The 72,089-nt window shown below is 37.2% G+C and overlaps 2 protein-coding genes across 2 annotated transcripts in view; one reads left to right on the top strand and one right to left on the bottom strand.

The window, feature by feature from the left end:
- NUP153 (nucleoporin 153) overlaps positions 1-16,360 on the top strand; it is a 78,515-nt gene extending 62,155 nt beyond the window's left edge. The window contains exons 17-22 of the mRNA XM_036756752.1: positions 1,649-1,846; positions 4,044-4,931; positions 8,757-9,119; positions 12,223-12,495; positions 14,451-14,619; positions 15,208-16,360. Of these exons, the coding sequence (XP_036612647.1) occupies positions 1,649-1,846; positions 4,044-4,931; positions 8,757-9,119; positions 12,223-12,495; positions 14,451-14,619; positions 15,208-15,292 (1,976 nt within the window). The 3' untranslated portion in view covers positions 15,293-16,360. The remainder of the gene's footprint in view (positions 1-1,648; positions 1,847-4,043; positions 4,932-8,756; positions 9,120-12,222; positions 12,496-14,450; positions 14,620-15,207) is intronic.
- Positions 16,361-49,029: 32,669 nt separating this feature from the next.
- FAM8A1 (family with sequence similarity 8 member A1) lies at positions 49,030-71,188 on the bottom strand. Its single transcript, XM_036759599.1, has 5 exons — positions 70,333-71,188; positions 63,826-63,946; positions 57,949-58,072; positions 56,674-56,813; positions 49,030-53,491 (listed from the first exon to the last, which is right to left on the bottom strand). The coding sequence occupies exons 1-5, from the start codon at positions 71,081-71,083 to the stop codon at positions 53,347-53,349; spliced, it is 1,281 nt and encodes a 426-aa protein (XP_036615494.1). The 5' UTR covers positions 71,084-71,188; the 3' UTR covers positions 49,030-53,346.
- Between the last annotated feature and the right edge of the window lie 901 nt (positions 71,189-72,089).

The following is a 72,089-nucleotide window of genomic DNA, read 5'->3' as shown; positions in this document are numbered from 1 at the left end:
AGAAAGTAAGTCACTTGTGTAAATTCATATAAGCAACAAAAGAGCTGGAATTGAAACTCTTGTTCTCCAGATCAATGTTCTTTTCACTGTCTCTTTTCCCATTTTAACTCTGACAGAGCAGAGGAGTTAGTTAGCCTGTGCTGGAACACTGAGAAGAGTAGGGAAGTCATTGTCTGCATGTAAGTGCTGAGCAATACTACTAGGTAGGAGAGTTAATAGTTCTTAATTTGACTGAAACTTATCCAAAATAAAGTATTAGATGTAAATATGGATTTATAGCTAAAGAACATTTTTTGATAATGAAAGATTTGTGATTTTTCCTGACAGCTAAGAGCTCTGTCTACCAGAGAGCTGTCATATCTATTATTTGGGGGTTTATTTGGCTTTTCTTTTCATGTATAGGAGTTTCAGAATATAATTTCACTTAGAGAATGGGAGAGGTAGGTGTAAAAAGGTGCTATTCAGGTCTTTGTCTTGCAAATATGCAATATTTGGAGTCCCTTATTCTTTTTAAGAGGTCACACCACTTAGAAAAGTCTTTTTTTGGGAGTACTAGAATATTTTAAATTTTATTTGAGGTTGTTTATAACTTTCTGCTCCTAACACACAGACAACCAATTTCTTTTGTTTTACAGTAAGGTAGATGTCACTGTATGAAAATTAGCTATATAAATAAAGCAAACATGTGCTTGCGTTGTTATTCATAAAATTGCCAGTGACTTGGTTATGTTTTTATGTATGTGATTAGTATGAAAGAAGTATTGGGTTTTGAAATTTAACTGTTTTTAGATGTTATTTAACAGCAATAAAGAAACACAGAGTTTCTTAGCATTGGTTTAGTTGCTTTTAAACAAGATGTCAGGCCAAGCTTAGTGCATCTTAATTCTTCCTTGTCCGTGTTAAGAATCAGTTAATCAGCAAAATTAAATGCCTACCATGTGTCCAGACCTGGAGAATACAAAGACAAATAAAATAGCTTACATTTTATCAGGGGAGACATACACATATATAAATACATTTAGAGTAAACATGTTTATGGGAAAGAGGGCACTACTGGGGCTAGCAGGGAATCATGAACAGTTTCAAATAAAAAGTATCAAATAAGCAATCTTGAAGGAAATAGGGCATTTAGTAGATGAAGATGAAGAAGGAATCCTTTCTAGGCATGGGATAATAATACAATCACTACAAAAGCACGGAGACAGGCAATAGAGCTTTGTGTGAGGAACCAACAGCAAGGCCAGTTTGGATGGACCATAGTGTATAGGAAAGGGAGTAATGTATAATAAGACTGTAATGGTAGGTTAGGACTAGATTGGGAAGGGCTTTTAAAGGCCAAACAGAAGTTTATGTTTTATTCAGGAGCCAATAAGAAGCCACTGGAATTTGAGTAAGGAAGCAACATGGTTAGATCTGCAGTTCAAGAAAATGACTTTGGCAGCCGAATAGGGAATTAGGGAACCCCGTTGAATGAATGCCATCTCATCTGTAAATGTTGCCCCAGTAGTCTTCACATTTAACAGATTTGTTCCTACTAAGTAGAAAAAGCAGACAAAAGTTGCACGTGAACTAAATTGCATTGCTTGAGAGATCTGCTTATATGGACTAAAGGAATCCTAATACTTTGTCTCTTTCTGTTCCCTTTTAGGAGGGGGTTCAGTGCCTGTGCCATGTAGTAATACAACTTCTATTTCCATGCCTTCTGGAGGATTTCTAGGATTAGACAAATTCAAGAAACCTGAGGGAAGTTGGGACTGTGAAACGTGCCTAGTGCAAAACAAAGCAGAAAACACAAAGTGTGTAGCATGTGAAAGTGCAAAGCCAGGCACAAAATCAGAATTTATAGGTAAGTAGTCAGTCAAGATATTGTTGCTGCTCCCTAACACAATCCTCTGCCCCCAGTCTCCAAGGCTAATTTTACACTCATTTTTAAATATGTCATCAAGTTACTGTTGGAATTATTAGTTAAGTCTGTTTCTTGAAAATTTGCATAGTAAGCCAGATTATGTTGTCATCAGAATTTGTGTGTTTTGAGCTGTAAAGATGATTCCATTATATAATGAAATAGAGTACAATAGAACTTAAAATTTTCTCTTGCACATTCTACCGATTAGAATTTCAGTTGAGTCAATTTTTATAATTTAAACTTTTATAAATATATTCTGGTGAAGGTTAACCCTCATTTAGAATTTGTTAAATGACTGGGACCTGAAGAGTAATTATTAATATCATGATGTTGGCTTGGAGGGAAGCTGCTAAAATAACAGTACCTCAGAATCTGTCCTTGCTATTTATTTAACAATTTAATTTACCGTGTGGTTGAAGGCAGAGATGGCATACTCAAAAGATTTGCAGAAAATATAATGCTATAAGAGGAGTAGCTAATATAGTGGGTAGATGACAGCTAGTAACCAAAATTTAAAACAGAAAAATAACACTTATAAATTGAGAGGACAAGGTTACGCAGCAGTTTATTTGAAAAAGAGAAACTAATTGTCATCCTATAAAGTTTGTTTAATGTTTTATATATGTTAGCTAATTTGATCTTCACAACCACCCTCTGAGATAGGTGCTATGAGTATCTTAGATTTTGAGTATCCTGGAGTACTGAGTAGTACTTGAGTATTATTCCTATTTTCCAGATTAGCAAACTGAGGCTCAGAGAGTGTCAAGAGATAGAATTTTTGAACCCAGGTCTCCAAGTCTAGTAGTCTAGGAACACCACATTGCCTTTCTTCACCAATGCAACATATAGCAGCCAGAAAAGTTCATGTGATCTTGGGCTACATTTTTTAAAAGCATCATATCCAGATGATAACGTTATCTTATTCTGCTGTCAGACAGCATCTGGATTATTTTGTTTCCTTCTGGGTACCGTGATTTGGTACAATATTGATAAATGAAAGACCTTTGAGGAGGAAAGAACTAGAACTCTAATTCAAGAAAGAAGGGTAGGAGAAAGAAAAACTTTCTTTACCTAATTTTGAACTTACCTAGGACCCTCAGTTAATAATAGTTCACTTCTAGGTAGGGCTTTAAGGCTTTGAAGTATTTAACATATCATTTGAACCTCACAATAACCCTTAGTCTTATTGCCACTGTTTTTATAGATGAGGAAACAGTCTAAGACTTAGACTCTGAGATGTTGTGATTGCCCAGGATCACATAGCTAGTAAGCACCTAAGATAAGATTTGAATCCAAAACTTCCTGGCTTCCAGGCCATTAGTCTCTCCATTATAGCATTATTGGCTGAGTGTGGAATAGAGCAAACCTTACTTAGATATTCATTCTCAGTTTAGGTTGTGCGGTAGATAGTGCACCAGGCCTGGAGTCAGGAAAATTCCTCTTCTTGAGTTCCAGTCTGGCCTCAGACACACTTGGTAGCTATGTGACCCTAGGCAAATCACTTAACACAGTTTGCCTCTGTTTCTTCATCTGTAAAATGATCTGGAAAAGGAAATGGCAAACCACTCCAGTATCTTTGCCAAGAAAACTCCAAATGGTGTTGCAAAGAGTCAGACACCATTGAAATGACAGACCAACAACAAAAAAAATGTGTTCTAGTGTGTCCTGTCTCTCTGTATTATCGGTGTAATATAGTGTAATATTTCTCACTGAGAAATAATTCTGCAGAGAAAGAAAAATTGGTTTGTATGTTGGTAATCTTGAGGTTTTGTAGGATCATTCACAAATATCTTTGATACTTTAAATTTTAAGGCAAGCAACTAGGGACTTGACCTCTGTTTTCTTCGAAAGAGGAAGCATTGTCTCTATTCTCTCAACTGTTACAACGTCTCCCATGTGGTTTTCTGAATCTCCAGGATGCTGTGTTTCTTTTTGTATATTATGAGATGAGCTACTTGACTCTGTCAACTTAAATCACTGATTTTGGATACTTGGTCATTATCGTCTACAAAATAAACCACAGTCATACCCCTATGTATTTGAAGAATTAATTCTAATAGTTATATTGTTTTTATTCTTTGGGGATAGTAGCTGTAATTCTGCATGATAAATAAATCAGTTTTGTTTGTTTTTGAAGGTTTTGGCACCCTTTCTTCATCTTCAAACTCTGCAGCCCCATCCTTCAAATTTGGTATTCCAGCATCCACTTCTGAGTCTTCTCAGACAGTAGCAAGCACAGGAAGTTTTAAATTTGGTGAACAAGGGGGCTTCAAATCAGATTCTGCATCTTCAAACCCCATGAGTGTGGGCTTTAAGTTTTCTAAACCTGCAGGGGACTTCAAATTTGGAGTTTCATCTTCTGACTGTAATTCAGAAGAGAGTAAAAAAGACAGTAAGAATGATAGCAGTTTTAACTTTGGAGTTTCTTCTGGCTTAAGCAATCCGTCTCCTTCAGTGTCATTTCAGTTTGGGTCACCCAATCCTGGGCCACAAGAAAAGAAAGAGGAGCTTACTACATCTACAACAGCAGGTTTCACATTTGGTACAAGTGTTACTACTAGTCTCACCCCTGCTGCTGCCACTGTCACCATGACCTCTTCTGAGAATAAGACTGGCTTCAGCTTTGGATCAACTGAAACAAAAAATGTGGCAGTGACTCCTTTTGCATTTAAGAAACCAGAGGAAAATAAGGAAGAAACCCCTGCAGCCAAGGGAGGAGGGTTCCGTTTTGGCAGTGTGGAATCTGCTTGTCTGCCATCTGCTTCAGTGTTTGTCATGGGAAGGACAGAGGAGAAACAACAGGAGCCTGTCACCTCTGCTACTTCTCTAGTATCTGGGAAGAAAGCTGACAGTGAAGAGCCAAAGTCTCAGCAGGTGTTTTCCTTTGGGAATTCTGAGCAAACCAAAGATGAGAATACAGCAAAACGTTCATTTAGTTTTAACTTGACAAAACCAGTGGAGAATCAAACTGAGCAGTCAACAAAGGTCCCTTTTGCTTTTGGGACTCAGATTAGTACTGCAGCTGGTAAGTTCATGTATTGGTGATGGCTTGATTGTAAAATTCAGTAACTCTTAATTCAAGATTCTTATTACAGACCAGGGCTGTCCAACCTTGGGTTTTTATTGAAACAATAGACAGTATATTTTGATTTGCCATTTTAGTGAGAGCTCTGCAGTAGTTCGGCTTTGGTTTACTAAAGCATTTATGTAAATTTCTATGCTTCTAGGCAGGCCACATAAATCACACTGTGGGCTGCATTTTGGACAGCCCTGTTATAGACTGTTCAAAAATCATAGTTTCCTACTGTAAGAATGAGCAACTTATTCCCATATTTTATTGACATAATCAGTTTTTTATTATCTGAACAAGGCACAAGGAATTGATAAGTTAGCTGCTTTCCTCAGTTATAGAGCAAGGGTAATCAAATTATGAAGAGGCAGGGATTGGGAAAACTAGTCTCTGGGGAGTATTATAAAAGTGGAATATTTTCACACTTTTAATCTTTTTGAAGTAGTGGGAGTAAAGCTTCTGCTTCCAGCTTATCTTTTACCTGTAAAAACAAATTACCTCTAGAAAGATAAATTCTTCCTTTCTTAGAAATAATCCGGTTTTTAAATGGAAGAAGGGCAGCTAGGTGGTACAGAGCTTTGGGCCTGGAGTCAAGAATACCTGAGTTCAAATCCTGCACCAGACATTTTTTTTTGCTGTATGACCCCGGGCAAGTCACTTAACCCTGTTTGTCTCAGTTCCTCATCTGTAAAATGAGCTGGAGAACAAAATGGCAAAACTTTTCCATTGTCTTTACCAAGAAAACCCCAAATGAGGTCACAAAGAGTTGGACACAACTGAAATGACTCAACAACAACAAAAATGGAGGAAACAGTGTTTAATAGGAAATTGTCAGAGACAAAAACCCAAGAAAAAAGTATTCCCTGCTTGCGGGATGGGAGGCGTGTGGCATCCGCATATATGTCATCGTGTGTGTGTGTGTGTAGGAAATGAATAGGTACATGGAATTTAGAAACATTGAACCTAGCAATCTATGTAGATAATACAGTTTTGATAAATGTTACTTACTTTTATTAATAACTGTATTTGCCCAGTGTGAGTAAAAGTTTGGGTACTGTTTCTCAAATATTTTATATAAGTGATAATCATTGCTAATTAATTTTATAATTCTCCTTGAGGGCAGGTATTATTTTGGTTTTTTTACCTTGGTAATCCTCGGTGTCTGCCACAGTGGACATTCCAGTTAGTTAATCAATAAACATTTATTAAGTGCCTGCTGTGTTCTAGGTGCTGTGCTAAGTGACAGGGGTACAAATACAAAAACAAAGACAATCCTTGCCCTCAGTGAACATAAAGTTTAACAGAGAAAGATGCTGGGGAATGGTAAAGTCAGAAAATTCCCAGAGTAGTGCAGCCAAGGGAGAAATGAGGAGATGTCTGAGATGAGCTCCCTTCTTAAATGGAGATTTGGAGTTCATGGCTCCACCCTCGCATCAGAGAAGCTGAGGGTAGTGATGACATGGAGAACCAAGGCTGATGAGATCTTAGAGAATGATGAAGTCATCCCAGTAATGAGTTTCTTGGAGTGTGATGGAGAAGTCTCAAAGTAGTGTAGCCATGAATATTTGCTTGTTGATTAGTTGATTCTTAAAGATAGTGACTTTGACATTTCTTAGCTCTGAAAATCAGTTTTAGTCTGAATAGAGTTGAACCACAAGTGGGGTTTTCTATAGTGTTTGTCTCTTTTGAATTACCTGTAGATTTACATAGGTACTTTAATGGATTCTTTAAAGAGATTATGTTTATCACCTTTCAATTTGAATCACATGTGTTTACATTGGTTACTCTTAATTAAGAAGCTTTCCCACCGACTACAACTATAAATCAACATCTTTATTGTAGAGAATGAGACTGCTAGAGCTACAAGGAAAACATTTTTTTGCTTTGGATTGGCATAAGGCCACTACTAATATACTTTAAAAAAAAACTTTAATGAGAAATCTGTGATAGAAACAACTTAATATGAATCCTTGTTGATTTCAGTAGCTTCAGAAATGGAAACTTGCTGTTTTGTTGTAATATGCTTCCTTTATAATGGAATAAGCAACTACATAACAAAATCAGCATGAGAAACGAAGTGGGAAAGTGAACAGAGTCTGGGAAAACAAAAAGGATGGATTTCAGTATGATTTTATTTAAAGTAGCCTATGCCTCCTCTAAGGGTGGGAAGACAAATTATGAGGATCTCAGAGTTTGCATTGATTTGAAAATTGGCTCATCAGGTATTTTGGTTAGGTGATTTAAGGAAATAGACAACTTTTTAGAAATTCCTTAGTCCTTAAAGCTGTTTCAGTTTCCTTTATGTTCTTTTAAGGAAGCATTTACCATCCTAAACTCAGACCTCTGAAAGTCAGCCTTTAGTTTATCTACTTAAAACTATAGAGAAGAAAAATTAGCCTAGTTTAATTGCATATGTTAGCTTTACCAAAAAGGATGACGTTTCTGATAGTCATACTGTTTTGGGGTAGGAAAAAGAGAAGACATTCCCAGATTACCCCTACTTTCCATCAGAATCCCTTTAGGAATATCTTATTTTTGTTCTTAAATTAGAAAGAAGCTTTTAGATGCATTGCTGGCACCAAATTATTGGTCATATGACTGCCTGAGTTTAGAAGTAGATGTATAGAAGAAAGTCTTGCTTTAAGTTGCCTTTGTAATAAGATGGGGGGAAAAAACTTGAACACTTAAAGATATTAAGCCACTCAAATAAAGATGTTAAGCCAAACAGGCATCATCTGAACTCTGCACTGATACTCTAGAAGATTGAAGATTATAAAAAGTAATTCTAAACAAGAAAAAGGCATAGTGTATCAAAGAAAATTCTAGTTTTTTATAATAACACCAGAAAAATGAGTTAAAAATTGGTGTGGAAAAAATGATTAAGAAATAATAGTCTGAACCATAAAATACTGAATTTTTATAGTACTTGCAATCCTTCATCCTTTTATCCATTCATTCTTGTCTAATTCTACATGACCCCATGAACATTGTCCATGGGCTTTTCTTGGCAAAGATACTGGAGTGATTTGCCATTGCCTTTTCTACTGTGTCCCCATTTTATAGATGAGGGACAGAGGCAAATAGAGGTTAAGTGACTTGCCCAGGGTCACACAGCTAGTAAGTGTCTGAGACTGGATTTGAATTCAGATCTTTCTGACTCCTGGCACAGTATATCCAATGTACCACCTAGCTGCCCCTCATCCTTTTATAGAACATGGGACATTTTTCTACACCTTCAAAAACTCTCAAATCCGTATCTTCATAACTACTAAAAATTAGCTTCATTTGTTTGGTGTTTATAGTGCCTAAGAGAGTGTTACAGCATCATCTACTATATGCTAATACCAGCTTGTCCTAAATTGGATGCCCCAGTGTAGTTCTCCACTAATATTCTGGATCTGAAATTCTGTGAAATGAGAGAACACTAGAAAGTGAACAGAGACCACAAGAGAAAACAGATATTTAAATTATCTACAATAGCTTATGATCCAACCAAACAGGAAAATTTTCACTCATGGTGAAAACTTTGTTCCTATGGTGAAGTTGGTGAAAAATGAACCCCAAACTTCAGAATTTAATATTGGTTGTCCAGGGTACATCAAGACTTGGTGATCACTAGGTACATTCCGGACCTTAAATACTTAAAAATTAAAGCTTTAGTTTTAGGCATGTCCCTTGAAATTTCCTGGTGGTATTGAAACATACAGACTTCTTTTGTCATGATGTCATGGTGTCTGAGTAATTGGATTTTAAGAACTTTTCACTGTTTCTGTTTTGCAGATCAAGGAGCAACAAAGACAGTCTTCAATTTCTTGAGCAGTAATTCCTCCAACTCAAATGTACCACCACCAACTACTTCTGCTGGTGGTGGTATGTTTGGGGGTGTCACCTCTGCCTCCAACCCACCTGTTCCGACCTTTATGTTTGGACAGGCCAGCAATACTGGGACCAGTTCTGCCTTTGGTAACCCCACAGAATCCAGTGCATCTCAGTCTTTTGTGTTTTCTCAAGAAAGCAAACCAGCCACCACATCTAGCACAGGTGTTGCTGTTGGCCCATTTGTTTTTGGCACAGGAGCCAGTAGCAATAACACTGCAACCTCCAGCTTCAGCTTTGGAGCCACAACTTCAGCTGGCTCTGCAGGTATATTTAAAGTACAAGGAATAGTAGAGTGGGTTGTTAGTACTGAAATTGCATTACATCTTTAGGGGATTTTCTTGCTTACATATTTGTATCCCTAGTGTCTGGCATGCAGTAAATATTTACTAAATGTTTTTTATTCATTCATCTCTGAGGCAGCTGAATGAAAGAGTGTATAGGAGCCCTGGGCCTGGAATTAGGAAATCCTGAATTCAAATCTAGCTTCAGACATTTAGTTTCTGTGTGACCCTGGACAAGGCAAGTGACTGCTCTGCCTACTTTTTGAGGTTGTTATGAAGATTGAATGAGATAATGTTAATAAAGGACTTAGCACAGTGGTTGTCAAATAGTAGGCACTTAATAAATGTTTGTCCCTTTTCTTCCCTCTTCCTTTTACTTATGATAGTGGTGTCTATAGACAAGGGGTTCTTAACCTAGAGTCAGTAAACTTGAGTTTTTAAATATGTTGATAGCTATTTCAACAAAATTGATTTCCCCTATAATTCTATGTATTTTATTTTGTGTATTTAAAAGTCATTATTTTGGGAAAGAACTCATAGTCTGCATCAGACCTGCAGAGGTACAAATAAGTTAAGAGCCTCTGTCTCCCCCACTTGGCTTAGAAAGTTTATGTAGGCTTTCTACTTTGTGCATTATTAAGTAAGAATTTTGATAATTCCCAGTTCTTGTTGATTCTGCCTCTACATTATCTCTTGCATACATCCTCTTTTCATTCACATGAGCAGTGCACTAGTTTAGGTCTTGGTTCTAATTCATTCTTTACACAACTGCCAAATTGATAATTCCTAGGATAAATGTCTGCCACTTTTGCACAGATATCTGTCTCAAATATACCTGTTAGGTCTAGGATTAAATACAAAACTCCTCCACCTGACACTTAAAGTTCTCATCAATCTGACTCCCACCTCTCTTTTTAAAATTGTCATTGGTGCCTTTTGTTTTGTATGGTATCATCATTTTCTGGTATATATTACACTGCACACTTCCAAGAAACAGAAAGATGAGCAAAAGTGACCTTGTTTGGATGCATTCTGTATGTGTAATCCGCCCACCTCTGCTGGGGGGGGGGGGTACGTTTCATCATCTGTTCTCAGGGACAGAGATCATTGCAGTTGCTTAGTGTTTGGCTCGATAGTATTGTCTTTGTTTTGTGTTTTCCAGGTCTCCTTTTCTTCACTTTGCATCATTTTATGCAAGTCTTCCAATTTTTCTCTAAATTATTCATATTTGTTGCTTTAAATGGCACAATAATATTACATTAATATACCACAATTTGTTCAGACATTCCCCAATTGATGAGCATTTTGTTTCTTAGGATCATAGATTTAGACCTAGAAGGGTACCATAGAAGTTATCTGGTCTGACCTAAAGATCAGAGAACTGAGGCCCAAAAAGTTTAGGTGACTTGCCCAGGGTTCCCAGGTGGTAAGTTGCAATCTGTAGTGAGAGAGAATTTGAACCCAGGTCCTCTAACTCCAAATCCACCACTTTTTTCCACTGCACCGTCTTGCTCTTCATAAAAACAACTAATAAATGACAATATCAAAAGGCAGTTGAACTGTAATTAATTATAGTGATCAATCTTGGTTCCAGAAAACAGATGAGGAAACAAGACTTCTTTCCTTCCTCAGTGGAGGAAGGAGGAATTACAGGTATGCTGTGTCAGATAAGGTCCCTTTAACTCAGCTCTTTTTCTCTGTTACAATCAAAGGTTTGATGAAAGATGGTGTGTATCTGGAAATGACTGCTGGGGGAAAAGAGAGAAGACATCAATAATGTGATTTTTTTTTTCTTTCTAGAGGTAGGGAATAGGTGTGAGAAAGATTTGCTAAGTGGTAGCAATGCCACGCTGAGGGGGTTTACTTTATCCTAGAGCCAGTAGTTACTGAAGGCATTTGCAAGGGAGTAGCAGTCAAACCTGGGTCCTGGGAATATTAATTTGGCTGCTATGTGAAAGACTGATTGGAAAGGACTGGAGTCAGTTTTTTTAAACGACCATAAAAAGTTTGCTAGGAATATTTTTTCATATATTAGTCCTTTTTTTCCCATCTCTGACCTCCTTGTGGTATATGCTTCATTTGGCATTCCTGAATTGGTGTTCCAGTGACTTTCCCACATCATTCCAAATTGTTTTCCAGAATAGTGGACCATTTTATAGATGGCTTCTTACCATTTTTGATAGATTGTTTTGGAGTGATAACTGAGTTTTAATTTGTATTTCTCATATCCCACCTACCTTTTCAGACTGCCTTCGTATACTTATATGCATATACTCTACAATAAAGCGAACTTCTAGGCTCCTGGCTCTGCCCTGGAGCTCTTGACTCTAGCCCCCATTCCTCTGTCTCTGTACAGTCTCCCATTCTGCACCTTCACTCCTCATTTGATTGTCACTACAGCACTTCTAGGTAGACAAGGCAGATATCACCATTTTATAGATAAAGAAAATAAATTCCAGGGGTTAGGAATTGTCAGTGGTCACCCAGCTCCTAAGTGATATGTTCAGGACTGGAGTCTGCTCAGTAGAGCAGGATGGCTTCTGTTTACTTACAATGAAAATTTAGGAAGCTATAGTAGCCTTTTTAGGATGATAAGTCTAAATCTGGGGGAACTTCAGAAGCTCTCATCCAGTCCCCTCATTTTTACATATGAGGAAAGTGAGGCCCAAGAAATTTAAATGACTTGTCCAGGGTTACATAAAATAGTAGTGAGCATCTGAGGCAAGATTGGAACCCAGGTCATTAGGTTCCAGAGCCAGTTCTCTTTTAGCCTTAAAGATCATCTAGTCCTACATCCCCATTTTTCATTTTTCACAATAAGGATTGAGGCCCAGGAAGTGTAAACCATAGTTGCATGGTTAGTTGGTGGTAACTAAGAATGAAACTGAGATGCCCTTGCTCCTGGTCCAGCACTTTCTATTAGACCATGCTGCTTCTATAGGATTCAATCTTAATAGATTTTCCTCTTCTTTCCAAAAGTGGAGCTTAAGTTAAGACTTGAAAACTTAGCTTTGAGTTAACAAAAATTATCTACAGATAATTAAACTTGGTTACAGAGTTAATTAAAACGTTTTTGGTACCTCTAGGTTCTTCCTTTGTATTTGGTGCTGGGTCTTCAACACCTTCTGCCAGTCCTGCATTTGGTACCAGCCAGACCCCAGCATTTGGACAAAGTCAAGGTGCCAGTCAGCCTAATGCTCCAGGCTTTGGATCTTTATCGTCATCAGCATTATTTTCAACTGGTTCCCAGCCCTCAGCCCCTGCTTTTGGATTAGTGTCAAGTAGCAGCCAACCTCCTGTATTTGGACAACCACCTACTCAGCAGTCTGGATTTGGTTCTGGAACAACTCCTAATTCCAGTAAGTGTGTGTTACTTCAGGAAACCTGTGAGTTTTCATAGTCATGTCCTTGCCTTTACAAAAGGACTTATCTTCATCCTTGCCTTTGTAGGGAGAAGTTTTATAAAATATGTTATACTTGGAGGAATGTGTTCAGGACTTGCATTAAAATTTCAGTCTCCAATTTTCATCTTAATACCAACTTTCTAAATGTTACAAAAATGTATGTTAAAATTTGCATATTAAAGTTATAGCTTATTCCCTTCCAGTTTGACTTGGAAATTGCCAGTGCTCATTCATTAGACCTGGATGTTACCATTTTCCTATTCTGAATACTCTCCTCTTCCCCCTACCCCCCCCCACCCAAAATAGGTATGTGTGAGGGAGGATCTATATCACCCCAATTCTTAGTGTTTTATATTAGACTGTGTTCATGTGTTAATCTTCTCTGTCCTAGGACTATGGGTTTAAATTGCCCTTTTTACCTAACCCAGGTTTGCGTATCATTTGTGTAGAAGGTGGAATAATGCCAGTTATTTTATATCCTGTCAAACTAACAGTGGGGGAACTAGCTATTAGATTTAAGTCTTAAGATGTGAATCTGGAATAGGACTGTCCTGAGGGGTGAGGGTAGGGTCTTCTGTAAAGAAAAGAAGGCCTGGGAATCAAGAAAAAAGTCAGGGCCTGAAGTACCTTGATGAAATCCTTTTTGGGTCTCTTGGATTTTAAATAACAGTATACCTTTTGATTGACCTAGAGACTTAAGCCTAGCCAAATCTGTCTCTCATTGCTGGGATTGCTCGAACTTACATGATTTACATAAAGTTATTCAGCAGTCTCTTCCCTAGATTATACATGCTTGTTCCAAGCTGACTTAGTATCTTGAGGACTTTAGAAGCAGTGCTGCCAGAGTTCTTTATGTTTTTGTGGTAGCCAGAAAAGTGCCACGCACACCTTGCTATAGTTCTTATTAAATTTTAAATAAAGAGATGATATCCATTTCTTCCCTTTTTAGTGTTCCTAAGCAAAGGGTGAGAGGTCATTAAAGCAAAGGTCCTTAAAGCTGTTCTGCCTTCTGAGTTCACTCTTTTGTGTGGTAACATAGGCGTTTATTCTATGTCTCATATTCACAACTGATGTTATTATACTTTATATTACGTTATAGCATGCCATTATGACACAGTATGTTACAGAATTAGGTCTTGTGAGTTGTCTCTTCCTACTCCCTCACTTCTCATCCCCACTCCCCAAGTCCTATTGCTGCTACATAAGATTACTTCTCACATCCCCCTGCCTTTTTCTCTCTCTATTCACACTGCCATTGCCTTTACACAAGCACCTGACTTGATATTTGCATAGCTTCCTTGACAGTTTCTTCACCTTTCTGCAATCTTCCTTGTATATAGGTCTGCTTATATTACCTTTACTCAGAAGTGTTCTTCAACACTTAAAAGGTTAAAGTTTAGGTTTCCTGTCCTTCATTCAGTGTATTCTATCCTTCAGCCAAACTGGACTATCTTTCCCGACTCTATCCTTTTTCTCAGACTGCTCCTGATGCCTTCAGTGCCCCTCTCCCATTACATAATATTTTGTTTGTATTTCTTTTATATACTTGTGTGTTTTATTTGTGTCCTTTTACTGGTTTATACACTCCATGAGAAAACTTTTCTTTTGCCTAGCTCTGCAACTTGTACAAAGTTGATTTTTTATGCTTTTTATTGACTCTAAGAATGCAGTTACTAACTTGAATTTTTAGCGAGGCTGCCAGTATTTTCCATAACTGATGAAAATATATAATAGTTCTTTTTCCCCCTAAACCAAGTAGTCAGAAAGGAACAGGAATCCCACTCTTTCTTCCTCTGAAAATACCTATATATAGCCTTTGTGTGCCCCTGAAGAAAAGAATGAATAAAGCATATGAAAAATTAACATTGCCTTGATAAAATTTGAAATACTTTCTTCTTGGAACACTTTAGGTCCTGCATTCCACTTTGGAAGCAACACTGCAAATTTCAACTTCACAAACAACAATCCATCAGGAGTATTCACCTTTGGTGCAAATGCTGGTACCCCTGCCACTTCAGCCCAGCCTTCAGGCTCAGCAGGATTTCCATTTAACTCATCTCCAGCAGCATTTACCGTGGGGTAAGAGACCCCTTTTTATTTTGTTGGTGGTAATTTATTGGCATTTTTCATTTTAGTGTTGTTGGTGTTCAGGTAAAGTATAATAGTATTTTACATCATCATTCACATAAAGGTTATGATTATTAATACCAGAGAAATATACTATGTGGGGGAAAGCAAGGTTTTTTTTTTCTCACACACAGGCCATGTATCCCAGTGGGTTTGCATTAAAAATTAATTTCTCTTTTTGTTATTGCAAGCCACTCTTAGGAAGCATACTGAGCCTCAATGAGTATTATGGCGTATGTTGTGGTTAAATTGCTCAGTTGTGTCTCTGTATGACCCCGTGAACTTTCGTCTGTGGGGTTTTCTTGGCAGAGATACTGGAATGCTCTGCCATTGCCTTCTCCAGTGTGCCCCTGTTTTACAAATGAAGAATTGAGGCAAATAGGAGTTAAGTGATTTGCCCAGGGTCACACAGCTAGTAAGTGTCTGAGATAGAATTTGGACTCAGATCTTCCTGACTCCAAGCCAGGTGCTCCATTCACTTCACCACCTAGCTGCCCCCATCATAGCATATGCTAACTCTTTATTTTTCTTTTTTGGCAGGACAAATGGAAAAAATATGTTTTCTGCTTCTGGCACTTCAGTTTCTGGTCGGAAGATAAAAACTGCTGTTAGGCGCAGGAAATAAATGTCAACAGCGATAGAAACATCAATTTTAACAGCTTGTACTCTGCATTCATTTACTGTGCTGGGATTATTTGAAATCAGTTCTGCTTAAGGACATCTTTAATTTTCAAAAAATTTTTCCTTTTCCCCCTACACCCTTCTCACCCTTCTCACCCTTCTCCAAACACACTCTGCCACCTTCCTTTCTCCCTTTTTAAAAGAATAATAGCTAGAGCTGGTGACAGGGAGGTTCTTAAGCAAAAATTATTTTAGGATCCAGCAACTTCTTATCCACTGACTTGGCATGGTCTGGCTATATACGTGAGTATAGCCTATACAGCAAATGGCTTTGTATAATACCTCTTCATCTGCACCAATATGTGCGCTAATGTGCGTTTATGGAACGCATTGAAATTGTAATTATATCAGTGAGGGATTCTGTATAGATTAGAGAATGTTGAAATGAATGATTTCTATGCTGAGTTTGTGCTGGTGTATGTGTGAAGTGAGTGAGTTGGGTGTATTGTGCACTAAAATTTTCTGATAGAGGAAGACTGATTAAAGAATGGTCCATGCTAAGGACTTGTTAGATCTAGTTCTCCATTTAATAATTATATGCTATTTCTATATTTTCATTCTTATGGCTCCATCACCTTGTCTCGCCTTTTCATTATTTTATTATGAAACTTGTGTAAATATAATTTTGTTTCTGTATGTACTTTTTGGCATAACATAAATCTGTGAACTTGAAATTTTAATTTTGTGTGTTAACGACATTTTTTTGTTTAGTATTGTCTCAAGATTTTATTATGTAAATCCCATTATTCAAAGTTGCCTAAATCCATTTAGAAAATCTTTAAAGAAAATTGGGAATTCTTAAAGTGAGTTTATTGGCTTTTCTGATCCATTTTTGTTTGGACCAAAAACCAGTATTGTACAAAGTATTAAGTATATATTTTTATATTTACTGAAATGGACTGTGGTGACTTTGGATAATACGGAAAAGTTTAATATTAAAGCCATGTTTATTACAGTATAATTAACATGTTAAACCATGGGATAAATGCCATCAATAAAAATTATGAAATACTTTTTGTTGTAGTTTTAAATCAAAATGAAGGTACACCATATTACTGGAAAAACTTTCTGTGTAAAAGTTAACAATTGTCTGAATGAGAAAATGGTATACCTCTTCACGTGTTAACTAAGAAATTCTGAGAGCAGGAGAAATTTAAATGCTTTAGTGAGTTTCCCTAGAGAGTGGGGAGGTGACTACATTTCATGAGATCCAGTTGGCTCCCTTACAGCTTCTCAGATCCCTGGGGAGCCATGCCTAATTTGCATATAAATTTACATAGTTTTTTTTTTTTTTTTAATTGAAAAATAAACATGCACAACCATTTCTGCTTGTACTTGTATCTTCCTTCTTAGGTGACTAGGTAATGTTTGAGTTCATGAAACATTGTTGAAAATGAAATAATGTGCAACTGGTCAAGTCCCTTTTACACTGTCTTCCCTATTATGGAAAATGGTACCACTCTAGCATGGTAAACAGAAGGCAGTCTTTCAAAGACTGTCAAACAGCATTTTGGAGGTGAATTGGGAAAGATGAATGTAAAGCGTACTGCTTTGGACTCAAATTTTAATTTGACCTCTTATTCTTTGTGGGGATTCTGAATTAGGAAACAGGTGAAATGTTTATCTTGTAATTTTATACTATTCTAGATACTTAAAGTATAATTTGCTTTTATACCTTAGCAGAACTTTTACTTACTAAAAGAAATAGTCAATACATATGTGGAATAAAAGAATTTGAGTATTTATGTATACAACTTAAAAGCAAATACTGTAGATAGCAACTAGCTTGGTGAATTCCAACAGGAATATGTATGGAAAGAAAGAAATTGAAAGCATACTCAGTTATTTTAATTAATAGAACTATTTATAAGTTGTAATTAATGTTAAGAACATTTTGTTTGTTTCACCCAAATTAAAACACCTTGTGGTTGTGGATAGCTTGTATAATATTAGCATTGCAGAAATAATACCTACACAGGAATTTGAGACGGAAGAGCTGGGTTCAAATCCTATCTCTGGCTTTAGTTTCTATGAAATGTAAAAGGCTTAGCCCTGCTTCATTATCTCTTAGGTCCCTTCCAGCTCTAAAATTTTGTGATTTTTGCAATTGAATGCCATGTTTGTTGAAGGTATTCCAATGATCTCTAATTATTCTAAATACTAGCCAAATGCTATAAAAATGGGGAATAGAGGATTGCTTAAGTATCTTTTATAGGCCATGATGCCTTGAAAGAATAATAATAAACTATAGACAAAATAACTATAGACCTAACTAGAGATTAACAATATTGTGAATAATGAATCAAAGAACAAATCACAAGGAATAAATGATTATGTTAAAGGTAATGATAGATGTTTCTATCCCTGTTTGTATCCTTAAGAAAATTGAAAAAGGATCAATAAACTAAGCACGCAATTTTTTTTAAGAAAATAGATGTTAGCAATCTTAAAACCCAATCCTATGAAAGAAATATTGAAAATTAAAAGACAAATAGACAAAGTTGAAAATAAGACAATGTAATAAAAGTAAGAAAATACTAACACGCTGTATATAAACAGCTAACTGGATCAAATAAGGAAATAAATTGCCGAAATTAATAGTATGAATTCATAATAGAGAGGAAATAGAGAATTGTCAGAAACTATACAATTATATGCCAGCAATACAATTCAAAAGAATTGAAAGATTATATACAAAAACAAAATACCCTAATTTGGTTATAGGGAATAACAGTTTTAGGCCAATCTAAAAGAAATCATATGAACCATAAATGAATTGCAAATGGAGGATAAACCATGCCCTTCTGGGTGTAAAGGTGAATTTTATCGAACAATAAAGAGGAATTTATGTCCTACAAAAATTATTCCCCAAAACAGTGAAAAGTCATCTGACCAAACTTCTTTTACGTGATAAATATGGTCCTGAAAGAGAAAAGGAGAAATTTTAAAAATTAAAATGTTTAATTCTACGTATTGTAAAAAATGTTGAAAATCTTAAATTTTTAAAAATTAAATGTATATAGATTTGAAGTTTCATATTCAACCAACTTTTTTTATTATACCATGTTACGGAAATGCTTGCTTTATTCCATAAATTAAAAATAAAATTTTTGAAGATTAAATGTATAAATATTGACAAGGAGATAGCATTATTACCATTTGTACATGTGATGATTTACTTAAACTCCAGAGAGCATAGCTTCAGCAAAGCAGTGGAATACAAAATACTTCCACAAAGACTTATATATTTTATTCAGTCAATGCCATATACTACCAGGAAAAGATGAAATTTCATTCAGAATAGCCAGAATGCCAGCAATATCTGAAGTAACAGTCCATGACCTAAGAAATAGAAAAACATCTACCAAACACTCACCACTAAATGAAGAATGGTTGGCCCATGCCAACTTTATGTGATACGTGGTATTCCAATCAAAATTAAGGGAATCTATTATAGGGACTATAGACCTGGGTTTGAATCCTGACTCTTCTACTTCCTAATTATGTGTGACTCCAGGCAAGTCAGTCTTTGAGAGGACCTCAGTTTATTCAGTTTTAAACTACATCATCCTTTTGAACTGTCTGATCCTATGTATGACATAGGCTTGAGGTGTTTTTACTAAAGAAAGTAAATGCTCATTGATGAGAATAATTGAGCAGTTGTGGAACATGAATATAATGGAGTAAGAAAGGCAAATAGGAATTGAGAAATTTGGAAAGATATATATATATAGATAGATAGATAAAGAGCAAAAGCAGCAGAACAGAGGCTATATATAAAGACTGCAATAATGTAAAGAAAACACCAAAAGTCGTCACAATTCATGCTGATAGGATTAATCTTGTTTCCAAAGAGTTGATGATTAAACTTACTGATCTGTAAGGAGGCTGGACTCCATACATGTGAGATTCACATATGTCCTCAGACATGGACTATTTGTTTTGCTTAACTTTTTTCTTAAAAGGCTTCTGTTGGAGACTGTGAAGTAAAACATCTTTTTTAAAAATACTGTGTGCTTGGAAACATGACAGAATTCAGGGAAGCAAGAAAAAATATCAACCGATGCAGAGCGAGTCCGCAAAACCCAGTAAGTAGACCCAGGAAGACACACATTAGCTACAACAATGTAAACAAAACAACACTAAAAGGCAGTAGAACTAGGATTAACTGACCACTTTTAATGCCAGAAAACAATGAAGCGCTCTTCAGCAGAGAAGTAGTTACATATACTACCAGATGTGGTATTTTGGGGGATGAGCCTTGCTTAGCTTTGTCACAAGGGATTGGGGCAGAGAAGAGCATGTAGTTAGAAATTACTGTTGTAAAAAGACACAAATCTATAATATCAGAATCAATTATGCATATGTTTACAGCAATTTGAAATGAACTCTCTAACATAGAACTATTTGTATCAGTTACTTCCTTTGAGCATTCTTCCATATTGTCTATTCACTGAGGCACAGAGCCAGGCATGAGAATTTTTTCACCCTTCTTTCAAATATTCTCATTTTTGTCAGTCACCACCAATCTCCCAGTCCCCTAAGTTGGTAAACTCAATGTCATCCTTAACTCCTCACCCCACATATCCAATCAAGGGTCAAATTTTGTTACTGGATTGAGGCACCTCTCCGTTCAAATATGGCCTCAGACATTGACTTTTCAGGAAGTAGGACATGACATGTCAGAACTACACGCTGCTCTTCCCATTGGTTTATAGCCTGACAGTCTAGCATCCATATATCTTCAGTGCTACAGTGCTTCTTCCTCTCCAGTATTCCTCAAAGTTTTTTTTTAAATTTTTTTATTGAGTTTTTCTAAGTCTTTTTTTTTGGAGGAGGGAAGGCAGGGCAATTGGGGTTAAGTGACTTGCCCAAGGTCACACAGCTAGTAAGTGTGTCAGGTGTCTGAGGTTCAAGTTACTAAACAGGTAACTAAGGAGGAATGCCAGTTATTATTTAGAGATAAATCAGAAATGAAATTCAATAGTGATAAATGTAAAATCTATTTTTAAAGTAAAAAAATCTACAAATATGAAAATAATGGAGACAGAGAGAGCAGTTTGTCCCCCCAAAATCTGGGGATTTTGGTGGTCTGCAAGCTCTATATGAGTTAACAGTGTGATATGGCAGCTTCCCCTCCCCCACCCCGGTAACATGCACAATTTCCAGTGATAAAACAGTTATGATAGTTCCAATATAATCTGTCCTCATCAGATAGATACAGATTATTATGTTTAGTTCTGGTTGATTATTTTTAAAGTTAGAGCGTCCAGGCAAAATCAACAATAATGGTGATTACAAGTTCTGCTGTATAGCTTAGAGAATGTGGGGGTGGACGTGATAACTAACTGCCTTTAAGTAGACAGCTAGGTGGTGCAGTGGCTTAAAGCACCCGAATCTATAGCTAGGAAGACCCGAGCTAAAATCTGGCCCCAGACACTTAGTAGCTGTAAGTTGGACCCTAATCTAGCCTCAGTTCCCTCTTCTTTAAAATGGGGAGAATAGCACCTACCTCCCAGGGATGTTGTGAGGATTGAATAATGTTTGTAAAGGGCTTCATAAACCTTTTGAGACCCTCTATCAATGTTACTGATGATGATGATGTAGTTAAAGAAATGTAACCTGGTCAAAAGATTAGATTTGTTCTGTTTGGAGATTGCTGTCAGGAAAAATTTCCAAACAATTGGACCTATCCTACAAGTGGAATCGATTACCCATGAATTCCACTTCATTGAATATATTCAAGCAAACGTTGAATGACCTATTGTTGGGTACATTCTAAAGGGAGTCCTTTTTCAAATGTGATGACAGCCATGGAAGTCTTTTCCAGCTCTGAGATATTCTGTGATCCTCTGTCCCATTCTGAATCTGGAATCATCATTCTGATTCTACAGCCTCCAAGTCCAGTGTTGCTCTTGCATTAGGCCACAGCCAGTTTTACTAACTTGCCAAATTTTTTTCTACCAAAATCCATATTTCTAAAAATGTATAAAATAATAATAAAAAACTTTCTTCCCTTCATTCTGCCCCTCAGCTCCCTCTTGCCTGACTCTCAGTCCTTTCTGACCTATTGAGAGTTCCCTGCTGGTCCATGATCTAAATAGGAATTTTTTTTTTCTAATTCAGTATGTTTGGAGTTGATAAATTGTTGTAGCTAATCTCCAAGGCAAATCCAAATTAATTCAAACAAGCATTATGTTCAAGGCACTGTGTTAGGTACAGTGAGGTTGTAAAAACCAAAATGGATCAGTATCTGCCTTCAAGGACCTTATATTCTACTGGGACTTTAGGGGTCTTCGTATACAACAGATATGCAAGTAAATACAGAGTATATATAAATCAATACAAGGTTGTTTTAAAGCTAGAGTGCTAATAATAGGGAAGGGAAGGTCAGGAAAGGCCTTGTACAGGAAGTAGCACCTGAGCGGTGCTTTGAAGGAAGCTAGACATATTATAAGGTTGGGGGTGAAGAGGGGATGAATTCCAGACATAAAAGGAATTGATATGAAATAAGAGTGGAAAGGCAGGCTGATGCTAGCTTAAGGAAGGCTTTAAATGCCAGGCTAACAAGTTCTTATTTCATTAGAGATGATTCTTTTTAAATTATTTTTATTTGTTTCTGATTAGGTAGGGGGATGGTATGGTAAGAACTGTGTTTTAGAGCTGTGTTTGGCAGAGGGCAAATTGGAGGGATGATTTCTTTAAGATAAATGGTGATGAGGGCCTGAAACTAGGAAAAGGCTGTGTGGGTAGAGAGCAATACACAAATTTGAGAGATATTGTGAAGGTGGGGTCAATAAAGCTTGGCAACTGAAAGGATATGGGGGTTAATGAGAGAGGGAAAGGTCAAGAATGACTCCTTGGCTTTGAAACTGGGTGACTTGAAAGATGGGGTCACTATCAACAGAAATTGGAAAGATTGGAGGAAGCGTGGATTTGGGGGAAAATATAATGAAATCTGTTTTATACGTGTTGAGTGAAAGATATTTGATGGAAATGTTCAGTGGCAGTTGGTAATACAGAATGAGAGTCATTGGAAGAGATTAGAGCCATATGTGGCCTGAGAGTCATGGAAATTGGTGTCAATAGAGTCACCAAAGTGAGAAGAGATGGCCCAGGACAGTCTTGGTGTATTCCCATACAATGGAAAGAAGAAAGATGATGAAAGGAGACTGGGTGTGGTGAAAAAGGAAGACCTAAAACCAAGGAAGCTTAATGTCAAAGAAGACAATTTATGTCCATGAGAAGGGGTTGGTCTACAGTGTCCATAGTTGCCGGGAAGTTTTAAACTGGATAACTTTGAAGAAAGCAGTTATTAATAAAGTCCCCAAAAGGAATGTCTCAGTATAGCTTCTGAGAGAGGTATATTTTTCCATTTTTCAAAGAAAAATGTTCGAAAATGACAAAAAAGGGTACTCCATTGCCACCAGTGGCTGTGTCACGGAGTGGCTGGAGATGGCCGAATGCTGGAGAGAGTGAAAGAAAAACACGGGCCACGTGGGAGAGTAAAGAACAGCTCCATTTATTGACAAGAATGAAAGGGTAGGTATACTCTCCAAGCTAGTAAGCACAACTTTCTCATGAAAACATTTGGCAACTGTTAACCGCATCACTGTTTCCTTGCACCTTATCAGCACTGCGTCTGTATCCTCTCTGGGAACAAAATATTCTATATGTACACTTACACATAAGGTGGTTGGAGAGCCCGTGTCTTGAGTATTATCAGCCTGAGGACAAGAGCAGACTTCAGTGAAAATCTGGCCTGGACTCGTCCTGTTGGGGACTTTCTCAGAGCTGGCCCTCTACATCTCCCCCTTTCTCATATAAGTCTGTACATGCAGCAATGAGGAGGCGAGTAAAGACTTGGATCATGCAGGGCCCTAGGATACACGACAGTATCAAGAAGGCGAGCAAGGGAAGAAAGTGAAATAGAAGGGCAATGATATTATTCAAGGGGTTTATCTGTCTCAACAGGCACATCGAATCATTAGTAATGCCCTCAGGATCAATTGAGTGATAGCTGTTAAATCACTCATATCTTGTGTTAAATTATGGCTATGCCGTGCCCCATTTAGAGTGTTCTTGATCTTGTTCCAAGCATCATTGTGAGGAAGTTTTGCTTCAAAAGGGGTTATGCAAATAGGGGTATGTCTATAATCACACTGCAGATTGAGATGAGCTTCTATCTCTTGAACATGATCACCAACCCAAATGAGTGATTGCTTTAATATTTCTACTTGGGATTGGAGCTCTTTATTGATCTGTATCTGTTTTTCTAAAGTGTGGGAGAAGTTTGCAGCCAGGGCATTTGCATAGCTAGCAGTCTGAACTGAATTCTGCATTGCCACTGTGGACATAGCGAAGGAGGCAATGAGAGTGGCTATAATAGTAATACCAACAATTGAGCTAGAAATCTTTTGGGACGAACTAGAAGCTGCACACTAGGATGAAGTCTATCGAGAGCGCGTTCTCCCGCTGAGCAGTACCAAGAATGATTTAACTGGACAGGGAAAACGGCATGACTGAGCTGCTGTATAATCATAATAATCGGTGGTGTACTTGGGTCAATACATGATGATATATAACAATTGTAACAAATCACATTGAAAAGCTTGCTCTGAGTAGTTTGGTAACAAAGTCCTGATATATCCTTACAGGACGATAGGTTTGTAGATAGGAAGAAAAATGGGTAAGGAAGACATGCTTGTATATAATGTTTACCACTATCTGGTTGTTGTGAGAACCAGATACTATGATTCACAGTTATAGGGTCCATGGCAGCAAGAATCCTCCACAAATGTGGAAAAATCCTGTGCTGACTGGTGATGACTGAGTCGGCCACAAAGTGACTGTAGTAAAACCCATGATGATTACGATACCCATCAGTCCCGAACCAAATATTTAGTTCTGGGCCATCTGGCAGGGTGGTGGTGTTCCTCCAAGGGGTAACACAATCTTCCTACCCTGGAAAGTATTTTGTTATATAGCCTTTGTCTTTACAAGGGGGGTATGGGAGGCACACAATGGTATTGGTATGTTTTCTAGCTTTCCCAATGTGGATGAATAGCTTAGTGACTTCCCAATCCTGTTCATTCCGAAGAACCCAAGTGTCTTTAAAATGTGGTTTTAATACTAAACATCATCCTTCCCCTATGTCCTGGGAAAAGTTCGCATTATTGGTGAGGTTAATACCAGATGTGTTGTAAAAGTCCTGAGTGTAAAAACATAAAGGAACACAGGATGCAAGGGTGGAGATATTAGCCTATGTGAGAATGTCCTGTCTTGTAACATGTCCTTTTCCCACCATCAGAACAATGTTGTTGACTGTCGCTTCAGGGAGAGTGTCAGACCAGGTGGTGGTCCAAAGCCATAGTGGGAAGGGCATGCAGGTCCAGTAAACGCTAGCTCCTCCTACCCCCGAAATCATCACTAGAGTGAGAAAAGTAGTGAGGCCTTTGCATCTGCTCCTCCTCTCCTTTCTCGGCTTCTTTTGTATTTTGAGTGTCATTATTCTGTTGAACAACGTGGTCACAGGGTCGGATGTTTTTCTCTGGGATCCAGATCAGCTTTTCTGCATCATCTGGGAAAACACAAGCCTACCCTCACCCCCATATTAATAACTTTGCTGGCCCCTCCCAACATACTGTTTTTGGGTCTTTCCACATGACTGGTATGTCCTCATCATTATAGATACATCTGAATTTTTCCTTTAACCCTCACCCCTTTAAGTAAATATGGGAAGGATTGATCAATGCATTGACAAATCAAAGGGGGCAGTCCCTTTATGAATATAGGTACATAAAGTCAAAAAGAAATAAAAATGCAATTGTCTCTTTAAGATTCAAAACGTCCTTTCTTATACAGCTGTCTGGCAAGGAACATCATCAATGAAATCCTCTGGTCCTTGGTATCTGTTTCAGCCATCTCCTTCTTCTTCTCTTCTTGTAGAAACCAGCTTTCTGTCCATTCTCCTACAAGAGTGATCTTAGCACAAGTTTTGATTATCATTTCTAATCTTAATAACCTTGATCATTTTTACAAACACAAGATTTGAACCATGGCCAATAGTCATATTTAAGAAATTCACATCAGAAGCCAGTGTCTTACACTTTACATTTATCCATTATTAATTTTCTGAGCAGGAGGATGAAATGTCAATAATAACATGTTAATGTTATTAAAATGTTAATAACAGGCTTCAGTACATATGTAAATACATTAAATAGTCAATTTTTAAAACAATGCGTATAGAATCTTAACCTTTTAGTCATGCCATGTTTCTTTGATGGCATTTATAAAATAAACCACAAACCATTTTTCTTTTTAGCATCATTAATTTTAACAAAACTTTAGACAAACATGATATTAATCAAATAACAAAATAATCATTCTCACATTGCTTAAGGAACATTTACAAAGCGAGCCCTAAGTGGCTCGCATGAATTTCTACTGTTGTTTATAAAGCTTTACTAAGTTGGTGCAAAAATCCTTAAGTAACACAAATTCCATAGTATAATAACAAACAAAATTTCTAGTTATTGCAGAATTCCTAGATATCACAAAGTTTCTTAGTCAAAAATGTGTTGTAATGGAATCTCACATTTGTAACAGTAGGAGATTGATTACAGGAAAAATACTATTGCTTTTAGAATCCTTTTAAACAAAGAGAACATCTTAAGGTGAGTCTTAAGCAGGTTGTATAATTTTCTGCACATGTTCTAGTTCTAGATGAAAATAACATTAGATTGCCCAGTAAGATAACACAAAAGAGTTCATATCTTATACTGACTACTTGCTCTGATCACAGAAATTTGCTATAGAAGGAAAAAAGCAGGGACCTGTGACATACCAAATATGACAGGATAAAACATCCTTGCCTTTGTTTAAATTCAGATATAGTTACAGTTCTTTAAAAACTACAGTTCTTTAAAAAGCTTTTCCCAAAATACAGACCTCCACCTGTTAACAGTACAGGATCACATTCCTTCTGATGTGGCATTTCTTCTCAGATACCAATTTATTGCAGACAACTGTACCCAAACTCAAACTCAAAACAAAATCAGTTGTGGTCCCAAATGCCTTTTGCCCTAAACAGCAAGTCTCACTCATCACAGCCTAGAACCAGATACAGTAGTTTTTGTTCTCATGGAGTTGTAATAAGCAATAAAGATTTTCCCAGGATTCTCTCTCTCTCTCTCTCTCTCTCTCTCTCTCTCTCTCTCTCTCTCTCTCTCTCTTTCTCTCTCTCTCTCTCTCTCTCTCTCTCTCTCTCTCACACACACACACACACACACACACACACACACACACACACGGGATTTCAGTTAATATCTTTTATTCTCCACTTTAAACTTGTCCTGGTGTAAAAGCCAAATATTAGAATCCTTTCTATCTATTGTATATAAGCTTGCAATTTCTCAGCAAGCCAAGGTCATTGTTTAGAATTTACATAACTCAAACAAGTTCTTTTTCCCAGGGCTTCCAGAGAGGAGAGAGAGTGAGAGAGAGACAGAGAGAGACAGAGTGAGAGAGAGAGACAGAGAGAGAGAGAGAAAGAGGGATGATGATGATGATGATGATGATGATGATGATGATGATGATGATGATGAACTCTGAGTGCAGACTGAAGCATTTTTTTCACTTTATTTTTCTTGATTTTTCTTTTGGCAACATGGCTAAAGTAGAAATATGTTTTACATGACTTCATATATATAATGAGCTAGGAGGCTGTTGCTGTTGTTATTTGTCCTTGTTCTCAAAGAGGACCATGACATCAGGAAGGAGATGTCATGACTTGCAAATGAATTGGACATAAGTGAGGGAGGGCTGTACAAAGTCACCAGCCTCACTTTCTCCTTCAGAGCCATCTGGGTCCAGTGGCAAAATATAAATCAGGTTGACTAGAGGTTGCCTCAGATAGAGTGGGAGGCTTTTGCCTTTTTGAGGTATTTCAGTTTGTCTGGGGGCAATACCCTTTCAGTGATTAAGGCTAGGTAAAAAAGAGGCAGAGAATGGCCTCTTTGCCTAGTTAAAAAAAAAAAAAAGAAAAAAATTAATCTGGGAGGGGAAGACCCTCAAGGTTTCTGGCCAAAACAGAAATAATTGCTATTTACATTCACTCTGAGCCAATCAGGGCCCAAACAATAACCAAGTGGGACTTGGCCTGTTAGCTAATTAATGAGAACCAGAGTGATTTGGATTTAAGGCATGGTCAATAAAGAAGATATCTAGCCTGTAAACCCCAAGATATCTTACTAGGTTTCAACCATCAAAATTTATACTCCTTTGAGCAGAGCACCCACAGGTAAGGATATGATTATTCCCTATGTGGACAGAAGGAGGAGAGGTTGTTGTAATAATCTAGGTAAGTTGCAGAACCAAAATGGTAGAGAAAAGCCAGGAAGTTGCCTGAGCTCTCCTCAGTTTCCCTCAGAACAATTTTAAATCAAGCCTCTAAAAGAATTCTGAAGCAACAGAACCTGTGAAAAGAGAGGTTGAAACAATTTTCCAGACCTTAGCAAACATGGAGACAGGAAAGATCAAAACACAAACTCAGAAGAGGACAACAATGTCAAAGCACCTACGTGTGAATCCTCAAAGAGGAATATGAATTGGTCCAAAGCCCAAAAAGTCCTCTTCTATTTATTTATTTATTTGTTTGCTTGTTTGTTTCTTCCTTCCTTCCTTCCTTCCTTTCTTTCTTTATTTAATATATTTAGTTTTCAGCATTGATTTTCACAAGAGTTTGAATTACAAATTTTCTCCCCATTTCTATCCTCCCCACCACTCCAAGATGGCACATATTCTGGTTGCCCTGTTCCCCAGTCAGCCCTCCCCTCTATCACCCCACTCCCTTCCCCTTTTCCCTTACTTTCTTGTAGGGCAAGATCAATTTCTACACCCCATTGCCTGTGTATCTTATTTTCTAGTTGCATGCACAAACTTTTTTTTTTGTTTTTGAACATCTGTTTTTAAAACTTTGAGTTCCAAATTCTCTCCCCTCTTCCCTTCCCACCCACCCTCCCCAAGAAGTCAAGCAATTCAACATAGGCCACATGTGTATCATTATGCATAACCCTTCCACAATACTCATATTGTGAAAGACTAACTATATTTCGCTCCTTCCTAACCTATCCCCCTTTATTGAATTTTCTCCCTTGACCCTGTCCCCTTTCAAAAGTGTTTGTTTTTGATTACCTCCACCCCCATCTGCCCTCCCTTCTATCATCCCCCCCTTTTTTATCTTCTTCCTCCTTTTTTCCTGTGGGGTAAGATACCCAATTGAGTATGTATGGTATTCCCTCCTCAGGTCAAATCTGATGAGAGCAAGATTCACTCATTCCCCCTCACCTGCCTCCTCTTCTCTTCCTACAGAACTGTTTTTTCTTGCCACTTTTATGCGAGATAATTTACCTCATTCTATCTCTCCCTATCTCCCTCTCTCAATATGTTCCTCTTTCATCCCTTAATTTGATTTTATGTCTTTTAGATATCTTCCCTTCATCTTCAACTCACCCTGTGCCCTCTCTCTCTCTCTCTCTCTCTCTCTCTCTCTCTGCATACACACACACACACACACACACATACATATATACATACGGACACACTCACGTATACATATACATACATAAACATATATATATATATATATATATATATATATATATATGCATATTCCCTTTGGCTACCCTAATACTGAGGTCTCATGAATCATATACATCATCTTTCCATGTAGGAATGTAAACAAAACAGTTCAACTTTAGTAAGTCCCTTGCAATTTCTTTTTCTTGTTCTTTTTCTTGATTACCTTTTAATGCTTCTCTTGATTCTTGTGTTTGAAAGTCAAATTTTCTATTCAGCGCTGGTCTTTTCACTGAGAAAGCTTGAAAGTCCTCTATTTTATTGAAAATCCATATTTTGCCTTGGAGCATAATACTCAGTTTTGCTGGGTAGGTGATTCTTGGTTTTAATCCTAGCTCCATTGACCTCTGGAATATCGTATTCCAAGCCTTTGGATAAAAAGTCCTCTCGGAAGAGCTCAAAAAGGATTTTAAAAATCAAATAAGAGAGGTAGAAAAAATAGAAAACTCCTTAAAAAATACAATTGGTCAAATGGAAAAAAAGGTACAAAAGATCCACTAAAGAAAACAGCTCCTGAAAAAAAAAGTAGAATTGACCAAATGGAAAAGGAGGTACAAAAGCTAACTGAGAATTTGAATTGGATAAGTGGAAGCTGACGAATCTATGAGACATCAAGAATCAATCAAACAAAATCAAAAGAATGAAAAAAATAGAAGAAAATGTAAAATACCACATTGGGAAAATAACTGACATGGAAAATAGATCCAGGAGAGATAATTTAAGAATTATTGGACTAGGGGCACCTAGCTGGTATAGTTGAATCAGGCCCTGGAATCAGGAGGACCTGAGATCAAATCCAACCTTAGACACTTTACACTTACTAGTTGTGGGACACTTACTCCTGGGCAAGTCACTTAACCCCAATTGCTTTGCCAAAAAAAAGAAGTCTCAAAATGAAAACTCCAAGGAATATTAAAGCTAAATTCCAGAACTCTCAGGTAAAGGAGAAAATACTGCAAGCAGCCAGAAACAATTCAAGTATCATGGAGCCACAGTAAGGGTAACATAAGATTCTGCAGCTTCTACATTAAAGGATCAGAGGGCTTGGAATATGATATTCCAGGAAGCAAAGGAACTCAGATTACAACCAAGAATCAACTACCTAACAAAATTGATCATAATCTTTTTTGGGGGGGAGGGGAGGAAATGGGCTTTCAATGAAATAGGGAAACTTTCCTGATGAAAAGACCAGAGCTGAACATAAAATCTGATGTCCAAATAACAACTCAAGAGAAGCATAAAAAGGTAAGTAGCAAAGAAAAATACATATTATTCAATAAGGTTAAGTTTTTTGTATCCCTACATGGGAAGATGATATTAGTAACTCTTAAGAACTATATCTCTATCAGAGTGGTTAGAAGGAGTGTACATAGACAGAGGATGCGGGTATAATTTGACTTCGATGTGGTGAAATGAAAAACATTAACAGATGAAAAAAGGAACTGTACTGGGAAAAGAGGAAAGGGGGAGGTAGAACAGGGTAAATTATATCACATGAAGCATGAAAGACCAATTACAGTAGAGGGAAAGAAGGGAGTGTAGGGTGAGCCTGGTTTGAACCTTACTCTTATTGGATTTGGCTCAAAGAGGGAATAATATACACATTAATCGGGTATAGAAATCTGTCTTACCCTATAGGGAAGTAGGAGAGAAAAGGTCTGAAAATAAAAGACAGATAGAGGGAGGCAGTGGTCAGAAGCAAAACACTGGTGAGGATGGACAGGGTGAAAGGACAGAGAGAAAAAGGTATACACTGGGGAGAAATAGGACAGAGAAAAATATACAGTAATCATAACTGTGAATGTGAATGAGATGAACTCTCCCATAAAAAGGAAGCATATAGCAGAGTGGATTAGAAAGCAGAATCCTACAATATATTGTATACAAGAAACACATTTGAAGCAGAGAGACACACAAAGTAAAGGCAAATGGCTAGAGCAGAGTATATTATGCTTCAGCTGAAATTAAAAAAAAAAAACAGGAGTAGTAATCATGATCTCAGACAAAGCAAAAGCAAAAATAGATCTAATTAAAAGAGATAAGGAAGGAAACTACATATTGCTAAAAAGGTACCATAGACAATAAAGTAATAACAATACTAAACGTATGCACCAAATGGTTTGGCATCTAAATTTCTAAAGAAGTTAGATGAGTTACAGGAAGAAATAGACAGTAAAACTATACTAATGGGGGACTACAATCTTCCTCTCTCAGAACGAGATAAATATAACCACAAAATAAACAAGAAGTTAGGGAGGTGAATAGAGTTTTAGAAAAGTTAGATATGATAAATCACTGGAGAAAAACGAATTGAGATAGAAAGGAATATATTTTTTCTCAGTGGTATATAGCACCTACATGAAATTTGACTGAATTGGGTCATAAAAACCTCACAATCAAATGTAGAAAGGCAGAAATATTAAATGCATCATTTCCAGATCATAATGCAATAAAAATTACATGTAATAAAGGGCCATGGGAAGATATATTAAAAATTAATTGGAAACTAAGTAATTTAATCCTAAAGTACTTGGGTCAAAAAACAAATCATAGGAAAAATCAATAATTTCATCAAAGAGAATGACAATAATGAAACAACATGCCAAAATTTATGGGATGCAGCCAAAGCAGTATTTGAGGATAATTTTATATCTCTAAATGCTTACATAAATAAAACAAAGAAAGAATAGATCAGTGTATTGGGCATGCAACTAAAAAAGCTAGGAAAGGAACAAATTAAAAATCCCTCATTAAACATCATTAGAAATCCTGAAAATCAAAGGAAAGATTAATAAAATTGAAAGTAAGAAAACTATTGAATTAATAAAGCTGGTTTTATGAAAAACCAATAAAACAGATAAACCTTTGACTAATTTGATTTTTAAAAAAGAAAACCAAATTACGAGTATAAGAAATGAAAATAGTGAATTCACCACCAATGAAGTGGAAATTAAAGCAACAATTCAGAGCTATTTTGCCCACTTGTATACCTACAAATCTAAATGAAATGGATGTTTACAAAAATATAAATGCCCAGATTAACAGAAGAGGAAATAAAATACTTACCCCCATTTCAGAAAAAGAAACTCAACAAGCCATCAATAAAATTCCCTAAGAAAAAATCCCCAGGGCTAGATGGATTTATGAGGGAATTCTACCAAATATTTAAAGAAAAATTAATTCTAATACTATATTCTGCCAAACGTTTAAAGAAAAATTAATTCCAATACTATATAAACTATTTGGAAAAATATACAAAGGAGTCCTACCAAATTCCTTTTACATAACAAATATGGTGCTGATACTTAAACCAGGAAGAGCAAAAACAGAGAAAGAAAACTATAGACAAATTTTCCCCATGAATATTGATGCAAAAGTTTTAAATAAAATACTAGCAAGGATATTATAGCAATTTCTCACCAGGATAATATACTATGACCTGATGGTACTTTTACTGGGAATGCAGGGCTGGTTCAATATTAGGAGAACTATCAGCATAATTGACCACATCAATGACAAAACCAACAGAAATTATATTACTATTTCAATAGATGCAGAAAAAGCCTTTGACAAAATACAACACTTATTCTTATTAAAAAACACACTAGAGAACATAGGAATATAGGGAGCTTTCCTTAAAATTATAGTAACTATTTATCTAAAACCATCAACAAGCATTATCCATAATGGGGATAAACTAGAAGCCTTCGCAAAGATGCCCATTATCACCATTATTCAATATTGTACTAGAAATGTTAGCTTAGTAATAAGAGAAGAAAAAGAGATTGAAGGAATTAGAACAGACAATGAAGAAACAAAGCTATCATTCTTTGTAGATAATATGATGGTATACTTGGACGATCCTAGAGAATCAACTAAAAACTACTTGAAATAATTAACAGCTTTAGCAAAATTGCAGGATATAAAGTAAACCCACATTAATCACCAACATTTGCCTATATACCAACAAAGCCTAGCAACAAGAGATAGAAAAAGAAATTCCATTTGAAATAACTGTAGACAATATAAAATACTTGGGAGTCTACCTGCCAAGACAAACTCAGGAGCTATACAAACACAATTACAAAATACTTTCCACACAAATAAAGTCGATCTAAACAATTGGGAAAATATCAGTTGCTCATGGGTAGGCTGAGCTAATATAATACAATGACAATTCCACCTAAATTAATTTACTTACTCAGTGCCATATCAATCAAACTACTAAAAAATTATTTTATAAAACTAAAAAAAATAACAAAATTCATCTGGAAGAACAAAAGGTCAAGAATATCAAGGAATTAATGGAAAAAATGCAATTAAAGTGGCCTAGCCATGCCAGATCTAAAACTATATTATAAAGTGGCAATCACAAAAATTATTTAGTACTGGCTAAGAAATAGAGTAGTGGAACAGTGGAATATGTTAGGTATGCAAGATATAGTAGTAAATGACTATATTAATCTACTGTTTGATAAATACAAAGACTCCAGCTTCTGGGATAAGAACTCACCATTTGACAAAAACTGCTGGAAAAACTGGAAAATAGCAGGGCAGAAACTAGGCATAGACCAACATCTTACACCATATACCAAGATAAGGTCAAAATGAGTACATGATTTAGACATAAGGAATAATACCATAAGCAAATTAGGAGAGCAAAGAATTGTTTACCTGTCAGATCTATGAAGAAAAGAAGAATTTATGACCAAACAAGAGTTAGAGGACATTATGAAATGCAAAATAGATAATTTTGATTACATTAAATTGAAAAGGCTTTGTACAAAGCCAAGGCAACCAAGATTAGAAGGGAAGCAGAAAGCTAGGAAACAATTTTTATTGCTAGTGTTTCTGATAAAGGCCTCATTTCTAAAATATATAGACAACTGAGTTAAATTTATAAGACAAGTCATTCTCCAACTGATAGACTGTCAAAGGATATGAACAGGTAGTTTTCAGATGAAAAAAATAAAGTTACTTATAGTCATATGAAAAAATGCTCTAAATCACTATTGGTAAGAGAAATGCAAATCAAAACGACTCTGAGGTACATCCTTTCCAAATTTAAAGTTTTAACTTTTTTTTTTTGCCTCTGCTAGTAATGACCAGGATCCCAGGGTCACATATGAGCCATGGAAGCCAAATCAGAATAGTCTGAGCCAAGATGGTGAAGTAGGAGGAAGCAGTAACAGCCCAGCTCCCTCCAACAAGTATCTAAGAAGGATGCTAGACTGAGAAGTTATTGGGGTGGACGAGAGTCCAGAGCTAGACAAGCTCCATCAAGTTGCCTAGAGCAGATCACTGGAGAAATGAGTAAATTAAAAAAAAAGTTAAAGCACCATTATGATGTATTGAGTCTGGGCTCACTCTGGTAATAGTATCAGGGAAAATGTGTCCCCAGGTGTTAAGGAGAATGTTTGCATTTTTTCCTTGATATATCTTCACAGATCTCTTATCATATATCATATCTATACTGATGACTCTCAAAGCTACTTATCTAGCCCTAACCTCTCTGCTGACCTCCAATGTTGCATCTCCAACTGCCAAACACCTCAAAATGGATGTCCAGTAGACATCATAAACTCAACATGTCCAAAATTCAATTCATTATCTTTCTCCCAAGCCCATCCTGCTTCCAAACTTTCTTATTACTGTTGAGGACACCACCATCCTCATATCATATATCATATCTCTTATCAGAAAAACTGAATTGATATTAATTAGTTACATGGAACTGAAGTGCTAATCACTAGTGGCTAACAGTAAGAGAAACATAGTAGAATGGGGCTTGATCAGATGCCGTTAAAGAAAGATCTTCCAACCTTTCAGGGGTATCCCTAAATCTAAGATATTTTAGGGTGAGATATAGCTGGCCTCACTCTGGAAAAATGAGGCCAGAGTCTCTAATGGGCTCAGACAACCCAATTTCTACATAGTATTTGCCCCACAAAATTCACTATCAAATACAACATGAATGATGGAGAACTAAGTCTGTATCATTGCTACTGCTTGACAAGGTTGAACAGGCCTTGTGGATCTATACTTTTCATTGTCTGACTTCTGACAAATCTTTTTTTTTTCTGTTTTTGTTGCTGTTGTTGTTGTTTATTAATTAATTAATTAATGTTTAGTTTTAGTTTTAGTTTACAACATTCAGTTCCTTAAGTTTTTGAATTTCAAATTTTCTTCCCCTTTCTCTCCTCCCCACTCCCCACCCAAGACAGCATGCAACCCAATATAGGTTCTAAATACACCTTCACACTAAACATATTTTCACAATAGTCAAGTTGTAAGAAGAACCATAAACAATGGAATGAATCACAAGAAAGAAGAAACAAAACAAAAACAAACAAACAAAAAAAAAAAGAGAGCAAATGGTCTGCTTCAATCTGCATTCAGACTCCACAATTCTTTCTCTGGATGAGAATCGCTTTTTCCATCACGAGTCTTTTGGAGTTGTCTTAGAACCTTGCATTGCTGAGAAGAGCCAAGTCTATCAAAGTTAGTCATCAGAAATAGCGTGTATCTGTAATTGTGTATAATGTTCTCCTGGTTCTGCTCCCCTCACTCAGCATCAGATCATATAAGTCTTTCCAGGTTATTATGAAGTCCATTTGCTTCTCATTTCTTATAGCACAATAGTATTCCATTACATTCATATACCACAATTTGTTTAGACATTCCCCAATTGATGGGCATCTCCTTGATTTTCAATTCTTTGCCACATATGGGTCCTTTTCCCACTTGTATGATTTCTTTGGGATTGTATCAGTAAGGCAAGATTCACAATATCGATAGTGACCATGAATATGCCTATATAGTTTAGAATCACAAAATATGAGACTATCTATATAGAAGGCAGAAGAAGTAAAACATTTAGTGAGACACCAGAGGATCAAATGCGAAAATCAATAATTCCAATTCAATATAGCAAAAATTGTATCCCAAAACCAGTAAGTCCACTTCAATATAACAGAAAGGAAATTAAAACAGATATCACAGCAAGGAGCCAAGCCATCCTGTAAACTTTCCCTCTGCTGGGGCCTTCCCGTAAACACTCACTCACAAACCCTAGCTGTCTGCTTGCATGTGTCTTCTTCTCCCCGCAGTTCTGAAAGCTTGCAGTTCTCTCTCTCTTTCCATCTCTCCATCTCTGTGTCTCTCTCTCAGCCCTTCCAGTTCTCTCTCTTCCTGTCTCTGAGCTTAATAGCTACCCTCAGGATATACACATACATACATACATACATATATATATATATATATATATATATATATGTATATATATATTCTTCTTAAGGTCTAAGGGCTTCACACCTAATCAGCAAAAGGGTGTGAGTTTAGGGCTTAGCACCTAGTTGGCAAAAGGGTGTGGGCCTGGGGCCTCACACCTACTTAGCAAAAGGTTGTACGCCTTCCTACAAACAAGACTCCCCTAATCAAGCTTCGCTTAACAAGCTCCACCTGAGGACTATTAAGGGATTAATGATCGGGGAAGATCTTTAGTCATGATTAGCACCACAGGGATAAAACTTTAGAAGTAGTATTGCTGAGTTAAAGGGTATGAACATTTTTGTAGCCCTTCGGGCAAAATTCCAAATTGATTTACAGAAAGGTTGGATCAGTTCATAACTCCACCAACAATGCATTATTTTTTCACATCCTTTCCAGCATTTCTGATTTTCCTGTTTTGTCGTGTTAGCCAATCTGACAGGTGACATATGGTACCTAAAAGTTGTTTTGATTTGCATTTCTCTAATCAATAGTGATTTAGAGCATTTTTTCATATGTCCATAGACATCTTTAATTTCTTCCTCTGAAAACTGCCTGTTCATATCCTTTGACCATTCATCAATTGGGGAATGACTTGTATTCTTATAAATTTGACTCAGTTCTCTGTATATTTTAGAAATGAGGCCTTTATCAGAGACACTGGTTGTAAAAATTCTCAATTTTCTGCTTCCTCCCTAATCTTGGTTGCATTGGCTTTGTTTGTACAAAAACGTTTCAATTCAATGTAATCAAAATTATCCATTTTGTATTTCGTAACACTCTCTATCTCTTGTTTTGTCATAAATTCTTCCGTTCTCCATAAATCTGACAGGTAAACCATTCCTTGCTCTCCCAGATTGCTTATAGTATCAGCCTTTATATCTAAATCATGAACCCATTTTGACTTTATTTTGATATTTATGGTGTGAGATATTGGTCTATGCCCAGTTTCTGCCATACTGTTTTCCAGTTTTACCAACAGTTTTTGTCAAATAGTGAGTTTTTATCCCAGAAGCTGGAGTCTTTGGGTTTATCAAATAGTAGATTACTATAGTCTTGTGTACCTAACCTATTCCACTGATCCACCACCCTATTTCTTAGCCAGTACCAAGTAGTTTTAATGACTGCTTCTGACAAATTTTGACATGAACTTCACCTCCTAGACTCTTGAGGCTTGCTCTCTTGACCTTTTGAAGCTTAGTCATATCCAGTGTCCTTCACCTAAAATGGGAAACAGTGAACACAGAAAAAGAACAGAGCCTTGTCTTCGCAGCCCACATGCCAGCCTTGGCTGGGGAGAGCCCCTCTCTCCCACTAGAATGCAGATAGGCAGGAAAAAAAGACAGACCAAGGGTCAAGCACTGTATTCTGTATTTGATCCTGGAGGTGATAGTAAGCCACTGGAGTTTCTTGAATGTTGAGGTGACATAGTCAAACCTGTGCTTTAGGAAAATCACTTTGACAGCTAAATAGAGTATAGATGCATAGTGGGCAGACCAATTTCAATAGCCCCAGTGTGAGGAGATGAGAGCCTGCACCAGGGTGGTGGTAGTATCAGAAAAGAGAAGGGGGCATTTTCTTTTTCTTTTTTGCTGTTTGGCAGGGCAATTGGGGTTAAGTGACTTGCCCAAGGTCACACAGCTAGTACATGTGTCAAGTGTCTGAGGCCATATTTGAACTCAGGTCCTACTGACTCCAGGGCCAGTGCTTTACTCACTGCGCCACCTAGCTGCCCCAGAAGGGGGCATTTTCAAGAGATGTTGAAAAGATGAAAGCTTTGGCAACAGATTAGATATGAGGGGTGAGAGAATGAGGAGTTGAGGATGACACCTAGGTTTCAAGACTGGAGGTCTTGAGGAGATGCCTTGTTGAAGGTGCCTTCAAAAGTAGTATGAAAGTTTGGAAGCAGAATGAGCTTGGGAGAAAGATAATGAATTCAGTTTTGGACATGTTGAGTTTAAGATGCCTATTGGACATCCAGTTTGAGGTGTTTGGCAGCTGGAGATGCAACATTGGAGGTCAGCAGAGAGGTTAGGGCTTGATAAGTAGCTTTGAGAGTCATCAGTATAGAGGTAATAATTGAATGTGTGGTAGCTGCTGAGATCACCAAGTAAAATAGTACACAAGGAAAAGAAAAGAGGGACCAGAACAAAATTCTCCGGAACACTTAGGCTTAGTAGGTGTGTGACTTGGATGAAGATCTGGCAAAGGAGACTGAAAAGGAGCAGTCAGATAGGTAGGAAGACAACCCTAAGTATGTAGTGTCCTGACAACCTAGAGAGGAATGTCATTCAAGAGAAAACCTGCATTCAGGGAATTTACATTCTAATCAGAGGAAACAATACATATAGCAGAACGGTGGCCAAGGAGGAATTGTTTTGTTTGGAAAACTATAGGGTTGGTAAATAGAGCCATAAAAGACCCCATTTCAAAAGTAATGATAGAACTAATTTGATTTGAGGAAAAGCAAGGTGGGCACACATGCAAGATGCTTAAGGTACACATACTCAATGACATGGTTGTTGGTGAGGAGATGGCTGGGGAGTGAAGCATGGAACCATGGGCGCAAACAATGCCTAGCCCTAGATGGATCAACAGGTGCCTGAAGAAACAATTGAACAAGACTCTGGCATTCTAGGCCTGTAATTCTGGCCATGAAAGCATCAAGTACTTCATGAGTTGGTTTCTGCTTCAGACAATGAGGCTGATGGGAAGGCCAGGGAGTAAAGTGTTATTGTTTTTTCCTTTTAAATTGTTGTAATCATCTTTATATATTGTTTTCCTGGGTTTATTTTCTTTGCTTTGCGTCAGTTCGTATATATTCTCATCAGTGGTGGGATTCAAATGAATTAACAACCCATTCTCCACAGAACCAAGCTGAATGGGGATAAAAAGTAATACATTTTTTTTTTCCGGGCAGTACATGGCACATACTCAAAAATCGACCATGTACTAGGGCATAAAAACCTCACAATACAGTGCAGAAAGGCAGAAGTAGTCAAAGCATACTTTTCAGATCACGATGCAATAAAAATAGTAATTCCAATTGACCCTTTGTCAACTATCCTGAGTTATTGTATTTACAACCTATTCCATTAAAGAAAATCCTTGTCTTGTATCATGGTTAAACATACATGGGGATTATAAAAGTGAAGTAATACAGACATGCTGAGTCTGTTAAAGAAAAATATATTTAAACCTCCTCATTTCCTTTGTTCAGGCAGTCAGACCTTTTGTCTGACTGCACGCGTGCATGTCTGCTATGCTTAAGGGAATAAATAAATAAATAAATGAATGAATGAATGAATGAATGAATGAATAAATAAATAAAATGAATTTTTCTATCACCCAGCTCTTTTTGTCTCCTTTAACCAAACTTTCAAGTTAACAGTTATGGTGCTGTGAACTTCAGAAGGAAATGATGGAAGTGGGACAAAGAACTAACTGCAGCCCAATCTCGCCAATGCCATTCTCAGGCGCCTCAGGATTCGTTTTTTCCTGGAATCTTGGCCTTGACGAGGTGGGGGTAAGTTGTCTCTATTCCCAGCTTCCAAAAAGGACTCCTATGAGTTTGGTTGAAGTCCAAAAATTCCCTTTAAGCTAGCTTTGAGGGCGGGGACCAATAAATGGCTTTAGATTAATTTGGTTCCCTTTGTAGATCGATCTTTGTTTTCCAATGACTCCAGCTCTGGGTGTTCTACTCTTTCTCCCCTATTCCTTGCCTCCTTCCTGCCTCCATTCCCTTAAAGGCTCTGATTCAGGGGAGGATAGATGCACTCTATCCTTACTCCTTGCCTTTCCCTTACCTGCCCTAGCTCTAGCCCTAAGGAGGATGGATAACTTTGCTGTGCTGCCGTTGCCTCCTCCATTTCCACCCCTTCCCCCACCCCTTCCCAAGGGCTTTGTTTTTGAGAAGGATAGCTACACTCTGGATGTAGGTTATGGAGAGTCAGAAATATTAGGGATGCCAAGGCTTCCCCAAAGACCATAGGGGTGCTAATAGCCAATTCATGAAAGCCTCTAATTCCCTCTCTTTGTCGTTAAATTGTGAGCTCTGTCTGTATTTGTTCTGTTAAATTGTCAATTTGTCTCTTAGTGTGTGTGTGTGTGCTGTGAAATGAGTCTATTACCTTGCAAAATCTGAAATGCAGGCAGCCAGAGATCTCTAAGGACGCGGCTAGGGAAACAAAAACTGTTTTCCCTGTAACTTCTGGTCTGGCCAACCTTGAATTACAATGGAAATAGAGCTGAAACATTTTAGCAGATTCTGGGATTAATCATTAAAAGTTTGGAAACTGATTAGTTGGATTTTGGGAGAGAGTACTCTTGAGACTGTAAAATCACTCCAGGAGCTCACTCTTGCTGAAACACCCTTCTAATCCTGATCACTTATCATTCCCCACTCCCTCCCCAGAGTTGAGGAAATCTTTTCCCTTAGATTTAAGTGCAAAAAAGTTTTTAAGGAGTGAGCACAAAGGTAAAGTTTACTTGAGTTAGAATCATTGAGATCTTTCACCCTGTTGTCCTGTCTCTGACAGAGCCAGGGCTGCACTAAAAGAGCAGCTAAAACAAATTCCTCTCATCCCAGATCAGATAAGGGAAGAGAGTAATGGTAGGGAATTTGAGTTATCCTCTCCCACCTGGGAAAAGAAAAAGGAGGGAGTCATAGCAGCAATACCGGGTACTCTACTGGTAACAGTCCTGTGCCCCTGGGCGCTTTGTAGCCCATCTTTTTGACAAAGCTTGGAAATGTCATCCAGGTCCTATACATTTCACCCATCTTGTCCCAGTGGCTGCAGACCACCCAAGGCTCAGTAAATTCTGCAGTTGTGGGGGAAGGGAAAGGTAGATGGATTTGGACTGTGGTGAGCATTCTCTAAACTCTGCCTCCAAGAATTGTCATCACTGAAGAAACCAACTTCTGCTCTAGGTAACTTCACACTTCTCTGTTCCAATTGCAAAACTGTATTTTATCTCTGACCTGTTTCCTGATTTGTAAAGGGAAAATAATAATGGTGGTTGTTATGGAATCAAAATGATATAATGATTGTAAAATGCTTAACATAATGTCTGGTATATGTTAGACACAACATTATTATTATCTCTCTCTAATTTAATGTAATTGTTAACTTTTGAAGTGGTTTTTGAATACCGAAAGTAGTAAGTTGAAAAATTTTCTATATGTGATAATCTGGAAATGCAACGGATGTCATCTTAAATTTGTTTCTGTATTTCTAAAATTATATTGTATTTCTAAAATTCTCATAGATTGTGAAATTTGAGAAGCAATTATAGCCTGATTTGATATATGTGAATTGGATTTTTAAAGGGATGAGATAAAATTTGATGATTTGGAACTTATAACAAGTAAATAATTAATAATACTGGTATTTACTATGAGAACAGACTTTCTATGTGAGATCTTGTCTATCATGAGAATATATGTGGTGGTTTAAAGTTATAGTTTCAAATGATGAGATGAAAGATTCTCTGTGCAAGTAGATTTAGAAATGTGTTCACCTAAATTGATAAATGGGTTGTTTTAAGTTTTAAAATGCATAGTTATGTTTAGGGCATTGTTACATTTCTAAGTTGTATAATTGGCAAACAGATGTATCAGCAATATTGAATGTGATTTTATAGATAATAATCTTTTCTTTTACAGTGCAAAGTGTATTGGGCCTTAGAAATTAAAATGTTACCACTAGTGATTATGAATACAGATTTGATATGCTCATCCAATTAAGTTATAGTCACCTGATTGGTAATTAATAGATACTGTTTCAAGTTTTAAATACATGATAATTGCTTGTGGTGTGCTTATATTTCTAAATTTTCTTGTTCGTGCAATTTGATTAACATTGCATTACCTATGTTGTCAGGAAAATAATTCCTCTTATAATCTATGTGTTGTTAGATTAAGAATTGAAACCATCTAGTCATGAATCAATTTGTGTAGTTTTCTGTGTAGAGGAATTCCTGTGAAGTAAGTTTTTAAAGTCCTGGTAAACTTTGTTATTGTGATAAGGTTAATTTAATTGGGTATGTAATTTATAGAAACTAAGTGTTCTCCCCATCATAACACCTTTTTGACTAAGGAACTTTGAAATATCTAGGAATTCTGTATAATATTTGAGAATGAGGACATTTTCCACCAAATTAGTTAATGAATCCCAGTGTTTAAGGGTTAATTTGCTTTAAGGAGAAAGAGATGTCTATAATTTTAAAACTTTCTAAATAATTTTCTTCAGAAAAGTTTAGTAACTATTCCTCTTAACATCAGGATAAATTTTAAGACTGTTCTAAAAGGGGAAACACTTTTAGAAGAAGTGTTAAAAAATCTTTTTGTGATTTTTAGAAGACCTACTAAATTTTCACTTGAGTCATTAAAATTAGTGTTTGAACTTATCATATGTAAAAGATTTAATTCCTGAAGTGCCTTATTCTTCCAGAATGAGTATAATTAGGGAAGAATAAACAAACTTTTGAAGCAAGGACAAATTTATCAACCTATGAGGTTAGTCATTAACCTCTGTGCTTTGTTTAAGCTGGAATGGGATCCCAGTACAGACAGTTGTGTCAATAAAAAGCACTAATCTATGAACTATTTTGTCTTATGGTTGAAACGTAAAGGAAGGCTGAATAATGGGTTTGAGAGATTTGGAAAGTTAAATTAAGGTTTGACTGGAAATATGAAAGGCAGATAAGAAGGTTTGGGGACAAATGGGAATTAGCTAAATGTCTCCTGTCCTGAGAGAATACTAGTTGCAGATGGTTTAAGTAAGTTGAGAGAGAGTGTGAGAAAGTATTTTACAAGACAGAAAAGTTATGTAGCTTAATTTGATAATTATTAGCTCAATGAAATTTGGGACAGTCCTATCTGAAGGATATTTATTTACTATTTATGATTTTATGGGACTACAATTTAATATTGTTTTTGTTGTGCCGAAAAAAAGCGAGCAAGACCCAAATATAAATTTAGATGTGGATTTATTGAAGCGCGAGACTGTTCAGAGTAATTACTCAAATCGAACAGCCGCGAGCTGGGGAAGAGAAAGAGTATTTATAGGGAAAGAGCACAATTAGATTTCCGTGGAGATGGGGACACAAACAGTGGGACAAGCTGAGGCAGGGTTATTTCCGTGGAGAAGGGAACACAAACAGTGGGGTCCATGGAGATGGGAGTAAAAACAGTGGGGTGAGCTGGGGCAAGAAGGAGAAACTGGGGGAGGGGCAGGGCATAACATTTTAGGCTCAGATTACAGGGATAGGTCTCATGAAGCCAGTAGTAGAATAGCAGGCATTACAGGCTGAGAACTTCTAAAGGGATGTCTGTGCCTGGGAAAAGGTTTTGAAGATGACCTTGGACACGGCCTAGGTAGGATCTTCCTGACTCTATTTCCCAATTCTGCTATTTCCTTTCTGAAAAGGAAAAATCCCCCACCTGATTACTCCTAAGCCCTGCTTTCAGCATCTAGTGGCTATGTGATTGGCTGTCAGATACGACTTATGCCTGGAATCAAACAGAGCTAAGGAAGTTCTTTCCTTCTGTTAAGAGATATGACATTGTCCCTCTTTTCTTTTATAGCAAATGTATATTGTCAAGAAGTTTTGTAAGCACAATGCTAAATCTGTTAGGTAACAGATGAACATTGGAATATCTCCGAATTATTATAATAGGATGCAGGGATGAATAGCTTACAGTTTTAAATAATTTTAACCTATGTTCATGACCAAATAAAAATTAAAATAATACAGCGATAACATCCTCCAAAAGGAGGAAATGATTAGACAAGGATGTAATGTTATAGATGTCTAATAAAAAAAAAGGGATAGCAAATTTTGAGAAAAAGCAATAGGATCAGATTGATTTCCCTAAGAATTATATACAGATGTGTATGATTGGCTTCAAAATCTATCTATTATGGTAATTCAAGCTATAAGTGTATTTTGTAATAAGATCTCAAATTTGAATTTTTGCACAAAATTATATGAGATAGGGGTAAAAAGTGAAATTATATTTCCTATAAAGTATCTGTCTAATAATTTTAAAGGGAAGATGAGTTCAATTTATGGTTGGACCTTCACATTTTAAAGGCTTCTTATACCAGATATGAAATTTAGGTAAGGATAGAAACAGCAAATAATATATAAACTGAAATACTCTGAAGTTTCAAAAATAGAGAACCAAATTTAAGTGATTTTAAAGATAATATTATTTCTAAATATTAATGGGAATAATTTGGACAAAGGAAAAAGAAGTCTGTGAGATAGAAATACAAATATAAGGTTGAATCATTATCCCATAGACAAAGGCTGGGATTTAAAGTTACTTTGTGTCTAGGTCCTTAAATGTTTCAAAGTGATAGAAGAGCAAATTGGGTATTAACACAAATTGTACAATTTATTGCTGGAATTAAATCAGAAACATTTTACGTATCATATTTATATGGTCCAATTTTTGAAATGCATGCAAGCTATTTAAAGCTAGTCTTAAGGATGTTCCTTAAACAATGTGAAATTATAGTCATGTCTTGAACTGATTATTGGAACCTGCTATTCAAAGACTTAATGGGACTGTTAACTGATTATTTTTTCTGAGTCTAACTTCTGGTGTGAATATCAAGGAAGGGTGACCCAAGATGCCAGCAGTCCTTGTGGGGAAAGCAGGGGTGAACTGCTGGTATGATTTAAACCTGGCAGCCTGCCTCGAGGCAGCTTGCAATTTGACACAACTTCTGCCTGGAGTTGACAGGAAACTGGGGAAAATATCATCCCTTTACTCTAAGTCCCTAATCTTAGTGGCAAATTTCTATAATCAGAAGGTTTTGTAAGTACAGTAACAAATATATTAAAATAATTGATTATGGAACATCTTAGTTTACTATAGGACTGGAACTAATGTTCCTGTATAAGTTAAGGTCTTTCATTCTTGGTAATGGTATGAAGACGATTATGTCAACAATCCCAGATGGAGCATTTCTTCCTCGGTCCATGGCCATTAAGGGTGAGAACCTTGACCCCAGACACTATCTTAAATTGTGACTTTTTCTTATCTTAATATTTTATGGGCATATACTATGTTATGGAATGTTAATGGCAGATTAAACACAGAGAGTCTGGGTTGTAATTCCAATAGACACTTTGTCAACTATCCTGAGTTACTGTATTTACAACCCATTCCATTAAGGAAAATCCTTGTCTTGTATCTTGGTTAAACATACATGGGGATCATAAAAGTGAAGTAATACAGACATGCTGAGTCTGTTAAAGAAAAATGTATTTAAACCTTCTCATTTCCTTTGTTCAGGCAGTCAGACCCTTTGTCTGACTGCGTGCATGCATGTCTGCTATGCTTAAGGGAATAAATAAATAAATAATACGTATTTTTCTATCACCTGGCTGTTTGCCTCCTTTAACCAAATTTTCAGGTTAACACCATCTATTTGTTAAAACTATTTTGCTAACCTACTTTGCTAAACCTATTTTGGTATAGTAGGGAGCTTTTTGTACATTGACTTCTGAATGTAGTTTGAATGAGGTTTAGATTCCAACATGCAGTACAAAGTGTGACAACACTGGACTGTGAGCGCCTCAAGAAATGTGTGTGTGTGTGTGTGTGTGTGTGTGTGTCCAGAGTTTAGCACAATGCTTGGAACATAGTAGACCCTCATTAAAAGCTTCTTGACTTGACAGAACAGAAAATAGCTAGACTGGCTGGACAGGAGTCATAGAGAAAAAGTAAAACAAGCCAACTTTACTGAGGGGAAATACACTCAGAATGGCAGTCAGAGAAGAGGGAAACATGTCAAGTTCCAGTGGATGTCTGGTGGATGAGGGTGCAAAAACTGGTAAAACTCAGTGGGTTTCTATCAGTTCTTATTTGGGTCAAGCAGGACCAACCACAGGGAACATGGGTGGTGGGGAGCATGGAGAGCCTAGACTTAATGTTCAGGTCAAGGCTTGGGGACTGGTCCTGATTCATATTAGTGAGGAGAAGGGGAGAGGGAGAACCCCTAGGAAACTGGTGGTTTAGTTGACATTCAAATTTTCCCCAGTGTGAATGGGGCTTTTGTTTATTACTGCAGGCTGGGTGACTGGAGATTTGAACTTCATGGAACTTCTTTGTTTAGTGAGGCAGAGAGTTTACTGAGGTCCTTACAACCTCTTTAGAGTATGTGCCCAGCAGTGGACTCTGCTTCCAGAATTATGGACATTTTAGTCACTTTCTTTGTATAATTCCAAATGTTTTTTCCAAATGGTTGGATCAATTCATAGTTCCACTAACCATATATTAGTGTGCCTGTATTTCCACAACCCTCCCAACACAAACTATTCCTTTTGTCATTTTTGCCAATTTGTAGAATGTGAGGTAAAATCTGAGTTTTAGTTTGAACTCCTCTTATTTGCAATTTGGAAAATCTATATGGTTATTAATAATTTGCAATCCTTTTGAGAATAGTTTAAATCCTTTGACATAGACTCCTATTGGAAAATAGCTTTTGGTTTCATGTATGTTAGCTGTCTTTACATTGTTTTCCTACTTGACTGCTTCCTTTCTTAGCCTACTTGCATTAATTTTGTTCAGATAAGACCTTTTCAATTTAATAAAAGTGATCTATTTTGTATCTTGTAAAGCTTCTATCTCAATTTGGTAAGAATTCACCCATAGTTATGACTATTATATCTGATTTGGCTTTTATCTTATGATACAATCTTTAATAGTCAGGCCATGTATCCCCTTTGCGTTTATTGTATATGTTCTAAGATAATGGTCTAACTCCAAACCTAGTACTAATCTATCTTTGATGAATTTAAATTCAGATAAGTTACATCCCAGGAAACTGAAATTGCAGATATGATTATTGGGCCAAAATTGATATTATATGAAGAATCATAGAGAATGGGAGAGGTATTGCAGGACTGGAGATGAACAAATGTTCTAATATCCAAAAAATAGAAAAGAGATACTTTAAACCACCTTGACTGATTGCTGGCAAAACTAGAATACATTGGGTTTTTTTTTTTTTGTTTGTTTTTTTGGCAGGGCAATTGGGGTTAAGTGACTTGCCCAAGGTCACACAGCTAGTGTGTCAAGTGTCTGAGGCCAGATTAGAATATGTTGTTAAAGGGGTGACTTTTAAGTAGCTGGACAAGGAACGTGGTAATTATTAATACCTGGTATGGCTTCAACTAGAACTGACCATGTCAGATAAACCAATTTCTTTTTAACACAGGGTTATTACATTAGGACATAAGCAAGGTGTACCTGGATTTCAACAAGGCATGCAACAAAATTTCTCATATCCTGGTAGATAAGGAGATATGGATATTAGGTGATTTCTGGCTGGATAAAAACCTAAAGATGAGAGATTAAAGGAATGATGTCAAATTTTCTAGTGGTGTTCTAGAGGCAGCTAGGTAGCACAATAGATAGCACAAGCAGATAGAGCATTGGACCTGGAGTCAGGAAGCCCTGAGTTCAAATCTGATCTCGACTTTAGTAGCTGCACAGCACATCGATGGCCTGAAGATACATATGGCATGATTATCAATTTTTCAAACACATAAGATTGGGAGAGATAGTTAGCACATTGAATGACAGGATCTAAAAAGATCTCAACATGCTAGGATGATTGGTCAAATTTAATAAAAAGAGATAGGGAAAATATAAAATACTATTGGATTAAAAAAATCAACTGTACGATATAGAATAGGGTATGTATTCTGAGACATGTCTGTGTAGAAGATCTGGGGTTTTAGTGGACTTTGAGTCAAATATAATATAGCTTCCAAAAACACTAATTTGATCTTAAGGTACACCAATACGTAGTGACTAGAACTAAGGAGGTGATAATCCTAATGAAGTGTTGTTCAGTTCTGGGCACCACATTTTAGGAAGGATGCTGATGAAATTGACCATAGAGGAAGCAACCTGGATGGTGAGACTGAAAACCATGCTATACGAGTATAAGGTAAATTAACTGAAAATGTTCACCCTGGAGAATACTTATGGGTAAATCATCTAAAGGGCAATAATGTAGAAATATTATATTCTCTGTCACTCCAGAGAGCAGAACTAGGACTAGTCATTGGAAGGTGATGCAAGATAATTTAGGTACAACGTAAGGAAAAGCTTCCTAGCCCCAGAACTTCATCTGAGATCAACTTCACCTGGAATATGTATCTTGGAAGTATTCTTTTGTACTTCTCTCTGGCTCTTCTGTTGGATGGCTCCTCTCAAAACCTCTATTTGAGGAGGGGAGTCAGACCAGCCTTTTCATTTCACACCAGATTGCACTGACTCCTTATCATATCCATGGAGGGGTACCTTCCCACCTCTACCCTCCTTTTCTGTGCTATCTCACATTAGAATGTAATCTCCTATAGAGTCAGACTTTGCATTTACAGCATTTATGCCTGTGCCTGGCACATAGTTAACACTAAATACTTGCTGACTAAAAAGAACTATCCCAAACTGGAAAGGGCAGCAAGTTATCCCTTAGTGGAGGGCTTCAGAGATACCCACTTCTTAGAAAGAGGTAGAGGGATTTCCTTTAGAGATGAGCTTGTAGGGGGATTTCAGGTATGGGCTGAATTAGAGAATGTCTAAAGTCTCTTTTGACTCAGATTTCGTAAGAATATCGGAGGCTAGATGTAAATACTCCCTCCATTGGGGTAGATCTAGAGCAAAGTTGGAGATCCTCAGAGGGGCCCACACCATTTTTTGAAACCAAAACATCTCCAATCAGAGACAATGCATAAACACAATGAAGACTGTAATAAAGATTTTATTAAGACAGGATACTATACAAATTGGCAGCTTACAAATTGAATACCATGATTTGTTACAAAACAATGATGCAGGTGATTTTCTATGACAATGAACTCCTATGACCTTTCTGTATTTTTCTGCTGTAGTAATAGATGCTTATTTGAGCAAACAGTTCTTGAAGAATATCCTTGACTGAGTTGGGAACATATCTGTTAAAAATATTTTTGTAATGATCGTGTTTTATAACAGAACTTGAACTATATATTTTTTTGATGTGGAAATTTGTATAATACTTTTTACATTTCTCTACAATGATTCAATTTTGTGAATACTATTATATTAAAAGCACTTGGGAATTATATGTTTGAAAACAAACTAACATTACCCAAGATAAATAATCGAATATAAACTATCTTTAATAGGGTCTGGTATGTCACAAATGAAAAGGATTTATTTAGAAATTTGGATAATCTTCAAACCTAATTTTACCCAACAGATTCAATTTCCTTCTCAGCCAACTCCTTATATACAAATTAACAAGTAGCAAATAAATAGGTTTCAATTCCTTTCTCTCCCTACCCAAAGAAAACTAACTCAAATCAGCAAGGAATTGAAGGATGAGGAGGAAAACTTTACCTGAAAAAAGTAATTATATGCCAGTATGGTTTCCTATAGCTGTACTGAGTTAATAAGTAAAATACCTATGGTGTCATTAGAAATCCATGGTATAACAAAACCATGGAAATGGACAATTATTTGTATTATATGTACAAGATGGCCTAGCAAAAAAGATGTATATTCATTTCATAATAAATTTCCTCATTTATAAATGTAGTAATGTAGTTCAGAAGATAAATGTATATTCTGGGAAGAAATCAGAATACTAAGAAAATAAATGCTTAGAGAGTACATTAGTTTAATAATATTCAACTAGACATATCCAAATGGTCTCCCCCAATAGAATTTAAGACCCTTGAGGTCACTTCATTTTGTCTTTTATCCCCAGTGTCTGTGTAGGCATGATACCTACATATATTGTAGGTGCTTAAATGCTGGACTGGTAAATTTCAATTGGGAAAGACTGTCATGAAAATTTATGCTAGAAGTCCTTTCATAATACTGGCAGGTTAAGTGCTTAAAACAGACTTTGAGATGCTAGAATATTGAGCATTATTTATCGGATTGTAATTTAACTCCACTTTATTACTGAACAATGTGATCAAAGAGGTTTGATTTAACAAAATAATGCAGCAAGAATCTGTATGATTATTAACTTTACAATGTATTTCAGGCTTCCTCTTCTGAAGCACACGGGGCTATTCATTACAATTTTAGTTGTGAATATTTGTAGAGTTTATAAAACAGTGTGATACTAAACTCCAGTAACAAATATGTAAAGTTAATACTGCATTCTCAGATACAGTGGGTATACTTAGAGAACTCTCACTGAAATAATATCATAACTAAATTTCTCCTCCTTTAATTTCCTTTTATGATTTGCTTATATCTTTACATATTACATTTTAAATTTAAAATATACAAATACTATAAAATATATGAATGTGAAGGCAGTAAATTTTTCTAATACCTTTTTCTTTCTTAAGCCTGAACTTTACTTTTCATGACCAAAAAAAGGGAGGAGGACAACGCAAATTCCTATTAATAAGGAAGAGTGTAGAGCATTGATGAGAAAAGAAGATACTTCTATTGTTATGGTACCACTTGAGGTATCTGCTATAAAACTAGAATCCAATTTTCCCCAGTGCTTTAAATTACTTCCGTAGTAGCCTAAAAAAGTGATAATGTCCAAGTTACAACCCAAAAGTGACAATGATGAAATATAGTACAACGAATAGTACTGGTAATTAGCATTATATACATTAGCTGTATTTTTGCAGTATTTCCTACCCCATCCCACAGGATAGTAATTCAAATTTATATAATTCTGTAAGGTTTAAAAAGTTAATTTAACTACTGGTTCATTTATTTTTCTGTGATGTCATATTAGTTTAGAAAATGACCAAATCTAGCATACTACTTCCAACAGTTTTTAGTGAAGCTGAATTTAACACCAAATAGTTTTGAAAAACAAATGTGGCTTATGAAGTTTTAAAATAAAGTTACACCAAAAAAGAGCTCATTGTTCAAGTTCTGTAAAAACTAATTGTAAAAACATTATTCCATATAATTTCCATAGTAAATTGCGAGAAAAATAATTTTAAAAATTGGGATGACAGTATTAATGGGGAGTCCACTTTTTTTTTGTTTTGTCATATAGCAATATGCTATTTAAAAGCTAGGAATATCAAAGGCTATTTTGTTTCACTACACAATTTCTGTATTGTTTAACAAAAATTTAGGTACGAAAATATCCTAGCATCATAGGTTTCAGACCTGCAATGAATTTAGATCACTTAATCCAGAGGTGTTCAAATTCACCTGCCACAATTGGGGGGAACCAGATTAAAAATGTAATTGGCAAATGTTTAACAAAATAAACAAAATTACAATACAACATAGAGATAACATTAATTTGTGGTTTTCTGAGTCAATATGTAGCCTTTTCTATTTGAGTTTGAAACCACTGAACCAAGTCTTAAGTAATTTTACAGATGAGGAAATTGGGGCCCAGAGTGGTAAAGAGACTTGTCTACAATCACATGGGTAGTATTTTAACTGGGATTTGAATTCAGATCTCTCTGGATTCCAAATCCAGTGCTCTTTCCATTATACCACGCTACCTTCCTTTCAAATAAATGGAGATGATGGCTATAATACGGTTTAAAAAATCAAATAAAACCAGAAAACCCTGTTTATTTGGCTCAGAATATCTCAACAGTGCTAACTTGGGCAAAAAAGAAAAAAAAACACAGATTTTTTTTTCTTTAAGTAGTGGAATGAATAAAATGGCAACACATAGAATTACCATTCTTCTTAGCCCCTTAAATACTGTATTTCCTGCAACCAGCAGCATAGTCAATAAGTAAACTAAGTAAAAGAAACCATGGAATTCTTTTTGGCCCACTGGTAATAAATAGTTAGGATTAAGGAATTCCAGTGCAACTAAAGAACACTTTCAAATTGTCAACAACTGAAGACAACACTTCCTTCGAAAGTTATTTTCAAACAATTATTTCATATTGGGAAAAACACAAACATTTCACAGTATAATGACATTTAAATATATCATGAAATACTGAGGTTCTTTATTCAACAGATTGATGCAGTTCACTCCAACAGTACAACTATGTAACTATAAATGATACAAAGTGAGGACTGATTATTGAGTGAAAATCCTATTTGTAAAGATGTTACATCCAACTTCAGAACACTGAGATACACTAATACTTTCTTCATGCTGCAAACACAATTAGAATATTGTTTCATACCATACTGTTTATAAGCAACAACTTGATGGAAGTAATCATTTTTACCATCAAAAGGAAGTGATTATTTCTCTCTGTATTTATAGTCCACAGTGTTCCCTTTAGAGCACTGAAGCATTTGCACATCAATATAAAGTTCAATTTACGGTGGAAATTTTACTTTTGATTCATTTATATAAAGGAATCACTAATTTACCTTCCTTTAAAAAAACCACTGATAATATAGTAATAGACTTAATACTTGTGATCATCATCATCATGCAAGACTTGTCACAAAATACACATTTGGATTAAACATTTAGAATAGTGGTAAAGTTGCACCATTCTTTAAGTAAAATGCAGTATATGTTAAAAAGCTTTAGGTATGAGATAACTGATAACCTTAGCCTCCATTGTCCAATTCACATCTCATGTAACCAATTAATAGGATGGTATTAGGGTCATAATTTATTTCAACCCCTAGGAGAAAATAAAGGTTGCAATCTTCCTAAGAGGTATTACCTAGAAGGTGGATTATATAGGTGTTTACAAAACACAACTGGACATTCTCCGTCCTTTTGTGTTGAACACAAAAGGCTGTAGAAATTTCATTTGGAGACTCAAGGCTGAAATTACTCCCAGCAAATCAACATGCCTTAGAATGTAAGAAAGTATATGTCCATAGTTGATTGTGACATTACATGCCTTCTTTTGAATCAAAAAATTTGACACTTTTTCATTGAATAAGTACTGTTTCTTTTCTGGTAAAGTTCTTTGGCATTCAAGTAAAGTCAATACTTTCTGGATAGTCATCTGCATCACATGGGAGTGACTGTTTAATTTCCGAATCACCAGTTAATCTAACCCAAGGATACTGATGTCCTCAAAATATAATTTTAGTCTTATAATTAATACAGAAAGTATGGAATTCAGGGCTTTTTCTTGGCATCATCTAACCCCATTTCTTTTTACCACAATGGTTCCTGCTACAATGTCATATGCTGTTCGATTATGCTGAAAAAACAGCAGTGTGATGAAAGCAGGAAAAAAAGAAGCAATAGAAAAATTCTTGATCAAGGCTCGAATAATGGACCTAAACATTTAAAGGACAAAAAAAAAATCAGGTAATACTCATTTCAATATAAAATCATTTTCCTAAGTCCAAAATATTTAACATTAATCAAAATCATAACTATGGCTCACATTTACTTACAAAATAAATTCTGTTTCTAATATTCAAAGTCATTTTTGAATAGCAGGACTTGTGATCAAATTCCATAACCCTTTAGCTACTTTCAAAGACAGTAACCTCATGTTAACAGGGGAAGAAAGAAATAAAGGATTGGGACATGCTGGACACAGAATTAATGACATTTTAAAATGCTTTTCCAGTAACATAAAAAGAACATCTTTGTAAAAGAATAAATATTCTGTTGAATGCTTTTTCTACAATCATTCACTAAAGTGTATTTCTGGCATTACCTTCTCTTTAAACTAGTTCTACTATACTCCCAGTTTTTATCATATATGAAGCTTTAGGGGTTTAGTTATCTCCCAGCTTTCCTTTCTTTTTGAAATTGAGCAGTTAAATAAGCAAAGCTTCAAAAACAGGTTCAAATTGCTTCAGTAATAGTTCAGCCTGGAAAATAATCCTGGAAATATTAGATTTCTACCTTTCCCTCTTTTTTAAGCTGTTCTAATTGGCACTTTAAAGAAGCTTGTGGAATTTCAAACTGAGACAAGGACCAGTATCCATTTCCTCTTTGTACTAACACAGTAATTATAGCCCTTAACTTGAATGACTAGGACAAGGCATATCAACAGGAATACTGAGCCTCAGAGAAACAAAGGTACTAGAAGACCCATGCCACTATGGAATCAGAGACTGAGGGGCAATCCATTTGCCCCAAGTATAAAGTGACTTTGAGAGGGGCATCATCCCTGTCATCTTGGGATGAATATACAGTATTGCCACTGAGCATGAGATCTTTATTTAAAGACTTTTAATAAAACAGAGCACACTACTTTTTTTTTAAGTCCATTCTACTTCTGGATAGCTCTAATTTTAGAAGTTTTTCATTATATCAAGCTAAATTTTGTCTTTCTCCAACTTTCACCCACTTCTATTTCTGCCCTCTAGAGTCAAGCACAGTAAGTTGTAATGCTGCTTCTATGGCAATCCTTAAAGACTTGAAAATAACCTCCTGTCTTACATTCTCCAGGTTTAATTTCCCATTTGTTTAGTCCAGCCTCTTGTGGTATGATCTTGAAACTCTTAATCATATTGGTACCCTTCTTTTAAAAAAAATGTATATATACATTTTTTTTCAAAAATCTGCTTTCTTTCCCACCAACCTCCTCCTCCCACAATTGAGGATGAAAAAAATTTAAAAAGTCCTGTTACAAACATGTATAGTCAATCAAAACAAATTTCTGTATTAGCCATGTTTAAAAAAAATGTCTCAAGCTATGCTCTGAGTCCTTTACCTCTCCATCAGGAGGTGGGTAGTATGTTTCACCATTAGACCTCTGTAAATCATGGCTGGTCATTATGCTGATCAGAGTTACTAAGTCTAAGTTGATTATCTTTACAATATTGCTGTTACTGTATAAATTATTCTTCTGGTTCCATTTACTTCACTTTGCATCAGTTCATATTGGTCTTCCCAGGCTTCTCTGCAACTATTCACTTCATTATCTCTTACAGCACAGTCATATTCCATCATATTCATATACCATAACTTGTTCAGCCATTCACCAAATGAGAGGCATTCCCTCAGTTCCCAATACTATGCCATAGTAAAAACAACTATACACATTCTTTTTTTACTTAGGACAAATCCCTTAATATACCCACCCTCTGTCACTTCTCTTTGTCTCTATTTTCTTCCTGAGTGAAATGTATTTCTGTATCTAAATGTATTGTTAATGTATTTTTGCTTAATTTGAAGATCTTCCCATCCATTAATAGGCCCATGTGACCTGCTTAAATCACATGGAAGCCTAAGTCACATGTGGTAGGAGGAGCTTGCTGAACAGGTAGTGCAGGAAGGGTGAAGCAGAACGGAGAGGAAGTGAAGTTAGAGCAGTTAGAGCGGTGGGAGAGAGCAGAAGCAGGCAAGGAGGCAGCTAGGACTGTGAGTGCCTGTATGGGAAGGCCCAGGCAGGGGGAATACTTTGGGATGGAGTTGCTCTCTGCAGTGATAATGTGTATTAATTTCTTTGTTGCTATGATGGATTTGGTTTACTGGTGTTGGGATTTGGCTTTCTAGTGTCTGAATAAATGTTCTGATTCTGTCTTCTACATGGAGAGTCTGTTATACTTTGTGATTCAGAACCACAGTGGCATATTCATAGCAATAGCAACCACTGTGAATATTGCCTTGGCGATACACCAACTCCGTGTATGTATTCTTCCCTCCTCTGACCAGTGCAGATGAGAGTGAGATTCAAGTCAGTTATGCCCCAAACTCCCCTTCCCCTTTGCATAGATTTCTACTTGACCAACTCAACTATGAGGTAATTTTCCCTAATTTTTCTCACCTTCTTGTCCCCTCCACCCAGTAAATTCCTCTTACTCTCCCTCCCTTTCTACTCTTCTTTTAAGAGCATCAGGATGTAACAGACCTACTCCCAGGTCATCCATCTAATTAGATTCTCCTGATGACCTTTAATTATATTAAGGTTCAGATTTTTCATTTTGCAATATTAGAATGTAAATAGTTTATTCTTTAGTTCCCTGTGATTGTTCATTGACGTTTACCTTTTTATGTTTCTCTTGACTCCTGTTTACAGAATTTCCAAGTTTCTAAAAAGCTCTGGCCTTTTTATAAGGAATACCTGGAAGTCCTCTATTTCATTAAAGATCCATTTTCCTCTCTGTAAGATTATACTCAGTTTTCTTGGGTAAGTTATTCTTAACTGTAAGCCTATATCCTTTACCTTCTGGAATATTGTACTCCAATCTCTATGTCTTATTATAGAGGAGGTAGCTAAATCATGTGTCATCCAAGAGGTGACTAGTGGTTTCTTTCTATTTCTATTTTGCCCTCAGGTTATAAGAACATGGGAAGTTTTCTTTTATGATTTCTTGAAATAGGGTATCTAGGCTGGTTTTTGGGTCATGGCTTTCAGGTAGTCCAAAGATACTTAAATTTTCCCTCCTTGACCTGTTTTCCAGGTTACTTGCTTTTGCATTGAATAATTATTCTTAAAAGTTCATAATTAGTTTTATCAGTATAGAGTAAGTTTAAAAATAAAAACCTTAGAACTTACGTTGTTATATTAACATTTGAAGAAGGAATCACTAAAACACGGCTTGGTGCAATGAGTACTGATGTGTCACATGTCACAACACGAAGTCCCAGCAAAAATTTCCCCGGAGTGGCTCCACCTGCTCCCCATATGCAAATTATCTGGAAAGAGAGATTAAAAAAAATATAATCGGGAAAAAATAAAATATTATTTTAAAAAAGATGTAAAAATAAGGAAAACATTTCCCTTCTCAATTGTGTTGATTAATAAAGTTTTCCCCAATTATTCTGTTTGCTCCATACTTGCTGAAAACTTTAAAGTGAAAGGAAAGCATCTTATGTAACATTACAGCTAAAGTTTATCATGTAAAATCCATCATTATACATCTAAGCAAGGACTAGATCTAATATGTTTAAATATGTGACTTTAGTTGTCCATGCCAGAGACAGGTATTCTGCAGCTTCTCTTAGTGACATGATATATTCTGTCTAGTTCTGTTTCTAAACTGGCTTCAAACTAAGCTCCCTGAGGGCAGGGCAATATATCTTATATTTTTACATCCTCCATATAACTACTAACATAGGTATTAGACATAGGTAGGGGCTCAAGAATAACAACCAAGTTACCTACATTTACATTGTGCTATAAGATTTATGAAGTGTCTTCTTCACAAAACCTCTGTGAAGTAGGTAATGTATCATTATCACTATTTTATAGATGAAAAAAACCCTGATGCTTATCAATAAAGTGACTTGTACACAGCCAAATAAAATGACTAGTAATTATTGGAGCTGTGATTCAAACCCAGGTATTCTACTCCAAGTACAGTAGAATTCTTTTTATTATATCCTATTTGCTTTCAATCAGCAAATCCTAATTTACTATTGATGAAGTTTTGACCGAGAATGAATGGAAGGATTAAAAAAAGAGATAAAAATTGCTATGTCTATAAAGAGATTGTATATAATAACAAGTATTTGTGTGTATCTAAGGTTCTTCTAAGTACAAGCTACTTGAGATTCTGGGCACAAGGTATAGTATAAAGTGAACTGGCTTAGGAAAAACCTGGGGTCTAGTCCTTAATTCTTAGTACTGTGAACTTGGGAAAAATCAGTTTGTTTCTCTAGATTTCTGCTTCTTATAAAATGAGGGGGTTGGGCTAGATTACCTCAAAGCTCTCTACTCAGTTTAAGACTATGGTTGTCAAAGGCTTAAATGTCCAATTTTGCCTTGTATTAATTTCTATCACCAAAACATTAATATTCTAAAAATTTTCTTGAAATACCAGGATCTTACCTCATAGACACAAACTAATAACCTGTATATAAGAGCCACAATCATCATTTTCTGCAGGTCTTCCATTGATGTGTCTTCATCTATTTCTTCTATTATGTAATGCATAGCAAACTTAGAAATATCCCTATAGAGAATAAAAGGCAGCATTTAGGTTATGAAGAATGAACTACAAGAACAGTTAAATAAATGACAGATTAATATTTTCCATTAAAGCACACCAATATTTAAAGGAAACTCTAAAAATGAATAGCTCTCTGCAGCAAGAACTTCCCACTCATTTTCACATGCCAGATTTCACATTACTTAAGAATTTCTTCAGTCATCCCTTTTTTTCCCAAAGAAACTTTCATTAGTTTACTCATGGATTGACAACTGTACATCTACACATGCCATCCTAACCACTGGCATCCCCTATCCTTATCTCATCTGAATCTATACCTAAAGTTCACCTACTGACATAATTTAGTTTGTGCAGTCTTAAAAAAATCTATCCAAAATTTAAGTATTTGGATAAGGATAGAAAATGACATAGAGATTTTCAGAGGAATACTTCAACATGGAATATAGGAGATAAAGATGACAGAGACTACAGGGAAGAAGAGTTAGATAGTAGTCCAGTTTTGCTCAAGCATAATACATGTGCAAAGGAGAAGTATTAAATAAGACATCATTTTTAAAGGGATTCAATAAATATGAAATAACATTTGATCCTAGAATCACTAAGGGGCCAAGGGCATTTACTGAGTAGGGAAGTGACATATATATTTAGACCTGTGCTTTAGGTAAATCATCTTAGCATCTGTGTAGGGAATGGAATAAAGATGGGAAAAATTTGAAGTAGGGAGACCAATTAGGAGGATGTTTAAATAGTCCAGGTGAGAAGTGAAGAGAGCCTGAATGAGAGTGGTGTAAATGAGAAGAGAGGTGAGAGCCGTGAGATGGAGAAGCAGAACAAGCAATATTCAGCAAATGACTGGACATGTGGATTCAGAATTAGGGAAAGCAAAAAGTCAAAGATAGCAGCTAAGAAAACCTGGATAGCTGAAAGAATGGTTGTGACCTCAACAATAATAAAGAAGATGAGTGGGGTTAGGGGGAAAAAATTTAATGTTATCTGTGATCAGAATCACAATTTAGCCAGGCAGCTCTGTCCCTCAACTATGAGGTGATCTAGGTAGCAGGAGATGAGGTAGAATTTTCTCAATTACTCCTGCACAGCTGAAGTGGATAGCAGTTAGTTTAAGGGCCAATACTTGACTCAGAACGGTGGGAGGGAAATAGGAAGCTTGCACATCGAAGAGAAGGGAAAGGTTGGGGGAATGTTTGGGGGATAAAGGTAGGTGTGGCTGTGTTGGAGACAAGCTCCCAGACTAGGTATCAGAGAAAGGATGGGATGAGAGCACCAGCATGCTGGGAAATGTTTAACAATCAACTCTCTGAAAAGAAAAATGGACATATGGTACGCTTTAAATTCAATTTGCCTTATTAACATTGTCTTCATCATTTTCTTAAGTCTAGATAATCAATAAAACAAATCAAATCCTGAAGTGAAGTGTTTGCTGAGTTTGAAGATAAAAATGCTCATGTAAAACTGAACAACTGTAAGTCGGCTGCAGCATATTCCTGAATGTAAGCAGTCTTCCCAACCTGCAATTAGTTATTTACACACCCCCTTAGGGACTCTGGTTGTAAACTGTGGTGCTAATCATGATCTTCCCTGACCATTTAATAGGCCTCAGAGGTGGAGCTAGTTAAGGGAAGCTTGATTAGGTGAGGCTTGTTTGTAGGCAGGCCCACACCCTTTTGCTAAGGAGGTACTAAGTCCCAGGGCCCTAAACAGGGTGTGTGTGTGTGTGTGTGTGTCTCTCTCTCTCTCTTTATTATATATATATATATATATATATATATATATATATACACACAACACACACACACACACACATACATATATATACACACACATATATACGTATATATGCATACATATACATATATACATATATATGTGTGTGTATACATATACATACATATACATACATATATATACATATATATATATATATATACACATATGTATATCCACTGGGAGCAGCCATTAAGCTCAGCACTAGAGAGCTGCAAGGGGAAGAAGATGATGAAGAACAGAGAGCTGCAAGAGTAGAAAGAGCTGTGAAGAAGACGGAACTGAGAGAAGGAGAGAAAACTGCGAGAGAGACACAGAACTGGAAGAGACAGAGAGAGAACTAGAAGGGCTCTAAGAACTGCAAGGGCTTTCAGAACTGTGGGAGGAGAAGATGCAGGCAAGCAGACAGGATTTGTGAGTGAGTGTTTACGGGAAGGCCCTAGCAGAGGGGAAGGTTACAGGATGGCTTGGCTCCTTGTTGTGATACTGTGTTTTAATTTTCTTGCTGCTACATTGAAGTGGACTTGCTGGTTTTGGGATTTTATCCTCTGGTGTCTGAATAAATGTTTTACTTCTTCTGCCTGCTATACAGAGAGTCTCTTACACTTTGTGATTCCAAACTATATAGGCACATTCATGATCACCATCGATATCGTGAATCTTGCCTTACTGATACATAGACGTCTGGCATAATGTCACATTCCCCATTTGGGAGACCATTGGTCTAGCCTTCTAACAGTATCAATACAATTCAGGAGGCAGTTTGATGGACTCAATGGGTTCAGAGCAATGGCTTTGTGAGATTCCTCAACCTCAATACCTTGCCAGAGGCTACGTTCAAATTAACTTTATGGTAAGAGGACAGAAAGAGAGAAAAGATCAGGTAGCACAGAAGAATTAAGTGATCCTATGTTTCATCTCAGATCCTCCAAATATTAAGTACATTTTCATAGAACCTCAGAATTTTGAAAGATGATAAAGGTCAATTAGGAAATATTTTAAATACGGTCAAATTGAAAATAAGTTTTCATAGAAGTGTTTATTAAGTTATGGGTTTTTAAACAAACATATCTATCTCATACAGAAAAAGAAAAAGATGACTAGAAAGTGAGTTTCTCCTTTCCCACTGGTGCTATTATCTTGTCACTACGTATGACATGATTATTGGGTAGTCAAATTCAGGATACTTTTCTCCTACTAATTATTGTTAAAAAATTATTATCATCAGGTTGGACATTTAAGTCTAAATTATTATGGACAGGAAAAGTTCTGCTGTGCCAAAACATGAATATATAACACATATTAATCATTGGTATAAATTTAAATTCTGAGAACTAAAAAGCCAAACACTACCAAGAACCTCTTAGAGTATCTCTACCATTAGCCCGCAGAAATGTACAGACCAGTCACTGTAGACTGAACCCCTCTTTCTGGAGACTACAAATATTTCAAAGCCTGTTTGGTCTGTAAGCTTCTAATTTTCTTTTTCTTTGACACAATGTCCTTTCAAAACAGCAGCAGAAGAAGTAAGTACTTATTTTAAAATACAGCTACATTTTACTAAAAGGAATGATTGATTGCTACCATGTATATACACAATTCTCAAATACATTAAACTACAGTAAATAAATTGGATTATATGGTAAATGTATACTGCCATTTCGTATCACCAAAATCCTATTCAAAAAAGCAAAAAACAAACTTTTTTTTTAAAGGGCAAGATAACTTTAAAAGGAACATGAAAAACTTGAATTAAAATAAGTTTATATTATACTCCAAGAAGGGGTATAATATTGTTTCAACAATCCGGCTAGCAGCTTCTGTGGGGGTATAAGATCCACCAAAAACCAACACCCAGAAAGCTGCCAACACACTGCAAAAGCACAGGTTCTTTTAATCTGCTTTAGTAAGGAAAGCAACGTTAAGGGGTTGACAAGCTTACTTTAATTCAGCATACAAATATCAATCACTTAGTTCAGGGGAAAAAAACCAGCACCATGAACTTCAGAGCAAAATACAAACAAAGTACAAACACTGACAGACAGACCTTGTCTGATTCAAATCCCAATAGTTAACAGAGTTTAACAGTCCCAGCATCCAGGTTTACAAGCTGGAGGGCTCTTAGCTATAGCTGCCTGGAGCCTCTGCATCAGCACCACCACGAGTGAGAGCTCCAGACAAATTACAAACATCGACAGACAGACCAAATACAATTCATAGTTACCAACATCTAGGTTCACCCCGGGAGCTCATAACAAGGGCTGGCCCAGAGTCACTCGAGCCACCACTGCTGTGGGTAAGAGCTCCGAAAAATAGAAAGCCAACCCCTGGTTTTATATCTTTTTCAGGGTCCAGGGTGAGTCACACATGCAAGTCACCCACGTGACCTAGAATCACAAAGAGGCGACTTAAACCCACCTGGTCTAAAAGCCTCTGATGTCCCAAACATGTCGCTCAAACTCATGTGTAAGCTAGGCCCTCCCCTGAGGCAAGAAGGCCACCAAGGACTCCCAAATCTAATCAAGGAAACAAAGGCCAAACTCTTCAAGGGCTAAGCACTTGAACTAAGTGCTAAGAGCCCATTTTGCTTACCAACACAAATACAAATACTTTGTGGTAGGCAAAGATCTAGAAACAAATATTCCCATTAATTGAGGAACTGCTAAACAAAATGTATATGAATGTAATGAAATATTATTACTTTACTACAAGAAATGATAAATATGAAGATTTCAGAGAAGCAAAGGAAAACTTATATGAACAGATGCAGAAGGAAGTAAGCAGAACTAGGAGTACAATACATACAATGACTACAACAATGTACATGGGAAGGAAAAAAATGTGCCTTAAGCTAATTAGTTAAAATTAAATATAATCATAATGACTAATCTTGCACCTAAAGAAGAGATGAAAAAATGTACTTCCCTTCAATGGAGAGGTGGACAACTATAGAACATTTAACAAACTGTCAAGACTCAGCTGACATGGTGATTAGTTTTGGTGAGCTGTTTTTTCTTTCTTTTTTTGGGGGGGAGTGAGGAAGGCAGGGCAATTGGGGCTAAGTGACTTGCCCAAGGTCACACAGCTAGTAAGTGTGTCAAGCGTCTGAGGCCATATTTGAACTCAGGTCCTCCTGACTCCAGGGCTGGTGCTCTACTCACTGTGCCACCTAGCTGCCCCCTTTCTTTTTTATTAAAAGGATGAAGGGAGAGGGACAGAATACATTAAGAAATTAAAATAACAGAATAAATTTATATAATTTGTGGTATCAGTAAAAACAGTTGATTTAGGTATATTTATGACAACCTTAGAAAATAACTAGCCCTTATTTCTTGTTTCAACATCAGCTAGGCTCTTGCTATACACTTCTTGATTTTGAGGTATCCAAATACATGGTTCATTTCATAAAGAACAGCTGCTATATTTGTTAGCCACAGAGATGACTAAGATGGTGATAGAACTTGAATTAAGATCATACAAAACTAGAAAAAGGGCGATGAGTTATTGAACACTTAACTAAAACATCATTTTTATAATCTTATTTTTCCTCCTAAAAGGAAGGGCCACTGAGGAGCAACTGATTAAATCATTCACGGCTTAAATGTTCTTTATCCTTTACCCGTCAGAGTATCCACTGTGAATGGACCATAGTAGCCTCTAGAGCAATATTGTTTCCCAAAGACTGAAAAACAAGTTCAGAAACTTGATCCTTGAACTTGAGGTTCCCTATCCCTATTCCAAACACAAGCCATGTTCCTACTGTTACTATTAACTTTTGTTCTCTTTTATAGTTATTATTTAAAACTACTAAGGAAATAAACTTGAAAGAACACATCAAAAACAGAGCCAAAGTATACCACTGACAATCTGGTCTCTTTAAGAGATTTGTTCATATATATTTACATACTTTCAGCTGAAAAAAATTTCTTTAAAAAAGAAAGAAGCTTATAAGCCTTTTAACTAAATTAACTTACTTTATTCCACTGACATGCATAATAGTTAAGACCATGGTTGCCTTTATAAAAAACAGAATAAAGAAATCCACCATCTCCGCCATAAACCTGTGTGCCAAGGATGGAATAGCATATTCTCTACCTGAAATAAGAAAAAAACACGTTATAAAAATTATTACATTAAATTAAATGTCTAAATTACTTTAGCATGGCTTAGCATACTAGTTAGGTTAGGAATAAGGAAAGTAATGGAGAAGAAAAATTATTACTCAAAAATTCCCGTTAGTAACTCATAATATTAACAAAATTAATACCAAAAATTAACATCTAGTACTTGTTATACACTATTGTACTATGTTATATTTATATAATCTGATGAATTTAAACTCCATATAAAATACTAAAATCCATGTAATTACTGTCTTTTATCACCTTAGTGATAAAGGGTATCACAGATAGCTCTCTTAACAGTGTAATAATACTTTATTTCAACAACAACAAACTGAAGGAGGGGCAGAATTCAACTGAGTTTATACTTGAAAGAAATCATCATCTTATGAGATACTGAGATGAAAAATCAACTTCACAAGTAAAGGGTGGAAGAGAACTTGCTAGACAACAGAAAAAGACTTGCAGGTTTAGTGGACAGCAAACTTAATGTGGATCGATAGTGAGATGTGTCAGCCAAAACAGCTGATGCCAATCTTAGTCTACATGAATAGAAATAAAGCATTCAGAAGGAGGGAGATAATAGCCTGATCTGATCTAACCTGATCAGAATCCATCTATAGGATTAGTGTCAGTTCAATTAAATTGAAAAAAAACATTTATGTTTCAGAACATTTTATAAGGACAGCTGGAGCTCATCCAGGAGTTGACCAGACTGGTAAAGGGTCTTGAAACCACGTTACTCAAGAATGAGTTGAAAGGTCTGGGGATGTTTAGCTTGAAAAACAGGGAACAAGACAACCATATTCAAATACTTGAAATGCTGTCATGTAGAAGAGGAATTAGCCCTAGTTTTGTTTGGTGTAAGAGAACAAAACAAAGAATGAAAAAGCAATTTTCAACTCAATATAAGGGGAAAAAACCTTTTTAACAACAAGAATTGTTAAATAGGCTACTTCAGGAGTTAGGTGAACTAATTACTCTTAATAACTCATCATGGAGGATTTAAAATAGAAATTAGACAATTATAAATTATTGGGGATGTTGTAAGAGGGGATTCAGGCTTCAGGGAATTCATGCTTCAGGTGTGGATTGGATTAGATAACCTCATAAAACCATGATTTCATAAAACTATGCACCTTATAGTAAAACCAAAGGGAAGCATAAATGTGGACATCCAGGATCTCAAATTCCTATGTCCAACATTACCTCACAAGATTTACATCAGTTATTAGATTTGCTAATCATACTGACAACCGGGTTGTAAATTTGTTGTATACAAGATTTACTTGTTATTTTGCTAAATACTGACCAAGATAAAAACCAGAGTATAACTGGTTCTTCTCCCACATATAAGTAGCAGTCTGTCATTAAAAAAAAAAGTCAAGAAGGCCTGGGTTCAAGTCCTACCTCTGACATACAGTGACTGTATAAGCATTTCAATGGTATAACCATCAACTCAGTGCTCTAGCCAATTTTCTAGTAAGATACAGAGCAGATATATGCACTGGTATATGAATTGGTAGAGTTACCTGTATCAATGAAATCACAGGTCTAATTCCTTTTTCTTCCCTGTTCTACATACCATGCCCCACTCCGCCCCTCAAACAAAACAAAAATCTATACAACTTAGGACAAGCAGAAAGATAAAACAGGGCCCCTTGCCTTCAACTGAGCTTATTTTTCTTTCAATGACCAACTCATTTTTCTACTTCTGATATATCATTTAAAAAAAAAAAAAGGTTTTGCTGCTGTTTCTTTGCACTGTAGTAATTTCCCAATATACCCTCCTTTTTTTTTTTTTAAACAAAGAACAGTTAAGCACTGTTGTTGAACTGGAAACGATAAAAAAAAAATCCAAGATGTGGTTGATACCCAAGATAAAAGGAAATAGCACCTAGGTGCCCCTGATGAATTCAAATCACCTGGCCCAGATGAACTATACTCTGAAAGAACTAGTGAATATCACTGCCAAGCCACTGTCTGAATATTTCAAAAATCATGGGAAATAGGAGAGGTACTACAAGATTGAAGAAGGGCAAATTCTGTTTCGATTTTCAAAAAAGTGATGAAAATAGAACCTATAAACCATAGGCCAATGAGCTTAACCTTGATTCCCGGAAAAATTCAAGATGAGATCATTAAAGATATGGTTAGTGAATACCTAACAAAGGTAGAACTGGTGATTACAAAGTACCAGAATGGCTTCATCAAAAACAGATTATGCCAAACTAGCTTCACTTCTTTTTTTTTGATAGGTTTACTCAACTAGTAGGTGGGGGGATGCTGTGGATATAGTTTGCTTAGATTTTGGCAAAGCTTTTGATAATGGTCTCATACTATTTGTATGGAGAAGATGGAGAGATACAGATTAGACAACAAAATCAGATAAGATTCATAACTGGTTGGGTGTCCTGATGTCTCCAGCAAAGTCTTCTGGTCAATAAACATTTATTTATTAAATGCTTATTATGTGCTAGGCAATGTGCAAAGGGGAGCCAAAAAAAGGTAAAAAAAAAAAAGTCCCTACTCTCAAGGAGCTCACAAGTCTAATGGGGGAAAAATACGCAACCAATCATGTACAAACAAGCCATATACCGGATAAATTGACAACAACAAAGAGTAATTAATACTAGAATTAAAGGGGATAGGGAAAGACTCTTTGTAGAAGGTAGGATTTTAGCTAGGATTTGAAGGAAGCCAGGAAATGCAGAAAGTAGAGATGAAGGAGAATATTTCATGCATGGAGTGAAAATGTCTCGTGTCAGGTGGTAGATTATCTTGTTCAGGGAATAACAAGGAGGCCAAGGTCACTGGAGTGCAGAATAAGTGATGAGGTGAAAGGTATAAGAAGACTGGGAGGGTGGGGTGAAGATTAGGTTATGAAAAGCTTTGAATGCCAAACAGTATTTCAGACCAATCAGCACGCTATTGCAATAGTCCAGACATAAGGTGATGAGTGACTGCACTGGGTTGGTAGCAGTGTCAGAGGAGAGAAGACATATATGTGACAGATTTAGAAAGGTAAAAATGACAGATCTTGGCAACAGATCGGATAAGGGAGGGGGAAGTGAAAGAGTGAAGAGTCAAAGGTGATACCTAGGTTGTGAGCCTAGGGGAAAGGAAGGATGGTGTTACCCTGGCCAGCAATAGGGAAGTTTCAGAGGCGAGAGTTTAAGGGGAAAGATAATGAGTTCAGTCTTGGACATGGTGAATCTAAGATATCTTTAGGACATTCAATTTGAGATGTCTAATAGGCAGTTAGAAATGTTAGTTTGGATATCACCAGATTTGAGGATCATCAGCGTATAGATGATAAAAGAATCCAAAAATGAGATTTGATTGGAGATTATGAGATCACCAAGTGAATAGTAGAGAGGGAGAACAGAAGAGGGCCCAGGACAGAAAGCCCTGTGGAACACCCAGGGTTGGTGGACATTATGTAGTTGAAGATCCAGCAAAGGACAATGAGAATGAGCAGTCAGACAGGTAGGAGAACCGAGACAGTAATGTCCCAAAAACACAGAAAAAAGAGAATATCGAGAAGAGGGTGAATGACAGTGTCCTAGGCAGTAGAGTGGTCAAGAAGGATGAGGACAGAGAAAAAGCCATTAGATTTGGCAACTAAGAGAGCACTAGTAACTTTGGAGACAGCAGTTTCGGTTGAATGAAGGCACTGGAAGCCAGATTGTAGAGAATCAAAGAGAGAGGAGAGGAAATGGAGGCACCTTCTGTATATGGCCTTCTCGGGGAGTTTAGCTGCAAGAGGGAGGAAAGATAAGGAATAATAGCAAGTGGGGAAGGACGGAACACCTGAGGGTTTTTTAAGAATGGGGTAGATGTGGGCATGTTTGTAGGCAGTAGAGAATCAGCCAACAGACAAGAAAAAATTGAAGCTAAAAGAGAGAGAGAATGGGAATAATTCTACTGGAGAAAAAAAAAACAATGGGATGGATCACGTGTGCACGTAGAGGGGTTTGCTTTGGCAGAAGGGTCACCTCAGTATGTGAGAGAGGTGAAGGATGAGAGAATGGCAGAAGGAATCTGGGTGATGTGAGATGAAGAAGAGGAGAGGAAAGGGAGCTCTCACTGAATGGCCTCAATTTTTTCAATCAAACATGAGGCAAGATGCTCAGTTCAGAGTGGGAAGGGGTAGCTGTGGGAGGTTTGAGGAGGGAAGGAAGAATCACTGCGGTTGAGTACCCCAGGGATCTTTGCTTGGACATATGCTCTTTCACATTTTTATACTTGATACAAGAACACAGATGACATGCTCATCAGATATGCAGATAACACAAAGTTAAACATGATAGCCAACTTGATACATGACAGAAGTGGGATACCAAAAGATCCTGACAGACTATAGATGAATCAAAGATGAAATTCAATAGGGGTAAATATAAAGTATCTTACTTGGGCACCAAAAAAAAAAATCATTTCCCAAAGTACAAGAGTCATAGTTAAGACAGCTGTTGTTTTCAAAAAGATCTGGGGGCTTTAATGGACAGCAAGCTTGATATGAGTCAGTATGATAATGTGGTAGCCAAAAAAGCTAATATGATATTGAGCTGTATTAAGAAGAACATAGCTTTTAGGCATGAGGTGACAGTCCCACTGTATTCTGCCCTTATCAGACCTCATTTGAAGTACTGTGTTCAGCTCTGGGCACCACAGTTTAAAAAGAAAGCTAGAAAAGTGTTTAGAGGAAGGCAAGTAGAATAGTGAGGGGCTCAGGTCATATAAGTGTCTATTGAAGGAACTGGGCATATTTAGCCTGAAGAAGAGAAGACTCAAGGAGCTGTCCCATATATTTGCTCTGTTTGGCTCTAGAAGACAGAACAAGCAGCAACAGGGGAAGGGAGGTAAGGGAAAGGAGGAGAAGAAACTGAAAAGATGCAAGTTTTGGCTTGATGTCAGGAAGCACACCCCAATGATTATAGTTGTCCAAAAGTACAATGGGTTGCCTCAAGAGGTAGGTTCCCTCTCCTTCGAGGTCATCTTCAAATACAAGGTGGACAGTCGCTTGTTGGGTATGCTACAGTTGAGATTCCTATAGTGAGATTGGTGTAGACTCCAGAGATTCACTGAGGTCCTTCCAATCCTAAAATTCTGAGAACTCTGACCAACAAACTCACTACTTCTGAGAGTGTATACAACATTCTTAATTGAAGACTTGTACTTCTCTATAGAAAGGAGGGAAGGATTTCTTTGTTCTGTTCTCAAGGACCAAGATTGTCACTGCATTAAATATGACTTCAGCAACCCTTTTGTGTCACTTTTGTTTACATTATTTATTGTAATTATCATGTATGGTATTCTCCTGGTTGTGCTTTTTTTTTTCCGCTCTGCTTCAGGTCAACATATATTTTTCCATATTTCCCTTAATACCACATATTCTTGATTTTTTTTTTATTAGAGAGGCCATGTGTCATATTAGAAAGTTGGCCTCAGAGCCAGGAAGCTCTAGGTTCAAGTCCTGTCTCTGGAACATACTGGCTGGGCAACTCATTTAACTTCTAGGTACTTTGGGAATTCCAAAAGACTGTAAGTTGCAGAGAAGGTACCAGCCTGCATTGGTAGCTTTCCTGGGAGCTTACTATACTAATGAAATCACAGGGTCTACTTCTATTTATATTCTTATTTTTGCAGAGCAGTAATTGACCATTATATTCCTAAACGACTTTAGTTTTTAAATGTTTTATTAATGCCATTCCTTTTCACACTGCAATTATTTCCTGATACACCTCCCAACGAAAAGGAATCCTCTCCTCTAACAACAAAAACAGTTAAAGAAGCTTAATAATTACAAGAAATGAGCACACATAATCTTTTGGGTAGCGGTATATAGTCAAATCACTCACAAATTAACAAATTCAAATTATCTGGCCATGGTCACCTAACCACCTCGAGCGATCATATATTAACCTGTGTCTTCTGACTCTATATCCCCAAACTCTTATCTACTTTACCATATTACCTCTGGTCCGGAATATAATACAAAACATTTCCCTCCCAGGAGGGTTTGCAGAAAAGGTCAGGTAGCAAAGAGAGCTTCCCTAATGTGGAGTTTAATGGAGCAAAGGAGAAAGAGAACTGTGATGCACATGCGTGAAGAAGACCAGAAACCTAGTCGTGCCCTTTGGAAATTGCAGCCTATATGTCCACCTTAAGGAAAAAATCGAGGTCCGAAAGGTGCAAGGGTTTCTGCGCTAAAAAAAGAAAAAAAAAAGAATATATAAGCAAATGTTTGAATAAATAAAGGCAGGCACCATTGCTTCCAAACGAGCTCTACCCCCTTCGCACACAGACCTAGACTAAGACCCAGAGACAGACACACCCACCCACTCGCCCGCCTCTTACCTGCAGGACGCCCATTCTCGTTCTGCTGCCGGGGCGCGGTGACCCCTCCAGCCCTGGTCACCGGAGCTAATCTAGCCGACCCCTGCCAGTTGGGAGCCCGGGGCGCCGGGGAGGGGGCGGCGGCGGCTGCAGCAGGAGCGGCGGAGGTCGCGGCAGCAGCCGCTGCAGCTGCGGGGTCGGCCCCGGGAGGGGTGGCCAGACAGTAGAAGGGGTTATAGTAGCCCAGCGGGGCGAGCGGGGGCCCAGCCGCCGGGCCGTTGGCGGGGCTGCCGCTTGCCTGGGCGCAGGACGGCGGCGGCGGCTGCGGCTGCGGCGGCGGCGGCGGCTGTGGCTGCGGCTGCGGCTGCAGCGGGGGGCTGCCGTAGGCGGGGAAAGCCAGGAGGCCGCTCTGCCAGGTCAGGTAGCCGCAGTACGACTGCCACAGCCATTCGTGCACCTGCCGGGAGTACTCGCGCGCCGTCGGCTTCTCTGTTTGCTCCTCACCGCCGCCGCCACCGCCGCCAGGGTCCGCTTCGCTCTCGGGTGTCTCGGGCTCGCGCTCCGGACCCGCCTCGGAGGCGGAGGCTGCTGCGAGGTTCTTCGCCTCGGGCCTTCCCGGGGCCCGGGACTGGCCTGGTTGTTCGTCCCGGGGAGGGACGACGGCCGACGAGCTCGAAGTGGAGGCTTCGGAGTCGCGGTCCCCGCCTCGGTTCTCCCGCTTGCCGCGCTGCCTGAGAAGGCGGCCCTGGGCTTTTTCCGGCCCCTCCGCCATCGTCGCCACAACCCCAGCGGCAGCTGTATCTGTCACTGCGCTGTCTGCTTCCCGACCAACTCTCCCCTTCTGAGCCCCGGCCCTGGCGCCGCCGCAGTAGCCGTCGTCAACAATCCGCACCCGGAACCGGAAACCCCGCCCCTTCCAAACGTCACCGCCCCTTTTCCAGCCGCAGGCGTTGCGGAGCTGCAGTGTTGGGGCGTTACTGCGGCGCTTGCCTGTTGTCCTCATCCAAGAGTCCCTGAGTACGCCCTTTAGGGCCCAGCTTGGGCCGTGCAGCCTCAGGCCCGGCTGCAGTTTCCCCCAGCACTGCAGAAGGCCCGGGAGCTCTTTCTCTGCCGTTCAGCTTTATTTAAATTAGGGATGTCTGGGTGGGAAAAATCCCCGGGGAACCTTTGTAGAAGCCCCTCGGTGCCCACAGATGTGGTCAGGCAGCCCTCTTAGCGCCAGCGACAGGGACTTAGACAATAAGGAGAGGGAGGCTAGGCTTAAAAACCTTGTCTGAAGGACGTAGGGGGTCTGGGAATGTAACCTTGCTACCAGGACCGAAACAATTGACTTGTTTGCTATATTTGAAGTAGAGGTAAATGAAGAATAATGAGGTTGGGTGATATGGCTCTTCGTTCCCACCCCATGAAAAGGTATCCTGGCCAAAGCCTACCCAGATGCTGCCTTCAATTAGCAGAACTAATCTAAATTCAGAAGAAACTAATCTTATACATAAATTTTATCTTGAGAAAGGACAATTAGTGGCTTAGAGTCTAATAGCAAGAGAAATAGTTTTTTTTGGGGGGGGGTTGTCAGGAAGGCACACTAAACTTAACATGGTCAATAAATAGTCAATAAAACATTAAGGGCCTGTTTGCTAGACACTGTGCCAAGCACACGCGCACACACAGGAGTCTCCACTTTCAAGGTGCTTACAATCTAATGGGGAAGACACTAAAAAAAGAAGCTGAAAAGGGGAGGGGGGAGAATCGTCAATATAAGGGATGATAGGGAGGTA

The sequence above is a fragment of the Trichosurus vulpecula genome, chromosome 1, assembly GCF_011100635.1.
Source record: "Trichosurus vulpecula isolate mTriVul1 chromosome 1, mTriVul1.pri, whole genome shotgun sequence".
Classification (NCBI taxonomy): Eukaryota; Metazoa; Chordata; class Mammalia; order Diprotodontia; family Phalangeridae; genus Trichosurus; species Trichosurus vulpecula.
This window is presented reverse-complemented; position numbering and strand designations above follow the sequence as displayed.

What these genes read in the sequence shown, in the direction of transcription:
- FAM8A1 (XM_036759599.1), bottom strand. Translation starts at nt 71,083, where the DNA reads ATGGCGGAGGGGCCGGAAAAAGCCCAGGGCCGCCTTCTCAGGCAGCGC. An exon ending in ATGCATGTCAGTGGAATAAA is followed by an intron (nt 58,073 to 63,825) that starts GTAAGTTAATTT and finishes TATTCTCTATAG; the next exon opens with GGATATTTCTAAGTTTGCTA. An exon ending in TATTAGTTTGTGTCTATGAG is followed by an intron (nt 56,814 to 57,948) that starts GTAAGATCCTGG and finishes CTCTCTTTCCAG; the next exon opens with ATAATTTGCATATGGGGAGC.